We start from the raw sequence: 72,089 nt of genomic DNA, 5'->3' as shown, positions 1-72,089 counted from the left end.
GGAATGGAATCTGAAATTCAAAACGGTACAGAGTCATCTCTACTACAAAAATCTCACAGAATACGTTAATACAGATTACATTAGCAAAACATACTCCTCCTGTTTGGAATTACTAATTACAGTGTAATACATGTAATGAGAAGGCCAAAGCCATTCATTCAACTTGCTGAAAATATGCATCTTTGCTCTGTGCCTAAACCAGTACAGTCAGGGAAAAATCAATAGAAGAAGGAAATTAAATTGAACTTTACCTGTTCTCTTGTGAACCAGCGGGCATCCTCTATTTCATTCTTGTCAACTTTAATTTCTGTAGACACTGCCAGAGCTAAGCAACCAATCATTAAGGAGGAAGGCATTGGCCATGGCTGACAAGAGACATACTGAACATGGCCAACTTTGACTCCACTTTCTTCCTCTACTTCTCTCCTAACAGCATCTTCTATTGTCTCTCCTAATGAAATGGAGCAAAAGAACAAGTTGCTGATGAACATGCCCTGGACACTTTGTGTCCTGAATGGTTGAAACATCTGGAAATCACTTTAGACAGAAACCCAATTCAAATAATCAGAAAGCAGAATCTTAAAACTAGACTGGAATTGAAGAAAACCTAATTTTTTAAAGTACATGACCTCATACGTAACATGAAAATACCAACAATAAACTTTTAATTTTTTAAAAGTCCAAATTTGTCAGTTACATTTTAAAAATAATAATTACAGCACCTACAAATATCCAATACCCAATACTGGTTAAACACAATGCAAATACTTTATATCTTATCTCATTTATATATTGTCCACTAAATAGTTATAAATTAAATAATTTTTACAAATAGCTCTTTCACACTAAACGTTTGAAACTCTCCTATTATGTTGTCAAACAATTATTGCGGGTAACTCTTCAGGTCATTAAAAGATTAAAAACCACATAAGATGAAACCTCCTACTTTTTCTAAGGAATTATTTTCTTCTAGATGACTGCTGACTCTGCTATGATAAAATAAAGTGATGCCTATACATGTACTTTATATTTCTAATTTGTTGGAATTAAGAATTAGAATAGGGGAAATCTTTTCTAAGTAAAATTTATCTGGAAGTTTGGAAAGATTTTGTTAAATATTGCTGTATTAAGCAAAATATAAAATATAGCTTCCTAATTCAAATAGATTGTTTCCTACACAAAAATTTACAACTTATGATAATCAAAAGAACACATAGTAAAAAGAGAATTACAGATTAGAATATATGCAGCAGCATAACAAAAGAGTAGCATATGCTACATATTTAAGAATTCATAAAATCAATAAAAAAGGATAAACAATGAAAACAAAACTAGCTAAAAGATAAGCATCTAAATTTCAGAGAAAGTAAAATTGAATGCCTAATACACATTTGAAAAAAGATGTTCCATCAGCAGGAAAATGAAAATGAAATGAGATACGATTTCATTCACCCCTCAGAATGACAAATTTGAAGGTCTGAAAATCCTAACTTGATGAAGATGTGGCATAATGAAACATTTCATATTCCTCTGGAGAAAGTGTAAACTGGCAGAAACACTCAGAGACAACTTGGCAATATCTAGAAAAGGTTAAGATACTCATATCACATGAGCTGGTGGTTCTACTCTATGTACATAACCTAGATAGCTCTTGCCAAGTATGCACAAGGAGAAATATAAAAATATTAATTGCAGTGCTGTTTGTAATAATAAGAACTTTAAAATAAACTAAATGTCCAATGAGCAGAATACATAAATAGTGGAATATTTATAAATGGATTACTACCCAGCAGTTAAGACAAGGACCTAGAACTACTAAAGACAGCATAGTGATTTGGAGCAAGGACTCAGAAGCCAACATGCCCAGGTTTAAATCCCTTCCCTATCACTTAGTTGTTCGATGTTGAGCAAGTTATTTAGTCCCTATGCCTTAGTGCCCCATGAGCAAAATCACTGTAATTGTGTATTTTATAAGGTTGTAGGAGGAACATATTATACATATAAAACACAGCCTGATACCGTTTTATATATGTGATCCTCCTCCAGAACATGGCCTGATATCATATGTTTACAATTATTATCTAGCAATGCAAATTAATATTGGAAATTGAAATTCAGATAAAACATTTATTAATTAGATATATTCATTCACTCCACAAATATTTATTGACCTTACATGTACTATAGGCATGTGCTATGAGGGTTTGGAATACAGTAGTGGATAAAATTATGTCCCTGCCCTTATAAAACTTATATTCTTGAAACAGCAGATAATAAATTATAAGTACATATGTACATAGTATATTAGGTGATGAGTGCCGTAGGGAAAAATCAGGCAGGATGATAGGGATTGTGAATGCAGGGCATTGGGGCTCACTAATGTATCTGGGGCAATCAAGTAAGGCTTCTTTGAAAAGGTGACAGTTGAGTCTAGTACAGAAGGAAATGAGGTGGAACCTAGATATCTGGGTCAAGGGCGACATACCAAAGAGTAAATACTGAATTTTTAATAAAACAGACCAAATTACTTGACTAAATAAAGTAATTTATATAATTCTCACATGAGAATTATAACATGTTTAAATTATATTAAAATTGTATCACGTTTAAAAGACTTTAAAATAATCCAGTTTTCTAACATGATAATTTATCGGAGATCATTTCTCAAATGTTACCTAAACTTTGTATTTTGAAATTATAAGTTAAATAAAAATTAAGAAAAGGCTTACCAGGCTCAATAAATCCAGCAAGGCAAGTAAACATGCCTGGGGGAAATCTTTTCTGCCTGCCTAAAAGACATTTGGTCCCATCTGGATGAATAACTTGCATGATTACTACTGGATCTGTTAAAAACAATCAGATATATGAATGGCAGGAAAAAAGAATTAAGACTCATTGTGCAAACACTGTTTGATAGGATAATATAAAGATGTATCTTCTATAGGGACAGAACTCTTGTCTGATTGTAAGAGGTTGCTTCTTTCTGCCCTAATGTAGCTGGTAACAGAGCATCTCAGAAATTGTATAGAATAGTGTCAGTAAGCTAGAGGAAGACCATTTTTTGTCCTTCTTACCCCAATCTTAATAGCAACATTTATTCTGTACTTATGGATGTTAGGTGTATCATTCCTTTTTAATGAAAAAAAATTTGAGTAGGTAATACATGGAAATAAGGAAAACTCAAATTTTACCACATTAAATAGTTAATTTCCCTCTCCCATCCTAATCCTTAACAAAATGTTTTTAAAAGCAAATGTGGTCCTAGGGTTAGATTTAAGTCATTAAATAAAATTTAAATAACAGTTCATCTCTCTAGAAATTACTAATTCAGCAAATTCTTCTCACTACATCATGACTAAGAACTAGGAATTAAACGTAAAAGGCTCTTGAGCAACAAAAACAGATGTCACTAAGCCATGTATTTTTCTCCTCAGAGGCCTCCTCAGGTGTTGCTGAGCCTATCTATTTTTTTTTTCATGCAGTTTTAAAGGTCTGGGTTATCAGATTTCCAAATCTACAGCAGACTCAAAACAGCAATTAGAAGAGAGGGTACAGGTAGACATTAACTATAATGAAAAGCTAGGGACAGGCTATACTGCTTTGGTAATGCCTCAAACAGGTAATAAATTCTTGGGGCTTTTTCTCCACTAAGTGGAGCCAAACTGGTTGGCTTCTGAAATCATGTATCATAACACATAAATTCTTAGTGAGTAACCCCACATTAAGAAATGGCTATTGGGCCAGGCGCAGTGGCTCATGCCTATAATTCCAGCACTTTGGGAGGCTGAGGCGGGTAGATTACGAGGTCAAAGATATCGAGACCATCCTGGTCAACAAGGTGAAACCCCATCTCTACTAAAAATACAAAAAATTAGCTGGGCATGGTGGTGCACGCCTGTAGTCCCAGCTACTCGGGAGGCTGAGGCAAAAGAATTGCTTGAACCCAGGAGGCAGAGGTTGCGGTGGGCCGAGATCATGCCATTGCACTCCAGTCTGGGTAACAACAGCGAAGCTCCGTCTCAAAAAAAAACAAAAAAAAAAAGAAAGAAATGGCTATTGATGTACCAGATTTTTACTTGAAAATCATGAAAGTATATAACACTTTTAACACTTAACATTCTTAACGGATAAACATGTTTTTCATAAAAAGCTAAACTCTTAAGCTCCTCACAAATTTCTCTTTCTGAAATATCTTATTCCCCAAGATCCAGGTGGCTGAGACAGAAAATAAGGGGCTTACCAACTCGCGGGTAAGATGTATTATGAACGCCATTCAGACTAGGACAGTCTTCTTTTAAACATACTCTCTTATAGCCACCTTCTTCAATTTTAGTTCCACTTCCACAGGTTGGGCAAAACTTATATCGACTGTGCCAGGCAAGAACAGATCTTGCTTGAGCTACAACCCCTTTAAAAAAAAAAAAGCACGAAAAGTTTAATTCTGTGACAAATTCAAAACAATGTATAAGTAAATTTTCTCAAGCTACCATCAGAATAGCTGTGTGATCAGGGGTTTTAGTATTTCTATTTTTATAATGCGTATTTTTCTTTTAAAGTAAAATATTTAATTTCCTGGATGACAAAAATTAGATTTAACTTCAGTATGAATAAAATATAACTCTCACATGATATATAACATATATAAGATAGATGTTAGTACATCTATTTTATATACTATATTAGATCAGGCTTTTACTGTAGGTGATTTTAAAATGTGGGATATTCATGATTCTATGAATCATGAGTTTATAAATTGATTTTACAATAGTGATTTTTATAAATCACTATTTATAAAATAGAGTGAGTTTATAAACTGATTTTGGAATAGTGATTCTTACAAAAATATGCCATGAAGGCAGCAGTTCTTAAGTGAGACTTGTACTCTAAAGGAAATAGTACTAGGAAACTGTAGGAAGCTATCACCACTCTCTTGGTGACCATGCCACTGATGGTCCATGCTATTGTGGGGCACATTCTGTTTTCAACTGGAGACTGCAGGTACACAGCATAAAACATGCTGCATTTACTACAGTCATGGTTAACTTTGTTTACAAAAAAATGCCTAATAGAATAAATCTTAAAATATATAAACTTTAGCTATAGGTTTTACTCTGGTCGTTGAAAAAAGAATATGATGTGGCCAGATATATTACAGTTAAGGCAGTAAGACTAGAAATGCTACATTTTAAATGCTTGACAGAGTTACCTCCCCACCCCCAAAATACATTATTTGGTCTACAGATTTTTGAAATGAACAATAAGAAAAATTCTAACATCATTTAAACTGGGAAAAACATAAATAAAACAATTCTAATGAACAGATATTACATTTTTGCCTACTACATGACCTTATAATATGTAATTTACACTACAGTATTAACATTATTTCAGAATCATCACAATAAGAAAAGTTAACATTTACTGAGTACTTACAATGTGCCAAGCATCATGCCAGGAATTTTATATAGATTATTTAATGTTTAGAGCAATCCTAAAGAAGATAGGTACTACTACTATTTTCTGGAGGAGTAAACTGAGTCACAGAAAAGTTAACTGTAAGCTCATAAAGCAAGTAAGTTAAAGGGTCTCAGTTTTCCTATAAGGGAAAAAAAGGAAGCAGTTACCTCATTTATCAGATCTTTTTGCTCTTGATATATACAGGTCTAAAGAAAAGAAATTTTCTTTAAAAAGTTTGATGATTTTCCACAGGTATGAATAAAACACACCACATCAGACTTTGAGGAGGAGACATTTAGACAGTCTCTGGAAGGACCTACATCACCTATGGGAAAGTGGTCACTGACAAGTGACCTCTTCCTAACTTCCCATTAACTCATCAATCTACCATAATCTGGCTTCTGTTCCTTTCACTTCACTGACATTTCTCTTAACAAATTTGTCAAAGACAAAGATTCTTAAAAAAAAAAAATGTGCTTTCATCTTACTCAAGTTCATAACAGTATTCAATACATTTGACCACTCCCTCCTGGAAATACTGTGCTCGCCTGGTTTCCCTGAGGACAGCCTCTTGGTTTCTTCCTACCTCATGGCCACACCATTTCCAACTCCTTTGACGGCTCTCCTGGTTGTAGCTTACCTTTAAATTTAGGGGGATTCAGATCTGATTCTGAGAGTATTTCTTGCTTGCTCCCAACTCTCCAAGTAATCTCAGTAGTTTTTTGGGGTTTAAGTATCTTTGTGTTGATGACTCCTATATGCTATCTCCAGTTCAGACAGCTCCTGATTCATTTCTAAAACTTAGTATGCCCAAAAGTAAACTCTTATTTTATTTACTCCAAATCTGTCCTGCTTTCCTTGCTCTACTCATCATCTTATATTATCAAGAAATGGTATCACTATCTACCAAATTATTAAAGTCTCTAGCTTAGCCGTCATTCCTAATCTTTTCCTTCATATTAGTATATATCCCATAGTCAATCCAACAGTAAAAACCATTGATTTTATCTCCAATATTTATCTTGCACATATCCTCTTTCCTCCATTTCTACTATCAGTACCTTAATTCATGCCATATCACCATAATCTTGCACTTAAAAGGCTCTTAACCTACAAATCAAGCTCTATCCATTCTACCTCAAGAATATCTCAAATTCTCCCTTCATCTCCATCTCTCCTGCCTCCGTTCTAACTCAAGCCATTGCAGTCTCTTACTTGGGCTATTGTAATAATACTCAATTCCATCTTAACAAGACTCCCAGCATTCACACTTAATTACCTACATGTGTACACTTTATGCTCTATGACACAGCCAGTGTGCGCTTTTTGTTTTGTTTTGTTTTTTTAAAATATTTTAAACAAAGGTTAGATTACATTTAAATGGCCTTTAGACTTAAACCCTAATTTCCTACCATGGCATAAAAAGCCCCAGCAACAGAAAACAGAACAAAACAGTGAAGGTCTTTGCCATCATGTTTGCTGTGTAGCAGGACCTCAAGAATTATTCACTTAAAATCAAATGAGATCATTATGTACCAGCCTCGATTCCAGGAAATCAGCCTCGGATGATTAGAACTAACTGCCCAGGAGAGTAGTCCCATAGGGTAAGAACTTTAGTAGGAGGTTTCTGATGAAGACAGTCTAATTTCACTGCTTACTGGAAAAAGTGTGCCCCTGGAAACAGCAAATACAACTCCAACTCAATTCTAAAAACCAGATTTTAACAATGAAAATAAGCAGTGCTTATGTCTTACCAGCTTCTTTTTCTTTCAATTGCAGAAGAGCTGGCATTGGAGGATGAAGAAAATAACAATTTTCATGTCTTTGTTTGAATTCTTCAGCAGCAATAGGATCTATACCTAGAGCAAACCAGGCAACCAACCCGTCTTCCTCCTCTCTTGGGACTTCACCAGCAAAATTAAGTAGCTTTTCTTTCATTTCAAGTTCTACTCCAAGGAAAATCAAGGTGATCTTCTCAGGCTGGGCCAAATAATCCTTTATATCTGTGTAGTTCAGCTGACAAAGCCTGACTTCGGGTTGTTGGAAACTTTCTTTATTGCCACCTAGAGTGACCAAGGGATTTAAATCTGAGAAGAGAATAAAAACTGTGGCTGGATGGCTTTCTTTAGCTAGTAGCCAGTCAGAATTATTTCTCTTTTCACTTTTCCGGTCCAGTAGTGTTTTGCTAAAATAATTTTCACATTCTTCCACTTCATTCGTTAGGAACCAATGCTTCTTCCCACCTTTGGCAGGAGTTAGTAAATCAGCTATGTGCTTATAACCCCAAAATGCAGCAATATCCAGTGCAGTCTGCCTTGATTTATTGACAAGTGATCTGTCACACCTACAGATAAAAGAAAAAATTGGGGAGAAAAAGTAAAATATGAAGTAAACACTTTCTCCTTTTATTTCAATAAAATATTTCCAGTTGCACATTATAGTTCTTTTTAATGATTATATACATTTTTTTTTTCTTCTGGTCCGTAGTTTACTATTGGGAAGGTTAAAAGAATTATAATCATAAATGGCAAAAAGAGATAGTGGAGATTTATAATTTCTGGACAATTACTTACAAAATAAAAAAGCATTATGCTTTATGTACTATAAAGAGATACCAAAATTCTACAAGAAGTCCTTGGTAGTCATAGTGAGACTTGCATTTCCTATTTGGGAGAAAAATATTAGACTCCTCATAAAATTGCTTTGCTATAAAGTAATAATTTCTGAATGAAAAAGGTTACAATGTTTTAAGTTAGAAAAATTATGCTACATTTTAACATAAATTAGCCAATGAGTTATCTACTAGTTCAACAATATAAATATGAAAACAAGCAAAATTTAAAAGTAAATATGTAACAAAGAAATTAAACCACAAACCCTTTCAAATAGTACAGCCTAAAATGTTTACCCTTTCTCAAGCAGAAATTGGACAATCTCTGGGTGCCCATTCCTTGCCGCATACATTAAAGCTGTCCAGCCATTTTCAGAAGTTTCATTGAGAAGAGATGGAGAGTGACTCAGTATTCCTGTTAACTTGGCAATATCTCCTTCAGCAGCTGAACAGTGAAACTGTGTAACTATTTCTTGCTTTGGACTTCTTTTTACAGAAGACATTTCTTACTTAAAAGAAGAAAAATAAGGGACAAAAGCTTATTTATAACTGCTTTATCAATGAATGATATTGCTAGAATAATAGCAAGGGCTTCCAAGGCAATACACTCTTCAAAAGGCAATCATTATACAGCATACATTTCAGAATGTTATCAGTTTAAAATTATAAATACAATGTAATTTATATGTCCAAGGGAGTTACACAAAATAATGGGGTAGAGACCTGAGGGGGAGAGCATTAAAACAGATGGAAGTAAAGGCAGAGATTTTCTAAGTGTCACATGAAAACAGTTTATTGTTTGACCTTGCACAATTAATTCTGTAATCCATCTAGGATCTATTTTTGTTCATGGTGTGAGGTAGGGGTGTCAAGATACTTTTTTACTCCAATGCATAATCCATTGGCTCAGCATTATTATTTAAATTAACATGTTTGCCCCACTACACTGACACAAATATGTCAAAAATCAGATGACCATGTATTTTTGGTTCTTTATTGGAGAGTTCTGTTGGTCACTTTGTTGTCCGTGAATCATAGCAGTTTTAAAAAATCATTAATTTTATCTGCTTTGTCACTCTTTTGTTTCAGTGGGGGAAAAAAACTGAGAAAATTGTCCCATACTTCTTAAATATTGCTATTCATGGATTGCAGATGGCAGAGCATAAACTGAGCTCTTTTTTGGGGGGGGCGGGGAGGGTTGAAAATGGTTTGTTTCAACTGTTTGTGAACTTCTCAAAGAATTTTTTTAAGGTACAATTTTTTTCTATTAAATGCCATTAAGAAAAGATTTGAGATTCTAACTACATTTCTATCATTCTAAGCAGTAATATTTTTTAGCTAAAAAGACAAAGATTATAGCTCATAGCTTTTGATAGCTGCTGTCTCCTGGGTTCTGAAAGGGCAATCTGGTGGATGAATTGTGTAGCAGGAGTAGTATAAACAAAATTTAGGGAAAACAAGGAGTAAAGATTATTTTTTTTATTTTGGAGCTGTTCACCTGTCCTATTTGTGTCTTTCTGCTACTTATAAATAGGTTAAAACTGCTCACAGTCATAAAAACACTTGGATAAAACCTAATAGTGAAAATCTGTTTAGAAATGAAACTGTGGTAGAAGTAGTATCTCCATGAGAATAATTTTTTATTTATTCTAGAATTTACTTCGCTATTCCTTTCATATTGAAATTTCTAAATACTTTTTAGAAATCAAAGTATTTAGAGTAATTAAAGTATTTATGTTTTTATGCATAACAAAAGCTGTAACTTTTCAGGACTTGACTTTGAAGCACTGCTGTACAATTCCTGTATCGATCTCCCTTCCAAACTGTCTTTCTCTCAAGTTTATTTTCCATAAGCCCATATTACACAGTTTTTTTTCAGCTAGGTGTACTCTGAATAATATTTCACTGTTTCAGGTTCTGAGGTCACCAGCACTCCCTCACATTCTCACAGACACCAGGTGACTGCAAAATTGTCCTTCAAAACTGCAGCATCATTCACTACCCCCAGGGCAAAGCTTATGCATATGTTATTCTCTGGAGATAGGAAGTGGAAAATGTACACTTTTCCCTCTAGCTTTCTCAGCAGAAAAGCCATCTAGAGATAGTACCATTATTCATTCCAGAGACACGCATAAAGTCTAACACCCAATTGTACTGTTTGATTTACCATTTCAAGTTTCATTGACAGGTTATAGAAGGTAAGGATTTGAAGGCAGAATAAAGTGCTGCCCTTGTTTTCCAAGAAGCTCCTGGAATATTCCGAGAAATCATTTAAAAGAATATTAAATTTAAAGGGACACAGATTTTTTAACAAACCAACATCCACTTTTACTGACGTAACACGGGGCCCATGACTTGCGCATGCTCAGATACATCAAGTGGGGCAGGACAGGACCTCAAATAACGCTGTGTCACTGACATTGGAATTCGATCATTGAAAGAATTGCATCCACTCCCCGGGCTCTCAAAACAAATTAAGCGCCACCCGTGCATGGCCTCTGAAAACGGTAAAATGCATCGAGATATTTTACTTTCTTGACACTACTGTGAGATTCCTTTTTTGCAGGTGAGATCACACCCTGAGTACCACTTCCTTCTCCCCAACTCAGCTTGGGCAGGGAACTCTACCAACCTCAAGACCGCCTGAGCCTCCGCCCTGTCCCGGGAGCCCCAGCAAACGCGTCCTTGGCTCCCGCGCCTGCGCCCACCTACCCAGCGCGAGGCTGCGCCACGGACCCAGTAGGGCCGGGCAGGGCAGCGCGGGGACCAAAGAGCGCAGGGAATTGGTCACCGTCCCTAGAGGGGACACTGAGACGACTAACTTGCTGCTGCTTCTACTAACCCAAAGGTGACCACAGTAGAGGCAAGGAGGATACAGCCGAAGGATCAGGATATCCTACTTGCTTTTCCCCCCGCTCCGAAGGCAGCCTTCCTGACTTCCGGTGCAGCTCTGTGGTCTCTCGAGGCTTTATGGGAGTTGTAGTTTGAAGCTCACATGCTGTGCACGATGGGAGAAGGGGCGGAGATTGGAGGTGGAGGTGTTTGGAAGCCTGCGCGGGAGATCTCGTCCTAAAGGATTTGTGCTGAGTGAAGGGCTGAAAATTTTTCTCCTGACACTGTGATGTATAGACGGAACACAGTGCAGGCGATCGGAAAACTGTAGGTCTGAGGAAACGATTTTAAATTTAACAATGTCTCTAACCCAGTTCCCCAGCCCTTTCTCCAATACAGTCCAATGCAATTGAGTACTCATTCTTTCCTGTTAAATAATCCTGGAATATTGGCTAGACCAAGTCACTCTTAAACAAATTTTTTGGCCTCCGTAACACTTTAATCAATCACCCCACGTGAAAACTGGTATTATATATTGAGGCCTAACTCATTCAGTAGTCCTTTCAAAACTATGTATCAAGCGCCCACAAAACCTCCTTGGGTTGTGAGATTTAAATACGATAATGCATGGAAAGCTCTTAGGACCCTGTGAAGTGCAGAGCTGGCACCCACATCAAAATTCTTGTTGTTATTTTTCAGTTCCTCTGCTTTTATTCTCCAAAACCTATAGAAGTAGAGTCCAAGATTACAAAACTAGATGTTGGCTGTCTTATAACTTCCAGACAGGAGCTTTTTCCTTTGTTAAAGTCTCTCCTTGGTAATCAGCAACAGCTACAGGGTTTCTTAAGATTGATCATTGTTTCCCACCCAGATTTTACCCTTGGAAACTCCTCACGGTGAAGCTGTATGCACCAGTTGATATTGATCATGATGGCTTCTTCTAACACCCTGTGCTTTTTTTTTTTTCTTTCTTTTTTTGAGAGGGGAGTCTCACTCTGTCATCCAGGCTGAAGTGCAGTGGTACAGTCTTGGCCAACTACAACCTCTGTCTTCCTGGGGTTCCAGTGATTTTCCTGCCTCTGCCTCCTGATTAGTTGGGATTACAGGTATGCACCACCACACCGGCTAATTTTTGTATTTTTAGTAGAGACAGAGTTTCGCCATGTTGGCCAGGCTGGTCTTGAACTCCTGACCTCATATGAGCCTCCTGCATTGGCCTCCAAAAGTGCTGGAATTATAGGCGTGAGCCACTGAGCCCAGCCACACTGTATTTCTTTATGTGATTAGTTATCTTCAGGCTTTAATGATATCAATGACCAGACAGGCAGTCAGAAAGGATTAGTTACTTCACTTGGAGTACTCAATGTTGCATCCAAATATATGTTAGATAGATTAGTATAGTGAACCCTCATGTATTAATGATCCAGAGTCAATAATGATTAATATATATTTCTCCCAGTTCTTAGGATTGTTTTGAAGTAAATTCCAGTCCCTATATTGTTTTGATGATAAATATTGGAAATGTGCATTATGTCTAAAATATAAGGGCTTTGAAAAATAGGCTGGGCATGGTGGCTCACACCTGTAATCCCAGCACTTTGGGAGGCTGAGGTGGGTAGATCACAAGGTCAAGAGGTCGAGATCATCCTGGCCAAACATGGTGAATCCCCATCTTTACCAAAAATATAAAAATTAGCTGGGTATGGAGGCACACACCTGTAGTCCCAGCTACTCAGGAAGCTGAGGCAGGAGATTCGCTTGAACCCAGGAGATGGAGGTTGCAGGAGTTTGCAGTGAGCTGAAATTGTACCATTGCACTTCAGCCCAGGTGACAGAGCAGGATTCTGTCCCCACCCCAAAAAAGAAAAGAAAAACAATGCAGCTTCAATAGAACTAGTATGACATATGTAAGAGTAATTCTGTAATAACAGAAACATTCAATATAAAATTTACTAAGTTGCCTCAGAAATTTTATATATTTTCCAGTTGATTCACTTAAACAAACTCTCCACATTACATTTGATTTTTAAAAATCTATGGAATCCTTCCTCTTCCCTTTTTTTTCTGGCAGTTTATTTGCTGAAGAGTGATGATCATTTTTTCTGCAGTTTTCCACATTCTGAATTTTGCAGATTGCATTCCTGTGGTGTCCTTTTCCCCTGTATTTTTTGTAAGCTGGTGGTTAGCTTTATAGAATTACCCAGATTAAAGTGTGATTTTATTTTCCACAAAAGACTCTATAGGTGTTATTGTTTACTTTGTTTTGAATACTTTGTGTTCTCCTGTGGGGTCTGAGAATTGCTTAAACCCAGGAGGCGGAGGTTGCAGTGAGCCGAGATCACACCATTGCACTCCAGCCTGGGCAACAGGAACAAAACTCCATCTGTATTTACTCTATTCAATACCAAGTAAACTGAGAACATACGTGTTATCAAACTGATAACACGTATGATAAATATTATTAAAATACAGCAAATATAATTATGAGTATATGACTGATATATAATTATGATAAATATAAATGTGCAAATATATTTAAATATTAACTTTAAGATAAATATATTTGTTATAAACATACATTTTTCCATCAACATTTTAGCAATAGTTTTATCAGCCACTCATTATTGTCCACCATCATTATTTCCTTATGAGTTGCAAAATAGTGATATTCTAATTTGGTATTCACATTTACTAACAAATTATTTTATAATAAAGAACTTCATCTAATTATCTGTAGCTTACGTGGAAAGATAGGAAAAATATGTGAATTTCATAATTATTTCCTAATTTTCTGAATTAGTTCCCTAATATCCTTCAGGTTTTTAAATATATAAACATGCCTTGTTTTATTGTACTTTGCTTTACTGCACTTTACAAAGAGTACATTTTTTATAAATTGAAGGTTTATGACAACCTTGTAGCAAGCAAGTCTATAGGTGCCACTTTCCCAGCAACATGTTCACTTTGTAAATCTACCACATTTTGTAATTCTTGCAACATTTCACACTTTTCCATTATTATATTTGCTATGGTGACCTGTGATCAGTAATCGTTGACATTACTACTGTAATTGTTTTGGATTGCTGCAAACTGCACCCATACAAGTTGGCAAACTTAATCAATACCTGTTGTGTCTGTTCTCACTGCTTCATCCACTGGCTATTCTTGTCTCTCTCCCTCTCCTCAGGTCTCCCTATTCCCTGAGATGCAACAATATTGAAATTAGGCCAATTAATAACCCAACAGTGGCCCCTAAGTGTTCAAGTAAATGGAACACTCACACATCTCTCACACAATTTAAATCAAAAGCTGGAAATTATTCAACTTAGTGAGAAAGACATGTCAACAGACAAGACAGGTCCAAAGCAAAGCCCCTTCTACTGAAGAGTTCACCAAGTTGTGAAGGCAAAGGAAAAGTTATTGAAGGAAATTAAAAGTACTACTACAGTGAACAAATGAAGGGTAAGAAAGTGAAACAGCTTTATTGCTGATATGGAGAAGCTTTTAGTGGTCTGGATGGAAGATTAATTCATAGCAAAGTGCTAACTCTCTTCAGTTCTATGAAGGCTGAGAGAGGTGAGGAAACTTCAGAAGAAAAGTTGGCAGCTAGCAGAGGTTTGTTTATGAAGTTTAAGGAAAAAGCCCTCTTCATAACATAAAAGTGCAAGTTGAAGCAGCAAGTGGTGATGGAGAAGCTGCAGCAAGTTACCCAGAAGATCTAGCTAAGAGAATTGATGAAGGCAGCTGAACTAAACAGCAGACTTTGAATGCAGAAAAAACAGCCTTCTACTGGAAGAAGACGCCATGCAGGACTTTCATATTAAAGGGCAACAAATCAATGCCTGGCTTCCAAACTGCAAAAGACAGGCTGACTCACTAATTAGGGACTAATGCAACTGGTGACTTTAAGTTGAATCCAATACTTATTTACAAATTTGAAAATCCTGGGGCCCTTAAGAATTTTGCTAAATCTACCCTGCCTGTGCTCTCTAAATGGAACAACAAAGCCTGAATGACAGCACATCTGTTTACAGCATGATTTACTAAATTTTAATCCTACCGTGGACACCTGCTACTCAGAAGAAAAGAGTTCTTTCAAACTATTATTCTTATTTCACAATGTACCTGGTAACTCAAGAGCTCTGATGGAGATGTACAAGGAAATTAATGTTGTTTTCATACTTTCTGGCACAGCATTCTGCAGCCCACAAATCAAGGAGTAAATTTGATTTTCAAGTCTTATTATTAAAGAAATATATTTTGTAAGACTATGGCTGCCATATATAGGGATTCCTCTGGTGGATCTTGGTAAAGCAAATTGAAAACCTTGTGGAAATGATTCACCATTCCAGATGTCATTAAGAACATTTGTGATTTGGGCTGTGGGCAGTGGCTAATGCCTATAATCACTGCACTTTGGGAGGCCAAGGCAGGAGGATCACCTAAGGTCAGGAGTTCAAGACCAGCCTGGCCAACATGGTGAAACCCCATCTCTACTAAAATCACAAAAATTAGCCAAGCGTGGTGGCAGGAGCCTATAATCCCAGCTACTAGGAGGCCCTGAGGCAGGAGAATTGCTTGAACCCAGGAGGCAGAGGTTGCAGTGAGCCAAGATCACGACATTGCACTCCAGCCTGGGCAACAAGAGCAAAACTCCATCTTAAAGAAAGAAAGAGAGAACATTTCTGATTTGTGGAGGAGATCAAGCTGTCAACATGAACAGGAGTTTGGAAGTCAACCCTAACAGATGACTTTGAGTGGTTTAAGACTTCAATGGAGGAAGTAACTGCAGATGTGGTGGTAGTAGCAAGGTAATTCAGATTAGAAGTGGAACCCGAAGATGTGTCTGAATTGCTGCAATCTTATGATAAAATTTGAATGAATAAGGAGTTGCTTCTTATGAATGAGCAAATAAAGTGGTTTCTTGAGATAGACTCTACTTCCTGGTGAAGATGCTGTGAACATTATGGAAATAACAACAAAGGATTTGGAATATTACATCAATTCAGGTAATAAAGTTTGAGAAAATGGGGGTTTGAGAAAATGGACTCCAATTTTGAAAGACATTCTATTATTAGGTAAAATGCTATCAAGCAGCATCACATACTACAAAGAAAATTTTTGTAAAAGGAAGAATCAATGATGTGGCAAACTTTGTGTCTTATTTTAAGAAATTGCCACAGCCACCCCAGCCTTTAGCAAACACCACTCTGATCAGTCAGCAGCCACCAACATTGAGGCAAGACCCTCCACCTACAAAAAGATGATGACTTGCTGAAGGCTCCAATGATCATTTGTAGTTTTTAGCAATGAAGTCTTTTTAATTGATATGTACATTTTATTACACATAATACTATCCTACACTTAATAGACTACAGAATAGTATCAACATAACTTTTATATGCACTGGGAAACCAAAAAACTTATGTGCCTCACTTGACTGTGATATTTGCCTTATCCTGGTGATCTGAAATCAGACCCACAATATCTCTAAGATATGCCTGTATTTATGAACACATGGATGTTAACATTTTTAATGTATTTCAGGTTACTGAAGGCATTATTGTTTTGAAATATTTTTATAATATTTATTACCTTGATCCTCAAATTGTTTCTTACTTGACCAGTGGGAACCCGCTCAAGTGGGCTTCTGAGTTTTTTGGACCAGAACTCTGCAATGTTTGGTAGTTTACTTCCTTTCTGGTATGACAAAATATTTTAGGCTAAGCTTGTAAATATTTTGCTCCAGACCCAGAGGCAGGCATTTCCCCAAGGAGCTTTGTTTCCTTTTAGTGAGAAATGGTATTTAGATATGACAGTCTTTGTAGTTGTGCTCGTTGCTGAAGGGTTACTGAGTATCTCCATGCATGTAACTTTGTCCCAAGGAATTGAACAGTTACAGATCTTTTACAATAAGATTTCACATTTAAAGGACAATATGGTGTAATATCCATAGATATTAATGAAATAAAATGCTGTTTTCCTTTTATTACATTTCCGTTTAGAAAGTTAAGGCTACTATATACAAGAAAAAGTTAAAAATTCTAGCATTATCTTTGGATATTCTCCTTAATATGGACCCAACATATATTTTTAGCAATATTTTTCCCAGAATTTCCTAAATAAAATAATTCTGATCTAGACAAATTGGCCTGCACATTGCACTGACCTGGGATATCTCTTGCTGTCTCCCACCTCACTTCTTGTGCTCATGCCACTTTTCCTACCTTAAATGCTTTCCTTTTTCCAAATCCTACCTGCATCTCAAAGCCCAGCTCAAATACCACTTAATTGGATCTTCATTACTGTCCATAGACTTATCGGTTTCTTACCAGTATCTCCTTGCTCTTACCACTTCATTGTATGCTGATGCTTCCAAATTCCAGCATCTATATTTCTTTGCCTGATGGTTTCTTTCTTTTCACAAAAGGGCCTTGCTCTCCAGCTCAGCAGATCAGCAAAGCCAAATAATTAATACCTCTAGGGGCATGACAGGAATTGCTATCTGAATACCTCAGCCTTTCTCACCCTTAACTCAGAGGCACATGTCCTACACTAGCTGCCAGCTTTCTCCAAGGGGATCAAGTTCTCTTTATCTAGAGTGGACACGTGATTAAGGACCAGCTCTCTTTATGACTGCCTTCCCTTCCCTGTTTCCCTACCATTCCTCACATCTTCACTTCTCTACCACTTTTTTTTTTCTAGACACCCAATTTCATGTTAATCCTTGACCCAGGACTTGCTTCTTGGAAAACCTAAACTAAGACAAGGATATTTTCCCTCCTTTCAATTCATACCCTCAATTATGTGGTGATTTGCCTCCTCTGCATAGCTTGGGGAGAATCATTAACCCAATAATTAAGTAGATCCCTATTATCAGTTATTCTAGAACACACATTCTCTTGTCTTTATCAGAAAAGTGTTGTTACAAATCAGTGCATGAACTTTTGATTGTCCTTGAGATGAATAATTTGGAGTTCAAATTTTAAAGGACTATTTTTTTCCTGCCTGTAGCATCATTTTACAAAATGTCTTGTCCTTCACTTTTACTAGCCCTCTAAGACCACATGGACTTCTTGTTGTTTAGTTTTAGCTGCTTTGGAAAGTTACTTGGTTTCTTTTTTGAGTGCCCTGCAAATGAACACATAGATTCTTTCTTAAGGCAGAAGTATGTTAAATGTATTCTTCAAATTTAGTAAAACCCAGTCATTTTTCTCTCAACCAGTAAAAACTGGATTTTATGGGCAATATGTAAATATGAGTTTAGGTAATTTTACTTGGTAATTAACCTTATGCTAGCTGAAGATATGTCTTATTCTTGCCACACATTGCTTTTTATTTTTTGTATTAATGCTTCCTGTATTTTTGCCTTTTTCTCTAACAGGTTGTAGTTTCTTTAAACATAAAGAGTATGATTTTTTAAAAAGTATTCTCCAGTAATATCTGCATTTCTTTCATTAGCTAAGACACTTAATAAAAGTTGGTGAATGGTAATGATGAGATGATATATCGAGAACTGTGCTTTCTATTTAGAGGTGAATTCAATGTAGAGCCGAAGATGTTATCTTTAGCTCCACATAGGGCCTGGATATTAGATAGTTTCATATGTGACTAAAGATAGAAGAGTTTCTAATACCCATTTTGCATTCTTTTCTTTTCTTTCTTTTTTGAGACAGAATCTTGCTCTGTCTCCCAAGCTGGGGTACAGTGCACTATGTCAGCTCACTGCAACCTTTGCTTCCCAGGTTCAAGTGATTGTCCTGCCTCAGCCTCCCAAGTAGCAGGGACTACAGGTGTACACCACCATGCCCAACTAATTTTTGTATTTTTAGTGGAGACAGGGTTTCACCATGTTGACCAGGCTGGTGTTGAACTCCTGGCCTCAAGTGATCTGCCCGCCTTGGGCTTCCAAAGTGCCAGGATTACAGGTGTGAGCCATCACGCCTGGCCTCTATTCTACATTTTTAAAAGCATCAAGTTTGCTCTGAACTTAGGACCTTTGTGCTAGCTGTTTCCTCTATTTTGCAATACCCTTTTCATAGATTTGCTAATTACAGTCTCCTTCTTGCATCCATGTGTCAGCTCAAATGTCATCTTTTTAGAGGGCTCTCAGGATCACTCAGTTTACAGTGTTTCTCGTACTGATATTTTCTTATTTCTGGGATTCTTATTTTTGAAATTTCTTTTTTCTGGTGTTTACTTATTGTGTTTCTTTATTAGAATGTAAACCAGTGCATGAGAAAGTCCTCATTTATCTCACCTGGCTATTTTTCCAGGATCTGGGATTTTGATTAGGCATATAGGAAACGTTCAGTGAATATTTTTGATGTTAAACAAGTGTTTGTTTCATATTAAGTAAATATATTTTTGATGTTGCTATAACACCTTGGTAATTAGAACTTCTCAAATAACATTAAGCAAGAACATATCTGACTTTCTGTGTCGTTGTGTTTACTTGTATGTTTATGGAATTTAGGCAGGAAAATAATACCTTGCTGCCTCTCTCAAGGAGTTCCTTGTCTAATGAAGTAAAGTAGATGGCAGATGGTGAACAATTACTTGCAGCATGATAGAGTGAAGACAAAGCAGACAGTGCAGTCAGGGCACCCATAGTAGACTTGCAGGGCAGGATCAGAAAGGGTATAATGGAGACTTCAAGTGCTTACCCATGTTTTTTTCTTCTCTCCATCTGGATCTTCTGGGAAAATGATATGGCCTAGGTTCCTTGCAGCTAGGCATGGCCTTCTTACTAGCTCTAACCAGTGCACTGTGGACAGAAGTGGTGGTCTTCTGAGTCGAAGGAGTAAGAATAAGGATTACAGCCCTTCAGATCCTTATTACTCTGTTGTGGCAGTGCTGGAAGCACATGTTAAAATGACAAAGTCACAAGGAGACAGGACTGGCATTTACTCTTGGGAGAGAGCTGCCATGGAGAGCTGTCACATCTGCCATGGACTTTGAGTGAGAAATCAGCCTTTGTGGTATAAGCCACTGGGATTTCAGGGCTAAGTTGCCACCTGACCATAGCATAGTATGTTCTAGTACAGAATACAGGGAGGAGATGACCTCTGAACTGAGTTTTGGAGGGCCACGAACAAGACTGGACAAAATCTGCATGTTAGAAACTCTGTTCCATCTTGCCAAGATAGAACCTGGTCCCTTAAAAGAGTAGAAGCAAGTTTAGAGATAAATGTAGGTTAATGTTCCAGATGCTAAAGAGGTAGCAGAGTCTAAGTGTCAGATATGTCAGAAGAACACACCATAAAATCCTGATATCCAAGGGCCCTGGTAGGCCAAGTGCTGATGGTGCTCTGTCAGCCGTCCCCAGCTTGTCTGATTTAAGGCCTATTGTGTTCACTCTGCTTTTACAAATACATTTCCCTTTTCTGAAAATGACTGCATGTAATAGCAGTTGGCAGAGGTGACCAGAATAAAACACTTTACCCTTTGTGATGTGTACATCCAGAAATGCCTTTAATCTTTAAATGCACCCATTTATGTTTTTTGGTAATGAGCCACTTTTGTTGAGTTTAATGGTAATTTCATCTGTCATTATTTTTCAAAAGCAACTTTTAGAGTATTTTTACTCTTGGAAGTATATAGAAATGACTATATTTTCCATGCAGACATCAATTTAGTTTATGCATTTTATAAAGAATTCCCAAACAGTGGCTTATTCTTATTTACAAATCATTTCTCCCCCTTTGCTGTATGAGTTGTGTTTTATGAAACAACAACCATGATGTGAGGAGGAGTCTGTCTGATCAGAGGCAGAATTAACATTGCTTGAAAGAGCAGCATTCTTTCTGTGTACTCAAGTTAATTGGTGCAGTAATTTAATCATTGAGCCTCTGTTCACATTTCATGTGTAAGTCACTTAAACCTGAGATTTTTTTCTTTTGCTTTTTTCGAACGTCTAGGTTGATGAGCATTTAAATAAATTTGTAGCATTTAAAAATGTCCTCAAAACTGATTGCAGCATGACGGCCCTCAGATTTTGTATTCAGTTTTAGTTATTTTGAATCTTTCAGATGAAAAAAACACCTAAATTTAATATTCTGCAACAGGTTTTTCCATCACCATGCCAAAGCCCAGAGGAGCGCAGTATGTTTTTTGAGTTTTAGTCTTCTATTTTTTCCTTAGGATATTTTTGACCCCAGATACTTTTTCCTTTAAATTTGACTGAGCTGTGATCATGACTCTGACCTCTAGCCTTGAAAGAAGAGGAGTTATGCCTCTCAGGAGCGATGCCTCAGGCACTTTGCAAGTCTGCTGGCAGGGATTATTTCCCAGGCTGTGAAGTGATGACCTTCTACAGAGAGTGAATGTCTGCAGTGCACGTAAATTCCTTCAGCCAGGATTGAGAGCCTTAGGTTTGTTACCTGCTCTGTGAATCAGTTTTCCTTCTCTATGGAGGACAGGTAATTCAGCGGTATATTTAAAGCTCACATGTTGGTTAATTTACTGTTGGAGGTGAATATATTCTGTTTTCGAGCTCCATAAAGGATTCGTTCAGAAGTAAATTGAGAAATCTGGAATAAAAAATTAGAATGACTTTACTGTGATTAAAGGACATCTTACCTGTCATTTCTAAACAAAGTGCCCTGACAGGGCTCTCTCAGCTGTTTCCAACTTGTCTGATTTCAGTATCCCAGAGAGGGTTTCTGTTGCTTCCTAAGCTATCATTACAACAATAATATAATGCTGATTGCTATGATATTTTCAGAATACATTAAAAGGAGGAATGAAATTTAGAATGATTAATAAACACTTTTGGAATTTGTGGGATGGCATTTTGTTTTTATTCTCTAAATAGGACTGTCAATCTGAATCTAGTAAATTTCTAGAGTTTTGAAAAATTAGAATATTCATCTTTTTTTTTGAAGAATATAGTCTTTCAAAAAGCATATGTATATTTTTAAGACAAAAACTGATTTTAAACATGAAGATTTTTAACATCGATGTTAAAAATAAATTGATATTAAAAATGATTTGTATATTTTAAGTCCTTGTGAAAAATCCTTGAGAATCCACTTATTGCTGCTATCCTGTTTAACAAATTCTAATATAAATCTAACTGACAGAACTGTGGGAAAGGCAGAGTAATTTAAGAGTGTAGCTATGTCACTGAAGGCCATGTGAAATACTTGGAAAGCCAGGATAAGGAACTATTACCAGATGCAAAATGTCACTACAGATAGCTTATAAAAGATTCCATTTTGTTCTAGTTAGAAAGTTATCTGCAATGGGTGAAAATATTTCCAATTTAATTCACACAGAATTTTTCTGATAATAGGACCATCAGTGTGGTATTTGTGTACGACTAGGCCTTTTGGTCTGGAATAAAATTTGAGCAGTGATTCATTCATTCATTTATTCTTTCAAAAATGGATAAGGGCTTCTTAAAGTGTTGATAAATAGAACTCAAAGGTACAACTTAAAATTCTATTGTTAAATATTTCTCTTTTCCAGAATTTAAACAAAATGGAGAAAATTTCTCAAAATCTATCTAAGTGCACTAAATCCAACTGTTTAAGCTCCAGTAGATAAAGTATAATTTACCTATATTATATCTCACTATTCTCTCTTTTGCTTGGCTTCTATTTTTTTCCTAGCAAAGGAAATCGATGATATATTTAGATGCAAAATTTTGTAAGAGGCCCACGCCTATTAATCTGGTAAAACAGAGATGGAAAGCAGAAACGATATTACCTTTGTTCTATCACTAATATGGTGGCATGGGATAATTGGTTACTGGCTGTAGCACTGTATTAGCCAGTACCCTTAACCCTCACCTTTGCCTTCCCTCTCTCTCCCTCCCAGTCTCTTACCCCATTTTCTGTGATCAAGATTTTAATTTTGCTTACTTATGTGAGAACAACTAGAGTGATGTAGCCAGGATAGTGATTATATTTCTTTGAAAAAATTGGTCCTACTCATGAAATCAGAAGATAGGTAAATCATTGAGTTTTAATGACCTCAAATAGGATAATAGTATATTATAACTTGATTTGTAGTTCTACTTTTGGAAAGATATATAAATTATCTTTGTGGAATTGTATAGGCCCAAAATGTAATGAATGATGTAAGTCAACATGATTTATAGTCTAAAATATTTTTCTCTTACAGCAGCTTCTGCCTCCTGCTTGGTATTTCCATTGTGCCACCATCATCATTTAAGTTCCTACCAAGATTACTGAAGTGGTTTCATAACTGCTTGATTTGTCTTAGATCTCATCTTTAAATTTACCTCCTAGAATATAGCCAGAGTGGATCTTTTAACATCTAATTGTTCTTTATTTTTAAAAATTCTTTATTACTATGCATCACCTACAGGAGAATATAGACTGTGAGATCATTTCTTTTTCTTCAATTGCAATAGTATAAATTAAATTTTTTTTGAGGACATAGACTATCTATATGTGTGTGTATAAAGTCTTGTACATGTATATATGTATAAAATATAAGACACATAATATGCTATGCACAGAAGCAGAATTTTAGAAAGGATGTGGTGTGGTAAGAATAATTTTAAAAATAAAAGCTGTGGCTGGGTGCGGTGGCTCACACTGTAATCCCAGCACTTTGGAAGGTCGAGGCGGGTGGATCACGAGGTCTGGAGATTGAGACCATCCTGGCCAACATGGTGAAACCCCTTCTCTATTAAAAATACAAAATAAAATTAGCTGAGTGTGGTAGGCATGCCTGTAGTCCCAGCTACTTGGGAGGCTGAGGCAGGAGAATTACTTGAATCCAGGAGGTGGAGATTGCAGTGAGCCGAGATCAGGACACTGCTGTCCAGCCTGGGAAACAGTGCGAGAGTCCATCTCAAAAAGTAAAAAAAAAAAAAATAATAATAAAAGCTGAAATATTTTCTTCTCATGTATTTGTATTGTGCAGCTTTTGGTGTGTGTACGCAACTTTGGAGAGATCCATATCACTCCCCTCTTTGCTTCCTACCCTAAAGCCACAGCTACAGGCTGTGGCATGTTAACACCTCCTATTTCTTTTGTTAGAAATACCTACCTCACTCCACCCACTCACCCATATACCTTCTTGTTGAGTAATTTTACATAATTTTCAAAACTAAGTTCATGTGCCACCATCTCAGGGAAACAAATGATAACCCCCTGTCTGCTTCTAAAGCATTATAAATTAAGCTTTTTCATAATATTTTATAGTATAGTTATTTTTTCTTCTTAATATTTTATAGTGTAATTATTTTTTTTTTAATACCACAAAGATTAGGAGCTTCTCTGAGGAACACCTGTCTTGTTCATCCTTAAATCATTATAGGCAGACACAATGCCCAGCAAGTGCTATACATTCAATGTAAGTTAAATGAATCATGCGTGAATCAGGAACCAAGAAAAGGAAAGAAGGAAGGGAAGGGGAAGGGGAAGGGGAAAGGGAAGGAGGAGGGAGTGGGGAGGGAGTAGGGGTGGGAAGGGAGGGGAGTGAGGGAGAAAAGGGACTTGGGGAGGGAAGAGAGGGGAGTGGGAGAGGGAGTCGGGGAGGAGATGAGGATGGAAGGAGGGGTTGATGGATGTGTTCAAGATAAGACAACCAATCATGGTAAAAAGAGAATTTTTAATCCGTCTTTTAAGAAAGATAATTTTGTATTTTTTTGGTGACAAATTCATATATTATATATCACTATCAAACATAAATATTGTTGTATTAATGTTCTATGTTTTTCTCTAGGTTCTAAATAATTATGTGGTAACCTTTTCCTATTCAAAGCTTTATTTTTGTCTTCTAGCAAAAAAATTTTCTTGTTTTATGTAATGCCATAGGAATAGAACAAATACATAAAATATTGACGTGCTTAAATTTCCTTTTGAAATGAGTATAGGATAGAGCAAATCATAGGAAGCAGGTTATGGATAAGGATAATGTATTTTGATGATATTCAAATTTATTCAGCAAAGACCATATAAGTCAGAACAGATTTGCTGGTTCATCAGTTGTGCTGCTTCTGCATTCTTATTAGTAAACTGTAACACATTTTACAAAGACTCAATCTTTTCCCACAGGGCACAGCTCTAGGTTAAGCCTAAAAAGCAACTTTCATTATAGATCGTTTATTGAAAGTGGAGTGAAGCAATTACAGTATCTCTCTGAAGAGGTATATTGGCCAAACACTCTACTTTGGAATAGTGCTTTATACTGGATTAGTTATTTAATACTTTGGCTACTATTGAAACTTGGAAATGTGTATAGATGCCCCTTTGGGCTTATTGATACTGTTAGAAAAGCAACAGATATATTCTGGAAAAAAAAATCATCCTCATCAAGCCTTTTCAACGTTAAAATGTAGACATTTGCTGATCACTGTTTTAGTTTTTTAATTTACGGAACCAGTAAAAGTTGTTTTGAGGATTTATGGAAATTAATATTATCCATTTGTCTCACAGTGGTAATTATTTTGTGGTGTGTTGATATAATCAAATTTTCATTCCGTTGATGTTTTGTACAAATTTTGATATAAAAATATAAAGGGTCTTCTTTTATATTTGGTGTGTGAATTTCCTCATTTGACAAATTAGAATTAAATATATGAGATCTATTTTTTTTTATAATTGGCCAATCATAAAATCTAGGCTTATTTTAGTCAAACTAGTGTTCCTAAGAAGTCAAATAGTTTCCTTAGAAATGATTGACTCTTTTCTCTTGAAAATAATGGATTTTTATCACTTTCATCTTATATTAGGGCTAGGATACTTTCTATTTCTTTAAAAGCTCCAAATTTTTTGAATACGTCAAATTTATTTAAATGAAACTGACTCTAGTGATTCTTTCTTGACATTTTCAAATATTATTCAAATTTAGGAAAAATTTTTTTGCCAGCTAGTAAACGATTGCTGAAATTTCTCTATTTAAATGGCATATCATATATATAAAATTAATAGCTTGCGAGAGATTGTCAATGGCATTGAAATCTGAATATAAGATGTATTTTATTAAATATTTGCACAGAGTTGTTATATATTTATATATGTCATTCCATGGGACTTTTTTTTTAACATTGTCATTTTAAAATATTCATTCTTAAAGAGATACAATAGAAGCATGCTTTATGTATACATTGCAGGTGCATGCTTGAGGCTATAGCTGTTATTTATAGTGTTACAGTTACTACACATTTATTTGTTCTTGATTTTAGCTTTTCCAACAGTGCATTTTCATTATCAAGGACAAAATCTGGTTCACAGATAAAATTTCTCACCCCCATAAGTATGATAAAAATGAATTCTCCAAAGTCGAAGTAACAATGAAAGAAATAAACTATAATAATGGAAGTAATGGATTTAGATGAACAATGTTTGTATTACTTGATGCATTCACATGATTTCTACTAGTAAAATCCCGTAATTCAAGTGAATGTAATTATTAAAAAGATATACATGATATGTACTAATGAAATAATAGTTTCTTCTTTTTCTTGGCATCACTGTGTTTTATTTCTTCCCCAAATTATTTTTGCTTCAACCATATAGGTGTAATATTTGGTTGAAGTGGAATTTCAATACTGCTTGCCTAGGTTCACAACTTGGCTCTGCTACTTATGAGTTGTGGTTTTGGGACATTTAATCTGTGCCTCACTTTCTGTTTTTAAATCAGAATAATAGAATAATTAATAGTAACTTTCTCATAGAATTGTTATGAAGATTAAATGAGTAAACACTTGCAAAAAGTTGAGAATAATATTGGCAGATATAATTTAAACAACACTGGAGTTATTAATCTCTCTATTGTTATGGACATTAATGTGTTTTTGTCATTGAGATGGAAGAGTGTTACAAAAAAAATTAGATGGGTGTGGTGGCGTGTGCCTGTAATCCCAGATACTCCTGAGGCTGAGCCAGGAGAAGAATCACTTAAAAAAAATAAGCAAAGAAAAAAGAAATGTGAGAGTGTTGGAGAGTGTTCGTTCAATGAGCACCTAGAAGTAAAAAGTGAATTGCATGAATAAATTCTCTCATTAATACGGTTTACTGTGGTTGTAATGGTGGGTTTGGTAAAGAAACAGAGATAGTTTTCTAGTCTCCAAAATGACCTGGCACTTCGACAGTTTAAACTACCTACTAAAGTTGGTAGAAACTGTATGCAGCCATCACTGCTGCTTCTGTTGTGACCATGGGGCCCTTCTTTTAGATAAGGAGTTATAGCAATACATCATATAGCATTGGAGTTTGACCATTGGTATATAAATTCTGATCATGTCAAGGTATCTTGTAGTGTTAATACACATATAAGTAATAATAATTGTAATACATTTAAGATATTACAGTGTACATTGTGTTATTTGGTTCCTTATGCAGTAGGTATAGATCACTATCTTCATTTTTCTGATGAAGGCTCACTGGCTTAGAGAAGTAAAATGCCTTACCCAAGGTCACACAGTTAACCATGGTGGCAGGAGGCATAGAACTGGCCTCATGTCTAATTTATATTTATTTTATAGCTATTTATAGTTACCCAAACTCTATTAAAGTTGACATTGTCTTAAGAAAAAGGTACTTATACAAAAGTAGAGTTAATATCTAGAACGTGTAAGTGCTTAAAGTCACTGGTGTTATTAATTAACTAAGAAAGTAGGACAAGTATTTACAATTGCTTTGGTTTATACTATTTGAAAGATTCAGAATCCTTGGTATCAGGTTGTTTTCATAATAAACAAAAAGCATATAAAATTTTTCAAGACCTTTTTCTCAATTGATATGTTTTTATAACATTCAGTTTTTAGTATAGTCTACATACCAAAATTAGTATATATAGTCTATATACTAAAATGAGAATTTTTTGAAATATATTTTACGATGAAATATGTATTTATGATAAATGTATTAGCAATTCTTAAAAAAGTGAATGAAGTGATTAATCTATCGTTTAGTAAGTAATTTGTGTAAAGACCCCTAAAATCATTAACAGCATGATAACTTGAAATCTAAAAGAGCTTATTTAAAATATAAGCTTATTAGCAATAATAAATGGACTTTGTAATGAAATATTTACATTCTTGCCCATTAGTATCTGATTAATTAGAATATTTTATACATGTACCAGTTTTTGCCAGGTTATACTGCAGTGACAATCCGCCTCTAAATTTCAGTGACAACAATATTAAGTTGATTTCTTGTTCATGTTACCTGTCTATTGCAGGTTGACATGTAACATAGTCTCACATTATTGTAACACAACCTTGCATTATTGTTCTTTCTTGTATGGTCAAAGGGAAAGGAATACCATGGTGGAACTGCAAGATGGCATTAAAGTTCCTGCTTGGCAGTGCCACAAGTCACTTGGGCTTATTTTGGACTGGCCAAAGCAAGTCATGAGAAGCAGTGAGTATTTTGAACTAATATTACCATCTACTACAAACATCATTATAATCCCTAAGCATGGACTCTGCTTAAGAGAAATATTGCAGTTTGTGTGTGTGCACGCGCGCACGCACACACTTATAAAAATTGTATCTCATGGACAATATCTACATTTTTCAGCTTTTTTATTGTTGGCTGGCATTCTAATTTTTTTATATCAAAATTTCCCTGCATTAAAAAAAAATATCAGCAAGTTATTGGAGTCAAGACTTAGGCTTCAAGAAATAACATCCCACAACCAACTAGTGTATCAGTTGGATACAGGGGAGTGTCGTAGAAAGTATGGGTAAAAGTACTGCTGTGTTCATGTGGAACTAGAAAGTTGTCAGGCATTATTCCCTCTCTGTATTGTCTTCTTTCCTTATTTCTATATGTGTGTTTTCTTCTTTTCTCTTTGCATATGGGCATTTCTCCCTGCTTTTTTATTCATTTTGTACTCAGCGGCAACATCATAGCCCCTTAGTCTACCTGTCTCAACCTGAGAAAACATCAAAGACTCAAGTATCTTTTCTGAATCCCAATTCTGAATTCCCAAAAGAGAGTAGCACCAACTGGTAGGCTGTAAATGGCCCACCAGTAATTTAAATCTCTGTGGATTAGGGGAGGTGAGAGGAGAAATTTGTAGGAAGAAGATTGGACAGACAATCCAAAAGCTGTCTATTATTTAAAGATTTAATTTCTTACTAAAATTGGGAACTTCAGATTTCTTTTTTTAAATAATAATTTTAATGAATATGTTTTAAAGAAGTTTTCAGTTATGGTGTTTGGGGAATTCTGATAAGCATACTGAAAAAGCTTTAAAGTTAATGAACAGGGTAGTTCTGAAGCTATTGGATATACTCATGTTCTTATATACACTTTGTTCTTTTCTTACCCCAGAGGCAGTGTTAGGTCAAGGCTCCAACTACACAAGTAGCCATCTCCTGTAAGACCCACGGCTAGTGCTTCTCTAGAATAAGGGAGAAAAAGAAAGAAATCCTCAACATTCTTTTAAAAAGATATTTCAATTTTTCTCAGACATTAAAATGTGCATTGTTTGTCTAATATAATTTCAATATTCTTTTAAATTCCATTAAGTTTAGCTGCATTGGCAAAGCAGATTCAATATATCAGTACTTATACTTTTATCTCCATCTTTTGATTTAGCAAGTTTGTAAACCTAAGAAAGGTAGAGAGGCTAAAATAGTGATTTCCCATATATCCTTCAACTGGATTCACTAATTTTTGCCACATTTGCTTATATCTTCCTACATACATTGTACATGTTTTACTCAATTAAAAAAAGATCGATTGATTCCCTCTGGAAGAACTTTATTGCCTTCACTTTATTTTGTACTGCATCCTCTGCTTTTTTTTGTCACATCGAACATGCTCCTATAAAAAATATAACTCAGTCTAATGTGAATAACCAAAATGGTTCAGAGGCCTTTTCAGTCACCTATTAAACCCCTCTGTTATGGCAAGAGATTTATTACAGCATAGGTATCACTTTACGTGTTGTCATTGGTTTGCACACACAATGTCTTTAAATTTTGTGTTGATGCTTGCTTTCTTGACCACTATGCCCGAGTTATTCCATTTCTTTTTATTTCTATTTATACATGCTAGAAAATGATTTAGAGACAACAGCAGGTGGCAGTGCTAGCAAACATTGTGCTTTTGGTACATAAACAGCTTGGAAAGGAATGTCTTTCAATACCACAGGAGCAATACAATTAGTAAGGAGTCCTTAAATGAAGACCTGTGCTTTTCTCTAATTAATTTTATTTCGAGAATTATTTTTTAAATCAGTTGAAAATTATGGATAAGTGTATTTAGAAATACTAGTTTAGGGACTGAATTTTGTTATCATTGTGGGATCAAATAACAGAAAAACAGGTTTGTTTTATCTTTGTTTCCGGCTAATTCCATAACCAGAAAAAAAAATGTGAATACTTAAAATTAGAAAGATTAGGTAGTTTGAATCCTGTTAAAATTTGCTGGAAAAATGTCACAGCAACATTTATTTTTATTGATGAAAAGGTAGTTATGTATTTTGAAATTTTGTGGCAAACTTTAAGAAAGCTCTTATCAAGCAAAACTACTCTGATTCACCAGGGTAACAAGCTTAAATTGCTCTTGACATTTATGGAAATAATTTTAAAATCCTCTTTCGTTATAATTTGTTTCAAAGACCATAATTTTCTTTCAATTTGCCTCTTACATTTTAAAGAAAAGGAACCTGACAAGCAATACATTTTTGTTATCGTTGAGGTATTTGGTTTTCACAACTTTTGTGTCATTTTACCAGAAACAATAAAGACTTTTTAGGAAGTCATATCAACAACTGTTTCATGTTCTTGGATTTTAATAGTTCTATACACATGTTTAAATAACTTATGTTTAATTTTTAATATTGTATATTTATAGGTTCATGTATCATCTAGATATCAGAATAGCAGATTAGTTGATTTCTGTTACTAATTGATGATTTAACTTATTAAGAACTCAGAACATTTAAAATTAGCATAGAATTGAAAGTTCATATAATTTAATGAGATCATTGCTTCAATGGAACTGAGGCCCAGGAGAGATTTCAGTGAAGAAGATACTTATTGGTATAGAAGGATCTTGTTGCATTCTATCTTGATTCTCAGGCTGTCTGAGGAAGAACTCAGTTGCAAATTATTGTTTTATTATACTCTTATTAGAACGACTGTATTCAGTAGGTTCTGTATTTTAATATGAAGAAAATTGCTGATAAATATTCTGTCCTCACAAAGAAGCATGCATTTTAGCCATTTCTTTAATTAACTGGTTAGCCTCATATGCCCATTTGTTAGATGGGTAATTAAAATTCAATGAGTCGGCCGGGCACGGTGGCTCAAGCCTGTAATCCCAGCACTTTGGGAGGCCGAGGCGGGTGGATCACAAGGTCAAGAAATCGAGACCATCCTGGTCAGCGTGGTGAAACCCCGTCTCTACTAAAAATACAAAAAATTAGCTGGGCATGGTGGCGTGTGCCTGTAATTCCAGCTACTCGGGAGGCTGAGGCAGGAGAATTGCCTGAACCCAGGAGGCGGAGGTTGCAGTGAGCCGATGTCGCGCCATTGCACTCCCTCCTGGGTAACAAGAGCGAAACTCCGTCTCAAAAAAAAAAAAAAAATTCAATGAGTCTTTCTGAACTATAGTTTCAGTGCTTTTGAGAAATACCATATATAGTGGCAACTATTATTATTCCTACCTTTTAAGACTGACAAGTGAAAAAAATGATAAAATGTTTAAGTTACATTAAGATAAAACAGTAAGTCACCAAAAGTTGTGAGGAGGACAATAGAACTCTTAGACGTGATTACAGATTCCCAAGGAGCAACCTTTCCATGAAAAACAAACAAGACAGAATGAAATCTTAACATTTTCTTCAAGGAAATGAGATGGAAACATTCTATGCATTACATGTGGAATAAATCATTTTGAAATAGAAGCACATTGCCCGTTCTCAATAAGATATCAATGATTTATTGAAGTTATTAACTCAAACACACAATTTTTGGCATACTATTGAAAGTTACTTTTGATTACATTTTAATTATTACTCCATTAAAACCTATTATTTATATACAATAGCTTTTTTATAAGATTAGGCAAATCAGTGTTTTTGAAAATTCTCGGGTCATGTGTGTAGCCAAGCGAAAGTGCCTTAGAAATAGAACTTTAGTTTGGCCTGTGGTAATCTGTGTTTTAAATTACAGCACAACTCATTCCAAATCAATATAATGAATTGATTTGTAATGTCTGAGGCAGGACTGCTTTCTTTGGATTTTGTCTATTGTATGTGCACTGCAGTTAAAGCATCCTTTTTCTGCATAATTAAGTCTATGTTCTTGGCCTTTCACTGAGTTTAAACTGGTTTTAAAAAGCAGAAATGTAAGTTAAGGGGAAATTATGCACATCCATTATTCTAAGTCTTATAAATATTGAAGCATTTTTCCCTTTTAGTGAGAAATGGAAGAGAAAATAAGGCTGAATGCCCTGAACTTTAGTTCTCCTTTCTGAGGACATTTTAAACTATTTTAATCCTGGGAAGCATTGAACATGCTTCCCTCAAATGCCTAACTGCCTGAATACACAGTTACATTTTTTATTCTTATAGAGATGGCAATGTTTAAATTACGGTATATGAAAGTGAGTGAACAAGATCAAGATGATGATTTGAATTCTGAAAATTCTGAAAAGATTTTGAGCTAATATATAAATGGAAAGAACTGTTGTAAAAAATCAATTCAACTAACATTTATTGAGCACATGTAATAGTGCCTTATATGTGGCAGACACTGGGTTAGTCACTTCGTAAATAAATATCTTCCAATATCACAACAACCCTGCAGGTTGTTTTATTCCACATCTACATATAAGAAACTAGAAAGTCAAGTTATTGAATCTAGGATTAAAATCTGAATCTTCATCATGATCTTTTGGTTCTAAAAGCAACACCAGTTGTCAAGTGCTAGAGATAAAAAAATGAATAAACTCAGCTCTTCAAGAAATTCATATGGGTGGTCTATTGGGAGAGAAAGCCATTCAAACAGTTTACATTATCATGATAAATCCCAATATAATGATGTACTATGGTAAGGAGGGAATTATTTCTGATAATGGGAGCTAAATGCGTCATCATTGAGATGTGAAAAGTATAATGCTGAAGAAGTTAAAAGTAGTGTTGCATGGCTGATTTTGAAGGACCCAGAATTTTATGCTCAGTAGCTTAGGACTCCTGCGTTATTCTGCTTTCTAACAACCCTCATGACTGGTTTCCTAAATGGTTGTTAGTGCTAGTGGATTTGATACTTTTATGTCTTTGAATATACATTTGAATGCTTTGAAACTCCAAATTATTGAAAATTAGTAATTCTCTAAGTTTGATTCCACTAGACTTTTGTGGACAGGATACAGATTGCCAGGAGTTATTTGCAATTCTCATTAACAAAAATATTGTTTTATATTTTAAATATACTCATACTAACACAGATTTCAGTTGTCAATAATTAGTGTAAAAGAATGCATACAGGATGAAGTACAGGTAGTACTGACTTGGCAACTTCATATCACAATTTTCAGGGTTTATAAAATTATAAATGGGATTTCAGACAATGTACATGGCTGCATTAGAGAGATGACTTTTTGGAGTTTAGATTTTAAAAAATATAATTGTAGACAATATTTTTGGAGCTGTCAATAACTGTCATGTTCTCAAGTATATATTTGCTGTCATTACATATGACAACTGATTGAATTACAAATAAGCAACCCCTATAAATGGATACCTTGCAAGGTTTGCAGCTGTTGGTAAGTCCTATATTGTCAGCTATTGGAGATAATTATATTTTTAAGTGGAAACTCAAAATTTTAAATTCAAATTTAATCGTAATTTGGAAATCGATAGAAACTTTAAATACTTGGAGTGTCATCCTACATAATATCTTATTTCAGCTTGGGGATATTGTATTTTCCATCTCCTCAATGGATAATGTCTCCTATAATGTTATCCAGTTATATGGGATTTATTGCACTGTTGGTTAGTGCTTTTTTCTGGCCTTAATATCAGTAGTTTTATTTTGAAACAAAAGTTGTTGATTTATGGGTATATGTATAAGTTCTGAAATACTTTTCTGATAAAAAATATGGATATAACATATATTAGGAACTTCAAACTCTTAGAGGGCTCAAGTTACACTTTTCTTCAAGAAAAAATATTTTAAAATGTGTAGCATCACCCTGGAAAGAAATAATTACATAGAAATGCAACTGTTCTCCCCATAAGCACTGATACTGGCTCCTCCCACATCTGTATGATTTTATCGGTTGTTTCTTTTAACCACAAAGCAGGTTTCCTTATCACTGTCGGAAGCATGAAATCAGACATCAAGCTTGCCATTAAAACTTTTCACATTTTTCCTAAATGTTTTCTAACCATGAAAGTGTAATAGAAAGAAGGAGATTTGACATCAGGAAAGAAATAAGCAATATTTCTTTTTATTATGGATGTCAAAGATCATTAGATTTTTTTTTTTTCAAGATCTCTGGATTAAAGGTGTTTAATATTCCTTAGACAATATATGAGTCAGTTAAGCTATAGTTTCTGTATCTATATACATGTGTGTGTGTGTTTAATCTTGTTATTGCTACTTCTTAATAAAACAGAAACTCATTTCTGAGGTTCTTTGTAGGATATTATACTGGGTTAGAACTCATTTTTATGCCTTGTGTATATAAATAGGCCCAAACAGATTTTTGACTTCACCATGGCAGTATTATGAAATAACTGTGATACCAAATGATAGCCTTACTATTGAATTGTTTAGTACCTAGGAGGCAAAAATCTTAAATTCTTATTAGCTTGTTAATATGTCAGATATAATTGGAAAGTATGAAGTGTTTCCTAATTATTACCCTAGTAACTCCAACTCTATGTAGTTTTGTTTTTTTTTAAAACAACATAAAGAGGTGTGAGCTTTGATTAGTATTTGGGATCATAAAATAACAGATTTAAGGGTGTAAAGTGTGTAAATGTCATTATTCTAATAACAATTCAAATGTATAAGATGAAACCTTTGCATAGCCTTGAACAAATTTGCTCCCAATAGTGAAAATCCTAAATTGACCATTAGAGGGTGCAAAGGTATTGCAGAAATGAACAGACTATTCCTAGAACGAGAAATAACCGAGAGAAGTATATCTTTGTGACCATGAAATGCTTAACATTTCAGAAAACATTCAAAGCTTCCAGAGCATTTCGTCGAACATGAGATAAGTGTATGCTCATCTGAGTATAATCCTACTTTTCTTACTTGAGTTCTTCTGAATGAGCAAGTTGTCACTATGTTGGTTCTTGAAAAGCTTAAATAAGATCAAATCAGTAAAGTGATGTTAAAAGGGGGGATGCCATTAGAGTTGCTACAATTGAAAAACCGAATCCAGGATTTCATTTTTTTTAGATCATAAATTATCATTTTAGAGAAATTTAGATTATAAGTTTTACTCTTCATCTGTAAAGACAAACTTTTGATTGGGGAGAAAGAATCAATTCTTGAAAAAAAGAGGCTTTGGGAATGTTTGGGAAAAAAAGACAAAATTGCTGTAAGTATCTTCTAATTCAATACATAATGCAAAATTTCTATTTATTTTTTAATGTGGCCATTAAGATTATTTTCTATGTCAGATGAAATCATTTTGTGGCACATAGGTATTGATTGACCTTAATAGGTTCTTTGGTTTTTTGAAAATTTTGAGATACAAACCCACCAAACCTAAACAACAACGAATCCAACATTAACTGTAAATATTCATAGATTATTTGACAGGAAGAGCATGCATGCAGCTTGATTCTGATATAGCATTTGTTTTCATAAGTTTTCCTTGCATAGTCTTAGTTGGACAGAAAGATGAGATTACATTTTTAAAAAATATTTTTTGTTTGTTTTGCGATATTTAGAAGAAATTGGAAACTGCATCTACTGTTATTTATAAGCGAGAGGAAATAAAATAATGAATACTGAATATTTAATTTTAAGGGTATATCTCAAAGAACTGCTTTAGACATAATCTCTGTGATTATTTTATATCAGCTTTTAAAAAATAAAAACTTTCGAAGTGAAATTTCACAGATGTTAAGTCAATGAAAACATTTTATCTTGTTGTTGTGGGTTGTCATCTACTAAGAGATGCCCCAAAGCTCCCAGCATTCCTCATTTTCACACCATTGGGACCTTAGAACCACAGGAAGCACCTAAAAATTATCATCCTTATTTTATTTATTTTGATGACTATCCTCCTTATGGAGGAGCTGAATTAAGAGAGGATAAGGAGCAGTAACTAGTCATCTCAAAAAGTCCAGAAGAACAAATAATTTAGCTGTCAATAATTTTTTCAGTATTGAGTTACCTTATGCCAGGCATTGGTCAACCTGGTGTATTTTAAGATCGATTAGTACTTAGTACTTAGAGGTTTAGGAAGCTGAACTTATTGTTCCTTTAGATTCTACTGCTACTCAGAAGATGTAAGATCTCTTAGTACCTTTAACAAATATTCCAGTCACTCCAGTAATTTCTGGATGCTACAGAATTGGGTATGACTGAGTTATGAAAGGCAGTTGTATTTTCTAATTTAGTGTTGATATGAGCCTTCTGTGGCTCATTATGCTACATTGATACTCACCATAGTAGTCAATTAATTTTGTACTTCGATTGCACATATTTGATACTATTTTGACTTTTAATGCCAGGGAGGGCAGACAGTTCCACATTGGAAAAAAAAGGTAGTGTTTAGAAGGAGTTGTGTTATACTGTGAGTATGCCTGTTTTTTTCTCTCTCATAAGTCAGTGGGGACAGCCAAAGGTTATTTAATTCATTCCTCAACCTGTCCTAAGGACTCTCTGCCATCCTTCAAAGACAGATTGATATTTATCTTCTTTAAATGTCTCAAGGGAAGGAAAAATCTATAAGCTACCTTGGTGACCCATCTAAGTGTGGAATAACCCTCATACATTTATACAAGAAAGAATGAAGAAAATTCTAGTTTGACATAAAAGTCATCATTTATGATGAGTCACTCTGAGAATGAGGGGGCAACTGCACATTTCTTCTATTCCCTTATGGGGAAGATGAATGACCTCTTACAGCCTTAACTTTCCCCTTGTGTTCTGCTTGAAATAATCGTGATCCTGTGAATGTTAAATGAAAGAAAATCAAGAACAGCTGTCAGGCAACATATATAATTTTGGGAAAATGAGAGGTTGAGGAAACCCCTGAATATCTTCCTCTTCAGCATTTTTTTTCATAATTCATAGCTTGCTTTCTGACTTTCCTCTGGTCACATCTATTTCTCCCAACTCATTTTCTCCCAGACTCTTGTCAGTGACTGCAAGCTTGAGTCATGACAAATCATGGCACTCAAATACACAACTCTCTAAGGCTCTGTCACAGAAAGGAGGCAATTAAAGAAGAGGAGGAGGAGAAAAGGAAGGTGGAGGAGCCGACTTAAAGTGAATGAGGCTGAGGCTAGGCAGGCCTCAAATCTGGAATGTTCATCTTAGTCCTGCCTTCGAAGTTGATGCCCCAGGGGTAGGGTGAATGGACGATGGGTGAGGGGAATATTTTCCCAAGAAGAAATATGGAAAATAGATGGAACCTCAACCTAACCTTAATACACCATTCTGTTAGATCTCAGGGATAACCTGTTTCCCTGGCCACACATACTAGTTTGGAAATTTGAAGAAAACAAGATATAAAAAGCAACCAAAGCAGGAGTTATATTTGAATAATACAATAATTTTGGAATAATTTCTCTGGAGAAGGTCTATTCAAGAGTTTTGTGGATATGATGCTATTTTAATGAAACCAATATGAGAAATGCATCATATTATCACCTAATCAAGCTGTGATAATGTTTCCATTGGATATTACATCAGTATTCTGTTCTGATTCCAGATGAAATTTAAGGTGTTGACTACCTACTATAAAGTCCAAAATTATGTGGATTATGGTTACTTTATTCCCTCCTCATGTTATATGTTATGAATTTAGACTTTGAGGCATTCTTGCTACTAGTTTTTAGATTACACTGATGAAAATTGTAGAATAAAACTTGATTTGCCTGCATGCATTTTTGTTTAGGAATCACTGCTAGCTTTTTTGGGGGGCAAGAAGAAGAACATCTAAGCATATAAACAGCATCTATTAATATTGGGCTTCCTTTGAAAAAGCTATATTTCAAAATTTTAAATATTTCAGCTATTTAAAATGACTGTTCCTTGAAGTTTCAAAATATTGTTCTGCATGCATAACCTTGAGCTTAAGTTTTATAGATTTAAGTTTATGTTCTAAAATAATGCAATTCTGGCTTAGGGATAGGGGATGGGAATGTAAAATGATTCTAAAATGTAAAAATGTTACTTTTAAACTTTCTTTTATAAAATATATTATTGAGCCTTCTAGGTATTTTAATGAATCCCTTGTTGCCATGGACCCATCCTGGTTGTCTCCTAATGGGAACCCTACTTCCACTCTGTCTCGCTCTAATTCATTGTTTGTTTTATTTATAGTGGCCAGCATTATCTATTTTTTAATTAATAGACTTATTTTTAAAGCAGTTAGGTTTATGGAACAATTGAGAAGAAAGTACAGACAGTTCTTATATATCTCTCCAACCTCCCACAGTTTCCATTATTACTAATCTGTTCCTACATTTTTATCACCAATGAGCCAGTATAAGTACCTTATTATTAACCAAAATCCATAGTGGACATCATCATTTACTCTCTGTGTTTTAATCTTATGATTTGGGGGTAAGAGATCCAAAATAGGTATCACAGGCTAAAATCAAAGTGTAAGCACAGCTGCCTCCCTTCTAGAGGCTCTAGAAAGAATGTATTTTATTGCCTTTTTCAGCTTCTAGAGGCCACCTGCTTTCCTTGCCCTGCAACTGTGTCCTCCTTCTTCAAAGCCAGCAGCATAGCGTCTTCAACTCTCTCTGACCCTCTGTTTCTTTCATCACATCTTCCTTGTCTATCTCCTTGTCTCTTTCTGATTCCCATGTTATAAGGACCATTTTGATTATATTGGGCTCATTCAGGTAATTTAGGAAAATCTTCCATTTTCAAGACTCTTAGTCACATCTGCAAATTCTGTTTTGCTGTGTAAGGTAACATATTTACAGGTTTGGGGGATTCAGATGTGGACATCTTTTGTTGGCCATTATTTTTCAACTAGATGAACTCTCTTATATTTCTAGGTCACTTACAGATTCCCTGTCTTCAGCAATTATTCGATTACATTTCGATCTAATCCATTTACTGTACCACTTATTCGTCATCTATTGTTGTCTTAATGGACTTACTTTTCTTCTTATCCAATTTGTATTCTATGGTCCTTTACCACAATTACTCACTGGAAGATACTTTCAACACCTCTCTCCCCCCTCCTGAACCCTCTCCTTCCTTCTGTAATATTCATCAGGCTGTGTATCCAACCAACTCTCTGCCTACCTACTTTGCCCCTGTCCCTGCACCTGGCAGCAGAATGTGGCTAGGAAAAAAACTCACAGGTTCAGGAGTAATCTTTCTTATCCCCTTCCTCCTGTTTCCTTGGATGCCGAGTGACTTAAATAACAACCTATCCTGCCTCTGGCCTCTCATTCACTCTGAACCGAATGGGGGAGTTTTGACTTTACTTACTTGGGCATTTGAAAGGAGGAATTGGAGCCTCTCCCTCCTCATCCTTGGGATCTGGCTGCTTGCAGGAAGTATGAGGTCCCCTCAGCTCTGTGCTGTGCTGCTATGAGAGGGCTCTGACCCTGTGGAGAGTTTTCAGTTTTCCAGCACTGACAATAACTGTGTTGGTGAGCCTACCTAATTTTGGGGCTTTAATATTAGGAAGTTCACTTGCTCACAGATATCAGACACATTTTCCAAAATCAAGATAAAATAAAAGTAGTATCTGGTTTCCTATTTGCATTTTTCTCACCTTTTTTCTCAATTGAGAGAAAACTGAGTCCCTTGAAACTCTCACCACTCTATCTACAGTAGCCCTCTTTTTGCAGATAGCACTCTATCTGCAGTAGCCACTCTCAATTGCTTTGTCCTGAATGATTCTTCTTCATAATGCTTGACCTATGTATTTATTTGTTTGCTGTCTGTTTCCTTTGCTAAATATAAGGTACATGAGGGTAGGATGTTTGTTTTAGTCTGTTCCTAGAACCTGGAACAGTTCTTGGCTCATAGCAGGTTTTGAACGTATATTTGTGGAATGATTATTGAGGGAAAGAATGTGAGAATATTTTCAGTATCATCTGAAGTTTCAGTTTTGACTCTTGTAATTTTATTTTGCTTTATTACAAATATATCAACTCTCAGTGTTCTAAGGAAGAGGTAATTGATTTGGAGATTAAGCATGGTAAAATATAATAACATTTCATGTTTTAAAAGTTAAAACAACTACAAATCAGTGAAAAATTCTTCATAGTAATTTTCCATGAAAGTTTGTAATAACTAACATATCAAATTGTGTTTGCTGGGGACATTCTTTTCTTTGTCAATCAGAGGTATAGAATAGTAATTTAAATGTTGGAATCTAAGCAAAAAAGCAGAGAGATTAATATTTTTACAACCTCTGAAAATTAGAAAAAAAAAAGGATAAGATTACTCTTAAAAGCATGGTATAAAGTACAAATTGGCCGGGCACCACAGCTCACACCTGTACTCCCAGCACTTTTGGAAGCCAAGGCAGGTGAATCACATGAGGTCAGGAGTTCAAGACCAGCCTGGCCAATATGGTGAAACCCTGTCTCAACTAAAAATACAAAAATAAGCTGAGTATGATATCACGCACCTGTAATGGAAGCTACTCAGGAGGCTGAGGCAGGAGAATCGCCTGAACCCTGGAGGCAGAGGTTGCAGTGAGCTAAGACTGCACCATTGCACTCCAGCCTGAGTGACAGAGTAAGACTCTGTCTCAAAAAAAAATGAACAAAGGAATTTTGGTTTGGAAAAAATAAATTCCTTTTCCCCTCTCTCTGAGTTCAACTGGATTGAAATAATACAGATATAATAAGAGATCTTCTTTTGAAAGCCATAATGAAATTTGGCTTCTTTAGCAATGGTTTGAGAAATGCTATTAGACAAGACAAAAGTCAATTCCAATTGTCAAACTGAAAGATGCAACAGACATCTATTGTTCTTTTCTGGTAATAGACCCACGTTTTCCTTCTAAGAGTTTTCCTTCTCCCATTTGTAGTCCATGTGATTCACATGGGCCCGACTGCTCTCCTAGGTCCAGAGGGCATCATGAGGATCAAGCTTGAGTGATCATCATATTCCATTTCTCTGGCCACATTTACTGGTGAACATTTACTATGGACTCATGATCCAAGCTGTCCTGATTAATGCGAATGCCAGGACTTTTGTTGGAGCTCTTGGGAAGGAAGTAAGCATTGTAGTTGGAGTTGTTCTGCTTAGTAGGGTATAAGATTATTTAAAAAAAAATTTAAAAAATAATAAAAAAGACTGTGGCTGCCAGTGGCTATGTTGCTTGAGGCAGGCCAACTCATGAAAATCCATTCTCCAAAAACTAATTATCTGAAATTAAATTTTTCTAATAAAAATTTGTAGTATGGAAAACATACCAATTTACCAAAATCGTATTTATTTTAACAACTTGCCACAATTTATACTGGGTGAAATGCTTTTAAAAGCTTATGAAGATTACTAGTTTAATTTTTCTTCATATAAGCAGTTCAAATAATGTTCTAGTTGATGAATTCTAAAGATTATAGGGTGACTTATTTTTCTTAAATATATATATATTTGACATTTAGAAAGCAATAATTCATCACAAGTAATCAATAGCATTTCATGTGAATTTTTTCCAATATCTGTTTACTTCACATATTTTTTATGTCTTTTTATTATCATCAACATTTAGCATTCTTAAGATCCCTCTGCTAATTTTCCATGTGACATTTGAACCTTAGTTTATTTCTAAAATGTCATAGCAAAATGTAATATTTGGGGTGACTTTTCCTCTCACTTTCTAGTTAATTTTATGCTTTTGACATATCTTCTTATTTTAAGGATTTTTAGCCAATTTTGATCCTTCAAATTTTTGTATTTTTTGTGTCACATGTCAAATCTGACATAGTAATCATATAGTACATTATAGTAATAATTGTAATTGCTTCTGGACATTCTAATTTCCTAAACACTGCTTTGAATAATTTTACCTTTTTACATCAAACCTCTTAGTGAGTTATTTCCAAGTTCATATACCCAATTATTTATTGTGAGAAATTAGAATAAGCATTCATTTCTTGTGGATGATTTTTATGATATATTTTCTCTAATTTTTGACATGTTTAATTCTATTTTGTCAATTCCTCAAATGGCATATCAGTCTACTTTACATCTAGCCATTGTTAACCAAAATTTCTGAAAAGAGTTGACAGTAGACAAATTTATGTTCATGAATTTGCCTTTGGAAAAAAAGAATTTTGATAAAATGTTCTAATATCCTTTCTATCACAAAGGAGAGCCTTACTAGTTATGACTTTAAGGCAGAGCTGAGAGATAGAGACAGATTGCTGACAGTCTCATCTGACCACCTGGATCCTGCGATTGAATTCCCAGGAATGTAAACTGTGAACTGGAGAATGGGCTCATAACATAGAGAGTATATTAGGAAGTGCTCTTGGGACTGCACCTGTGGAAGGGAAGTGAAAGAGGCCGGTTGGTCTGATGAAGAAGTTGGGCTGTGATGCACTATCACCAAGGCCCACAGACAATCCCACCCTTTCTGGTGATTGCAACATGTTGGCTTGATCTAGGTCAACTCTCTTCCTAGCATTATGGGACCAGCGATACTGAATTATAATTAGAAGCTTACATGAGAAACATGGAATGAGATGAAGAAATTGGAGACTTTTTTTCAGCTCGTGGTAGAACCTCAGGAACTTGCACAGTGTGGGATTTCTGTCTGGTGACTGTTTATGTTTTCTAGATGTGAGATCTCTCTTCCATGGAATGTGTTGGACAGAATCATAATGCCACTTCTACCTCCAAAATCCTCATTTTACAGTTTCATTATTCACCATCAATATTTTTATGACAAAATTTAATTTTCCTTATTTTCTAGTTCTGGAAAATTCTCATCAGAACCTCTACCGGTTATAGCTCCTGTGTAAATCCTTTTGCCTTTGACTATTACCACTAAATATATTGTTTCATAAAGACAAATGGGCACATACATATTTTTATTACATAGGAACTATACTATTTGTGGAGGGGGCATCTCCAACTAGGACTTGCACTTACATTCTGTATAAAATGGGGCCTGTTTTCTTTGAAGACCAGGACTGCATGGTCAGCTGCCACAGGACTTCGATCTGTCTCTGAATGCTTCGAAAAACATAGACCTTTGTATTAGGTTTCTTAGAAGGATACACAGAAATTTTATATAATGCATCACAGAGCAAACTTCTAAAAATTCTCTGAGCACCTTTATCCCTCTACTGAAACTTTCTCAGACATCTAATGGTTATTCATTGAGTGGTTAATCAGTTGTATACACTATTCCAGGTGCTGGGGAAACAGAAGTAACCACGATGGAAAAATTTCTTAAATATTTTAAGTTTACTAGCATAGTGAGAGAAAAGAGATACTAAACAAGTAAACACAATAAATAAACAAGATCATTTCAAATAGTGATAAGTACTATATAGAAAATATAACAGGGTAATAGAGAGTGGAAGGGGGGGCACGTTAGATAGTATGATTAGAAAAGGTCTTGATGGGGTGACACTTTGGCTGAAAACTGTACAGAGAGAGAGAGTTGACTATACAAAGGTCATGGGGAGGAGAATTCCATGCAAAATAAATAAATAGATGAGGGTGGTGGCATAGGCAGGAGCTAGATCGTACATGGCCTTACAGACATAAATAAGTCATTGGTTTTTGTTTTGATTGCAATAGGACTCCAGTGGAGACTTAAGAGAACATATAATCTGATTCATGATTTAAAATGATCACTGTAGATTTTGGGGACATAAAATTGTCAGAGAGACAGCTATTGTAGTAATCCGGGAGAGAAGTGATGATGGCTTGGGTTTGTGGAGTGTCAGAGAAGATAGTGAGAAGTGGCAGAATTATGATATATTTTGGAGAGGAAATCTTAAGACTGGCTAATGATTGAGATAATGGTGGGGAAGGTGGCAGTGAGGAAAAGAGAGGAATCAAGGATGATAACTTTCCTGTTTATTTCTTCCAGCAAGCGGTCTCCTCATAAGGTGGTATTCTTCCTTTACCACCACTGCGTCTGCCGCATGTCATGTTAGTGATGGACTCCCTCCCAGGTGCTCTCTTCAGAGACAGCCCCTGGGAAGTTAAGTTCATTGTTTGCTCTGGCTGCCTTGTTTTGGAGAAGGAGGACTACTGGAATTCTGATAGCTGCACGTTTCACTCTTGATAACATCATGTTGTAGTCACTTAGCTTTGTTCTTACCATTACTCCTGTCTTAAATTGTTTTGACCTCTCTTTCTGACCTCCAACCCTTTCTCACCTCTAGAAAGACATTTTTGTCCTTCAAATATTAACTCTTCTCTTTAATTCTTCCCTCCTTACCAGTAGAATAGATGACTCTCTATGCTTTCATACCTTTTTGTACTTATCTCTAAGATTTTATGCCACATTATGTCTTCTTTGTTTAACTTTCTGTCTCTCTCATGAAAATGTGAACTGTTCAAAGGTTAAGAAAATGTCTTTTTTAAAACAATGTTTGTACTCCTAGCACAGAGCCTGGCACATTATAGACTCTGAGGAAATGTTGGTTCAGTTAAAGGCACTGAATTACTTCTTGTTCTATTTCAATTAGTTTTGTTTGGTAACCACTTATTTAAATAGTCAAAAATATGTCTGAATAGCACCTACATGCCATTTCTTACCAAACAGTTATTTTAGGTTCTTAATGTTAATTTAAAGGAGTATTTAGAATTTTACATTATATATTTTCGGTCTCTAATTTCTTTGCTTTGCTAGAACCAACAGATGACTCAGAAAGTTAAACTTTATGTGTTTACTATGGAAAAAATGTTGAATGTTCATTGACCTCTAGCCTTTTCCCCAGACATACTAATATTCATTCTTAACAGCATCAGCTCTATGCTGCTTGATTCACTTGTCACCAGTTCATTGCAAAGTTGCCACATAAACTGTACTTAAGGGTGGAGGGTGTGGATCCACTAGGCTTTTTCTGAGAAGTATCTTGCTTTAAAAAGCAACTGTAGAGATGCTGATGGTGAGAGTGATGTCATGTGTGTAGATACAGATTCATCTTCTGAAGACATGCATTTCTTTTAATTTTGGAAGGTACAGTTTTTTAGGCAAAAGAATGGGAGGAGAGAAACAATTTGATGATTCAAATTTAAAACGGGAAAGACGCTCCTGTGTGTCATATTTTGGCAGGCAGGGACAGAGGGATCAATGCACCTTTCACATTTTCCCAAGGTGAGAATTGTACTAACTTTAAGGTAAACTGGGAGAAGGCATTAGTTGGTAGAATATGTTTTTAGAGTAATAAATTTTTAGCAGGGTTGAATAAGCATTTTTCTATGTTAATCATTGAAGGGAAACCAAAATAATAATTTTTTTGACCAAGAGTAGAACTGAAAATTGTGTCACTATCACCAGCATCTAAAGAAAGTTATAAGGTAAGTCTGTGATTATATTTGAGTCTCAAGCATTTTACTGTTAAAACATATTGGAAACAACCTGGTATTACCTTATCTTAAAAAAGCAAACAAACAAACAAAAAAAACCTATCTCTTAACAAAATTTCCACACCAACCTGGTTTCTCTGCTTCTTTTTACAGCAAAGGTCAACGAAAGAGTTACCTATACTTCCAGTCTCTAATTCCTCTCCTTGTATCTCTCATATATGTACTCTTCTCAGGTTTTTGCCATTCCACATCCCACCAATGTTGCTCTCATCAAGGTCAACAAAGACCCTCAGGCACTAAATTCGATTCTCAGTATCTTACTTGACTTAGCAGCATTTTACACAGTTGATAATTCCTGTTTCCTGAAATCTCTTTCTTCACTTAGCTCCCAGGACACCACACTTTCCTGGATTTATTTCTGTATTTCTTTGTGTCTTTTCTCTCTCCACTTTTTTAGTTTATCTTTCTTATTATCCTGTCCTCTTAATGTTGGCTTGGTCTGGATCTCAGACTTTAGAAAGCCCCCTCTCTATTCTTCCTATTTTGCTGATCTCCTGTGCCTCATGGCTTAAATATTATCCAGTGTCAACAACTGCCAAATTTGTATCTTTGTCTCAGAGCGCTCCCACGATTTCAGGACCATATATCCAGCTGACTATTTGAAAAATCTGTTCATAGGCTGAGCATGGTGGCTCACGCCTGTAATTTCAGGACTCTGGGAAGCCGAGGTGGGTGGACCAGGAGGTCAAGAGATTGAGACCATCCTGACCAACATGGTGAAACCCTGTCTCTGCTAAAAATACAAAAATTAGCTGGGCGTGGTGGCACACACCTGTAGTTCTAGCTACTCAGGAGGCTGAGGCAGGAGAATCACTTGAACTCTGGAGGCGAAGTTGCAATGATCTGAGATTGTGCCACTGCACTCCAGCCTGGCAACAGAGTGAGACTTTGCCTCAAAAAGAAAAGAAAAGAAAAATCTATTCAGATCTCTAATAGGTATTTCAAAATTAACATGTCCAAAAATGATTCTTACTCTTGTCCTCCCCACAAATTTGCTTCACTCACATACCCTGTATCAGTTAAGGACAACTTCAAATTTCTACTTGCTCAGGCCAAAAATCTTAGGATCATTTTTGCCTACTTTCATTCTCTTAGGTTATATTCATTCTATCAGAATGTACCTTGACTCGACCTTCAAAATATATACAGGGTTTTGCCACTTCTTAAAATCTCTGCTCCTCCCTGGATCTAACCTATTGATATCCCTCATTGGGATTATTGTAATAGTTTCCTAACCGGTCTCTCATTTTTATACCTGTCCCTATCCAGTGTATTCTCAAACAATATTGTGAGTGGTCTTGTTAAACTGTAACCCAGAGCAGATCATTCTTCAACTTGAAATGCAAGGGCTTTCTATGTTTTTCAGAACCAAGTCCTTACAATGACTTTTACAACTCTGCTAGGCCCCTTTACTTCTCAGACGTCCTCTGTAACTTTACTCCAATCACAATGGGTTTCTCACTTTTCCTTGAACCTACCAGGTGCTATCCCACATCAGGACCTTTGAACTGACTTTTCGCTTTTCCTGAAATGCAATTCCTCCAAGTAACATGTATGGTATGGCTCTATCTATATCGCTCTTCAAGTCTTTCCTCACTTGTCACCTCTTCAGTGAGGCCTATTCCAAATAAGACATTTAAATTTGCAACCTCTTTGCCTGTGTACTCCAAATGTATATTACTCTTGGTCAATTTTTTTTCTGCAGTTCTTTTTATCTTTTAATATTTTTTATATATGGCAGAAATAATGGTTTGTACAGCTCAGTAGATTGCTAGGCTATAGTCTCAGTCCTCTTGCATTTAGGTGGGACATGTGACTCATTTTTGCCAATGGAATGTATGAGGAAGTGATGTATATCATCTCCAGGCCAAGATCTTTAAGAGCAGGTGTTCCTTTTCCATGTTCATTTCTTTTCTTCATTTCTTGGCTAGATGCAGATGATTGGTGGGAGCTGCTAAAAGGAAGGAGCCTAACTTTCTGCATCACAGTGCAGAAGGATGTCCATAGAGCACCTAGTTAGACTGTGATGTGAGGAAGAAAGCAATCTTTATTCTGTCCCATTGTTATGTTCAGCCTCTATTCTGATTGGTTAATGCCTGTGCTGAGGTAGAACGCTTCATCACTGATAGGCATACAAATGGATAATGTATTCTCTTGAAGCAGTGGGCTAGGTAATAGCTGTTAATGGAGGGGAGTGGCAATAAATAAAACATGGATATTTTAGGCATGGTAAACAATTTTGACAGTCTCCTTAAATGAATTCAATAAAGATCATATGTCTTCAAGGTTATGAGAATTGATGATAATTTGGGCTAGTTTGTCTGAAATTTATATCTTAACTTGCAAATTTGAAGAAATTCAAATATATATATATTTTTTAATATTGTAGATGTTTATAAACAAGCATTTAACTTAAACAGTTATTCTTGTTAACATAAGTTTAAACAAAACTCTAGTGAATACATGCCTTGTTTTCCTAGCCATGACATGCATGCTAACATGTGATCTATACCCTGCAGAGTAACAACTGAATCTTAGTTGGGAACAGATTGTGTCAGATAGGATACTGCAGAGAAAGAAGAGGAGAAGGCTCTACATTCCTGAACAGATGGCATAGTAGATCTTAGGGACAGACATGGAGCTGAATCCCAGGCAAGGCAGAAATCTTAGATAATGAGATAGAACAAGGGAGAAAGATCTCTGACCCTACTATAGATGTCTGAGTCAGAAATTGGGAGCCAATTATTGTATTTATGGTTCCAGAAACTAAGTAAATTTTCAGGTGAAAGGAGAAGAGTTCAGGTGCTACTGAAGGTTTCAGTGGTGATGGCAGGGAAAGAGCAGACATTTTCGCCATTACTACCCAGTAAGTGCCACGAAAATGCTTTATTAATAAACCAAAGGGTTGAGTAAGCAGTCAAGTTTAATTTATGGATTTAAAAATGACTAATAAACAATCTTCAGTTATTTAATGTGTTAAAATATGTTTGATTATACTTTGGTAATAATCTGAATGTAAATTTTATTTTTATAACATCAACTTACTCTTGTTTATGTGAGCCAATTTTTAAAAATGAACAGTGTATATAATGACATCTTGGGATACAAAGTAAATATATTATTTGTACAAAAGCCACTTAATTAACAGTAACTTAAAATAATCATTTTTTTTAAAAAAAGACAGCATTATTTTAAGAGACATATGCATTATCCCTGTGTGCCCAGAACTAGTGTGCATGTAAGTGACCATGAGTGTCAATATTTTCAAAGTCCATGGGCCAAGCATGTTTCTTCAAAATGCAGAAAATTGGAATTTTCATATGTAATCTCACGTGCTTGACTTTCTACGACAGGAAATTACCGTTTGTTTCTAAATTGAACAGTTAGGAAAATATCTGGATTATATAGCTGCTGATTTTGTGTTGAAATAGACATTTGTTTCAAGAAAAACTGCCCCAAACCACAGTGATTAGGATTCAATGCCCAAGTGTATGGCACTTCATTGGTAAGAATGAGGGATGAGCAAAGTTGTACTTACTCATTTTTGCTCTGTTGGATCTAGTTGTGTTTTCGTGGTAGCCTGGAAGCAGTGTTGACCCTCAGCCTGCTTGCTGAAGATATGATGGCTGATGTTACTGGCCTTTTATCAGGTTTCTTCATATTGTGTCCATATTACCCTCTCACGGTCCATAGGCAGGATGTGAGTGTTTTGATGAATCGTTCAGAGGTTGTTCACTTTTGATTTTACGTTTCAAGGGAATCAAATCAAGTATCTTAAGGAGATCACGCTATAGTTACTACCCTAGTTAGAGCCACATTTGGTAACACTATGTGAAAGGATAATGTTTTGAGAATTTTGTTTTTAAAAAAGATTTCTCTCTCCCTGTTATTTTCTCTTTCTTTAATGCAGGTAAAATATTGGCTGTTTCCTTTCCTCAGAAATGGTTTATGGAAGATCATAAATATAAAAATAATAGCTAAAATTTATTGGAATACCATTTACATGCCAGGGCTTTACTAAGCATTTACAGATGGGAACACTTAATTCTCACAGCATCCCTGAGGTAGGTACCATTGTAATTCCCATTGTTCAGGTGAGTGTAAAGCTGCAGCAGCTACATTATGATTCTGCAAAGCAGAAATTGCTGTCTAGCACTTTCCTTTCTAGCAAGGTGTATTAGTTCACTCTTACATTGCTATAAAGAAATACCTGAGACTGGGTAATTTTTAAAGAAAAGAGGTTTAACTGGCTCACAGTTCTGCAGGTTGTACAAGAAGCGTGGTAGTATCTGCTTCAGGGGAGGCCTCAGGGAACTTACAATCACGTCAGAAGGGAAACTCATTCATGAGAACTCCACCCCCATGATCCAGTCACCTCCCACCAGGTCCCACCTCCAAATTAGGGATTACAGTTCGACATGAGATTAAAGTGAAGACAGACATCCAAACCGTATCGTGAGGTTTCCAAAAGCCAAAGTCCCTTGAGAAGATTAAAATTGATGTCCTAGAAATAGAGAAGAATGGAAGTGGCTCTAAGAGAAAAACAAGATAGAGGAGGATTTTTTTTTTTAATGAGACGGAGTCTTACTCTGTTGTCAGACTCGAGTGCAGTGGTGCAATCTCGGCTCACTGCAACCTCCACCTCCTGGACTAAAGCAATTCTTCTGAGAGTAGCTGGGACCACAGTCACGTGCCACCACGCCTGGCTAATTTTTTTGTATTTTTAGTAGAGACGGAGTTTCACCATGTTGGCCAGGATGGTCTCAATCTCTTGACCTCGTGATCCACCTGCCTCAGCCTCCCAAAGTGCTGGGATTACAGGCATGAGGATTTTTTAAAAATATATATATTTAATTGTATTTTAGATTTTTGGATACATGTGAAGAACATGTAAGATTATTGCATAGGTACATACATGGTAATGTGGTTTGTTGACTTCCTCCCCATCACCTATATCCGGCATTTCTCCCCATGTTATTCCTCCCCAACTCCCCATACCCTGCTGTCCCTCCCCTAGTCCCCTAGTCCCCCCCACAGACCCTAGTGTGTGATACTCCCCTCCCTGTTTCCATGAATTCTCATTGTTCAACACCCACCTATGAGTGAGAACATGTGGTGTTTGATTTTCTGTTCTTGTGTCAGTTTGCTGAGAATGATTTCCAGGTTCATCCATTGTCCCTACAATGGACACAAACTCATCGTTTTTGATGACTGCATAGTATTCCATGGTGTATATGTGCCACATTTTCCCTGTCCAGTCAATGATAATTGATGGGCATTTGGGTTGGTTCCAGGTCTTTGCTATTGTAAACAGTGCTGCAACGAACATTCATGTGCATGTGTCCTTATAATAGAATGATTTATAATCCTTTGGATATATACCCAGGATTGGGTATTGCTGGGTCAAATGGAATTTCTATTTCTAGGTCCTTGAATTGCCACACTGTCTTCCACAATGGTTGAACTAATTTATAATTTACACTCCCACCAACAGTGTAAAAGTGTTCCTATTTCTCCACATCCTCTCCAGCATCTGTTGTCTCCAGATTTTTTAGTGATTGCCATTCTAACTGGCATGAGATGGTATCTCAATGTGGTTTTGATTTGCATTTCTCTAACAACCAATGAAGATGAACAGTTTTTCATATGTTTGTTGGCCTCATGAATGTATTCTTTTGTAAAGTGTCTGTTCATATCCTTTGCCCACTTTTGAATGGGTTTGTTTGTTTCTTTCTTGTAAATCTGTTTTAGTTCTTTGTAGATTCTGGATATTAGCCCTTTGTCAGATGCATAGATTGCAAAATTTTTTCCCATTCTGTTGGTTGCCAATTCACTCTAATAATTGTTTCTCTTGCTGTGCAGAAGCTGCGGAGTTTGGTTAGGTCCCATTTGTCTGTTTTGGCTTTTGTTGCCAATGCTTTTGGTGTTTTGGCCATGAAGTCCTTGCCTATGTCCTGAATGGTTTTGCCTAGATTTTCTTCTAGGGTTTTTATGGTGTTAGGTCTTATATTTAAGTCTTTAATCCATCTGGAGTTAATTTTAGTGTAAGGTGTCAGAAAGGGGTCCAGTTTCTGCTTTCTGCTCATGGCTAGCCAGTTTTCCCAACACCATTTATGAAACAGGGAATCCTTTCTCCATTGCTTGTTTTTGTCAGGTTTGTCAAAGAACAGAGGCCTTGGAGGTATCTACATCCATCTGATTTTTGAGGAGGATTTTTTGGTGGCTAAAGTGAGACCAGAAAAAGAAGAGAGATTTGTGGATCTCAGGAGAAGCAAGAACTTGCCATTTGCTTCCTGAGCAGGAATTAGTATTCTACGGCAGGGTCGGAAAATACATATAACCTATGGACCAAGCCCAGTCGGTTGACTGTGTTTTATAAATAAATTTTGTTGGAACACAGCTATGCCCTTTTATTTACATATTGTATGTAGCTGCTTTCACTCTACAATGGCAGAGTTGAGAAATTGCCATAGAGACCATATGGCTTGCACAAAGCCAGAAATATTTACTGTCTTGACCTTTAGAAAAAATGGTTACCAGCCTCCATTCTGTGGTGTTGCTGTCATCATATCTATTTTAGGTGAGGCTACTTTACATCAATCTGATACTCACAAATTATTTTCCTGTGTTGTGTGACTCTGTTAAAACTCATGTAGTATTCTAAGAGTCGTGGGTTAAGCTAATTCTTGAACAGATTTTTGTGGTTTAATATCATTTAAAAATTAGACTTTATTTTGATTTCTAGATATATGTCTTTCATTTGCTGAAAGTAAAACAAAATTAATTTTTCTAAGTACATGTACTTCATAATCGTTTATTTTTAATGCATATTTTAGAAACTGTAACTTTGTTTTTTTTTAGCATTGTCTATTGCATACCTCTTCTTTTCTGTCAAGCAATTATTACTGCCCCCCCACCCCAGTTTCACTGATTCACCCTCCTTTGCAACAATTTAAAATAGTGCCAAGGAAAGTTGCTTGTTCCTGTCTTGAATCTGTCAAGCTGTTAACTAGTTTCTTCTCAGGTGTCTGCTGAAGATGAAGCAGGTTTTCAACAACTGTTTCAGGGACTTTTTGGTGAGGTTTGCATCATTATTTTCAGCTACAAGAGGGTCCTGACCAAGAAGAGGTAATACTTTTGTTCCTTGTGCTCTAAATATTTTGCCAAATTGCCATCTTCATATAGATTAGTAACTCCACATTTATTTGGTACAGGCAACAGAGCCCATAGAATAATTTATGATCTAAATGGAGCTTGAAATAGCAGAATTGCCGTTAGTGGTTAAAAATTAATTTAGAAACCACTGTCCGTTAGTGTAATGATTTACCATTGTTTTTGATCCATGTTGTGGAACTTAAGAGTGTTAATTAAGAATTATGGTGTAGGCCAAATAGAATCTGGTAAAGTTTCATGTTGAAGCAAAGCAATCAGTTATTCAATTATTTTGAATCTAATAGACATTTTCATGTTTACAGATTAAGTTGTGATTGATACTATTTAATGTCAAGGATGTGAATCACACTAATACCACATACTATTCTATAATTTGTATTGTCTAAGAGATGAATATGTACATCTTTTGTGAATTTTAAAAACATTAACAAGAAAAATATACCAAGTTAGAAGCACTTGAATAGATTCAGGATTGAAGTAAGCTTTAAAGAGGATAATTTTGTAAATCAGAAAAAGGGTGGTGATTTTTAAGGGTTGGACTGATTTGAAGAGGTATCAAATAAACAAAAATTAATAACGATGAAAACGTGAAGATTCATAGGGTGTTTAAAAAATGTGGTCTGTCTCAGAACAGTGTATCCCTGAAGCAAAGCTCAAAAATGTTTCCCCTAGGGAGCTACCTGAAAATTCCTACTAAAAGCGGTGATGGTGAAGATAATGGCCATTAATATTTTACAGCATTTTCCAGATTATGATGCCAGTTCTCAAAATGTAGCTCATTTGATTTTGATGGTAGCTCTGTAAGGTATCTCGATTCTCTGAATTTCTTTAATTATATTTGCCTCTGTTTCTCTCAGTGGTGCTTTATCAAGGATGTATGTCCGTGTCACGTAGGATTCCAATTCAGGAAGTACATCTGAGATTTAGGCTCCCCTACCTTTTTAAAATCCCCTTCCTAGGTGATTCTAACACATAACATCAGTATAACTTGTATAACAATTTAATATGCTGCCTTGCTTATATTTGTTTTCAAGTTTGATTTTTCGAGCTAGGCAGCAATTATTTAATGATTTATATATAATTATTTAATGAATTATAAGGTTATCCAAAACAAAACAGTTTCATAAAATAAGAGTTCTTTATTTTACATATACAGAAGCATATCACTTAGAAATTAAAACTTGGCAGTAAAATATTTTTTTAAATCTCATTTGACAAGAATTGAATTCGCTCCAGTTAATTTAACCACTCTTTTAAAAGTAGTAGGTAGACAGCATTGTATTAGCTGACGCAATGGCTTCCGAGCTGAGTAAAACATCATTCTTGCTTTCAAAGAGCTTGCAATGCAAGAGGTGAGATAAAACAAAGCAGAATATTGTTACAAGAAGACATTCTCTAGTTAAATGAGAATTATTACAGTGAGCATAATTAGGCTGTCAATGACCAAAGAAATCAGAATGCAGCACCTGATACCCAAAATCCATTGCATGATTGGTAACATTCTTCTGAAGCCTGTTGAAGAGGTATGATCTCTCCCTCTCCTCTAATGTGTTGGAAATCAGGAGAGTCTGCCTGTAGTGGGAGACGAGCAGACACACTAAAAACTGAAAAATACAATGGTGTGTAAGGAAAGTGCAGATTACAAATGAAGAGAGGGTCTGAGGCAAGTTTAGGAGACAAATGAGAGTTAAAAGACAAGAACAAGTTGATTGAAAATGGGACAAAATTTGTGACTAACTCTGCCCAGGTTTATGTGTACTCCCAGAAAATGTTTGTAGTCAGGAGCCTAGGTGCATTTAAAAGGGTTGTGACAGGTGGCAACTTAGAAAGAAGTACCAAAATGGTATTATGTATGGTTAGTTGGATAATGATAAATAAAAGTTATTTTGCAAATAGGTAAAGAAATCCTTGAAGTGAAAATTGTCCATCAGTCTCAAAAATTGCACTCTCTCTCTAGTAATTAATTCAGGAGGGGTAGATACTTTACCGTTATGCATCATGCTGGATGACTATCATGATGATGTTGTCTACTTTTACCATCTAACAAAAGCTTGTCATGCAGTTTTTTTTCCCCAGCGAGGAAATCTCTGTCAGTTTTGCTAAAACATAGATTTATTGTCTGACATTTTTTTTCAGGCTTTCACTTTATGAGACTGCCTGCGGTTTTGCTCCTAATAAGAACCCATTTTTGTTACTATCTTTTTAGATAAGTGGCACCCTATTTTAACTACGAGCCAAAGACAGTACCACATTATTAGATTTTTTTTTTTTTTTTTTGAGGAAAATTCAACTTGTAAAGGAAGGTAGAATCATACCTTGATGAAGAAAGTCTAGGAAGGCAGTATGCTTTTGTAAGTGCTTAGCCTTTCCACTATATATGTTGGGCATCTGGATTTACTGTTTCAATTAGTAATTATTAAGTGCTTATTATAGGCCAGGCAGTATTCTTGATGTTAACAGAACATGGTGAATAAGCCAGGCAAAAATCCCAAGCCGATATGGTTTGGATCTTTATCTTCACCCAAATCCCTTGTTGAATGGTAAGCCCGAGTGTTGGAGATGGGCCCTGGTGAAAAGTGACTGGATCATGGGGGTGACTCTCAAATGAATAGTTCAGCACCATCCCCTTGAAGCTGTGCTTGCCATGGTGCATGAGTCCTCATGAGATCTGGTTGTTTAAAGTGTGTAGTACCTCCCAATTATTTTTCTCTTACTCCTGCTCTTGCCATGTCAGTTGCCTGCTTCTGCTTTGCCTTCTACCATAAGTAAAACCTCCCTAAGATCTCCCCAGAAGCAGATGCTGACGTGCTGGTAAACCACTTTCTTATAGATTACCCAGTCTCAGGTATTTTTTATAGTAATACAAAAATGGACTAGTGCGCAAGCTAAACGTATTTATTAAACAAGGAGACAAGTACATGAACAACATAACAATTGCTAAAAGAAATCAAAACCAAGGGATGGGACAGAAAGTAATGTGACATCTACTGAAGCTCTAGGGGTCTGAATTTTTTAAGCAGTGTGAACCATACCACAGAAAATCAACAGCTGGATAGAAAGAGCAAGGTTATGGGTGGGAAGACTTATTAGACATTTCCCAATATTGACTCTACAGAAGTGTTCATGTAAGCCAACTTTAAACAAAATCCATGAATCATTAAGCAAGTATTATTATTATTACTTGACAGTTCTATCACTGCTTTTCTAAAAACAAAGGCAATTTCTCAACTGTAAAAAGCCAAGTTGGCCGGGCACGGTGGCTCAAGCCTGTAATCCCAGCACTTTGGGAGGCCGAGGCAGGTGGGTCACGAGGTCAAGAGATTGAGACCATCCTGGTCAACATGGTGAAACCCCATCTCTACTAAAAATACAAAAAAATTAGCTGGGCATTGTGGCACGTGCCTGTAATCACAGCTACTCAGGAGGCTGAGGCAGGAGAATTGCCTGAACCCAGGAGGCGGAGGTTGCGGTGAGCCCAGATCGCGCCATTGCACTCCAGCCTGGGTAACAAGAGCAAAACTCCGTCTCAAAAAAAAAAAAGCCAAATAATTAATATTGTTCTTACATTTAGTTCCTTTCTATTTTCTGGGGGCGGGGGGGGGGGGGGGGCGGGGCGGAGAATTTCAAAAGCAAGTGAGGACATTGCATAGAAAATCATTTAAATCTCTAATTTCCATAATACCTCCAGGAAGGAATACAGACCACTGATAATTTGGTACTTTCTAGGAGTTAGAGTCAACCTGAAAATCAAGAATCCTAATAGCAGTTGTTTTATTTATGATTTTTTTTGCACTATTTGGAATTTAGGTTTGGACAAAAATATCTTATCCCATGTAGATTCTGAGCATTCCATTATAGAAGATGGTCTTAAGTTACAAATATCTTGACCTAGGTATCATAGCTTATATAGATAAAATTGAAAGCACTTAGCACTAACCAAGTACTTAACTGCTGCATAGAAATATTTTATTAATCCAGTCATTCTTAATTATACATTCTTGATCTAAAATCATATAGATTTATTGGTTTATGATTTGAAACACTTTGCCAAATTTATATGTGTATAATTTTAAATACATATAATTTCACATACACACACATACATACACATACATACTGCACATATTTTTACTTAGTTCCTTCAGGTTTCAAAGCAGTATTACCCCAATTTGGCAGATGAGGAAACGAAAGCTCAAACCTTTCAAGTGTCTTGAACATGTTTACAGCAAAACTAGGCCTTTAACTCACTATTTCTGATTCCAAAGTCCATCGTTATTCACTCTGCCATGCTGAATTTGGAAATGTTGATGAAAAATAAAGGCTTTTATTGTTTTGTTTCCTGCTTTTGGTAATCAGATGAAAAGTATATGTTTTCAGGGGAGAAAATTTTACTTATTCTATATACACAACAAACAACTTTTTAGACTCTGGAAGTGTCTAGTCACAAAAAATTGGCACCCAGAAAGCAAAATGATTTTATTTTATACAAACTATTTTATTTTATATAAATTATTGAAGCAGAATTTCCAAATCGTTGTTGGAAATGTTTTGTTAATCTTGTATAATTATTGTGGGATATAAAGTTAATGAATGTGAATGCCCAGGATGTTTCAGGATGTGTTGCAGGAAACACTGTATAGCAGTTTACCATATTTATTCCAGTCCCATTTCACAGACAAAGAAGCTGAGGTACAAAAAATTTAATTTATGCAAATGAAGAGCTCAGCTCACCTGCCTCTGAAGTGTCAGCCAGCTGTGCTGCTCTAACCTCTTACCTCCTTTGCAGTTAAAAAAAATTCACATTCTTTATAAATGAACAGAGTAATTATTCACTCTTTCAGATGAGACTACTTCTTACCTGGTTCTAATAGTGAGGTTTATCCTGAATATGGTAAAATCTAGATTCTTCTTTTATAGCTATAAACTTTAATAAATGTTATGTATCATTTTTAAAATTCTTTCCCAGGAAATTTTGGAATATTTCAGGCCATTGGAAACATTTAGTTAACTGAAGCTTATTATGTGGAAACTTTAAAGATTAAATGCCTTTCTTACTGTTTATCATCCAATATACTATTATACTGAAACAAAGTATTTGCAATTGCATAAAATAGAACCACTGGCTTTGACAAAGATTAATTCCTGTACAGGGACCTGTAGGTCAGGATGAACTTCATCCTGATTCTCACTTCTAATTGATTCATAAGTGGGATGGGCTTTTTATTTATATTGCAGTGTAATAACTCTCTGATAGGGATGATGGTAGTGAGTTTTGAAGCATTGTGCTATAGTTCATCACTCTGATTTCTGCTTTCAAAATCATTTCCATTTCTAGTACTAGAAATGTTTTACTTTAAACAAAAATTTTGAGTTCCCAGCAGGCTTCATATGCATTGATTTGGTAATCCATATACTCAGTGCATGATTTTAAATTGTATTCATTACTGGAGCCTGTATTCTCAGCAACTAGATAGGTGGTCACCAAGAAAGCTAGCCACTAAAATGGCTGACTCAGAACAACTCAAATTGCATATCACTTTCAGATACTGTAGTACATTAAAAAGCATTGTTCTTATCAGTTCTTATGAGCTAAAGAAACAATGTGTTTTTTGTTTGTTTATTTGTTTTTCATTTGTATATTTTAAATAAGAAAATGTTTAGGAAAAGAAATGAAGCCACAGAGATCAACCCTGCTTTTATTTAAGTAAAATGAATATCCTGTTATAAAAAAGGAATATTTCAATCTTGTTGAAGAGGTAAATGAGAAACGATGATTCACCGTCAAGATGTATCTTGCACATTTGATGGAAAATTACTGAAGAGAAGCAGTCACATTTCAGTGTCTCAGACCTGTTAGGAAATGAGAGCAGTTTCTCTCTGCGGAATTGTTACTGTGAAAAACAGGCTGCCTTGTAACACTGAGGCGCTTGATTTCAAGTCCGAGTTTATATTGGGCCTTCAACAAGGTGTGGAATGGTAATAGGATGTGGTGTTTTGATATAAGGCAGTTTATAAGTCTGATCCGTAAAAGCTCAAACATTCTGCTGAGAATTCTCTGCTCTGATTTTTCTCAGGTAAAAAGTGTAAGGGGGACAGTGTTAGACACTCAAAGTTGTCAAACAAATATTAAGCAATTATTACTTTATGAGCACATTTTCTGAGTGTCTCTGCTATGGTATATCTTTGGCAAGCTTAAATTGCTGAAAAAAATCATAGATATACTGATACGCATGATAACTTCAGAATAGTATAAACCATCTTTAATTATCTTAGAATACAGCTGTCTTACTCATGTTGTTTTCAGAAATGTTTAAGACCAATGATAATAAAACCCAGGCTCCTGGGATTTTCTTTTCACTGGGTAAGATTTCTGGAAAATCCTAATTTATCTGATTTGATGTCTGTGAGAAAGTAATTTCCAGCCTACAACTAGTTCTCTTACAGATATTTTTGTTGTCTTACAAAATTCTGTGTTTTATAGTCTCTAATTACCGTTTTACTGACATGTTAGTAAAGACCTATAGTGATCACATTTGTCTCAGGCATGCTTGCTTTGGCAGACCCCACTTATCAAATAGAGTCTAATTCTAATGCAGGTATTTGAATCATCACATCACATATATATTTTTGATAAAAAATTTTAAGATAATTTTATTTTAATAGAATTAGTTATTTCTTTTGCTCTGGAGATTTAAATTTTATTATGTTTGTATGTGAATTGAGTCACAGATGACATAACATTTTTGCAGATATTACTCGAATATCTCATTAATTTTAAATTTTGTTGCCAATGATATATAATTATTTTCATGTCCTTGGAAAGCTCAAAGAGTCTCCTATCTGTGTTTGTAATACCCAATATAAAAGATGACCCTAATTGTGCGAAGCTAGTCTAAACTATTGCTATTCTATGCAAACATGTAAGACAGCCTCTGCAATGCTAGTTTCATGGTCCTTATGGAAAAGTTGATAAGTGTTTGATTCCACTTTTGTAAGAAGTAATGTTGAAATGCTTAGGCCACTTGAGACAAAATGCTGTCACCTTGAGGATAGTGTAACTGACAGGATCAGTGTTGTAAATCCCATGTGAAATTGCTACTTAATAGGGAACAAGTATCATTTTGATACCAGCTTTCAATCTAATAGATAAAATGATCATTGGTTAATCATGCATTCACACACATTGGTTAATCACACACGCATATACTCTTATGTATATGTAACCTTTTCAAGCTAATTATATTATATACCCCTTTATAAACAGGAGACAGAAGGCTTTCTTATCCCCACCTTACCACACTGTAGACACAGCAGATTAAAAAAAGAAAATAAAAGGTTGAACCTTGTGGATCAAAGATGAGGCAGGTGATATAAAATGGATTAAAGTCAAAATGAAGATAAATTGCTGAAAGCAAACAAAGACATGAGAAAATGCAAAAAGCTTTCAAGGTTAAATAGAGTGATAATCTCAAAAGCCAAATGAATTTAAAAGTTCTTTTCGGTTTTATCACAATCTTTCACAAATAAGACGTTAAAGAGATACCTGGGTAAATGTGATGAGCTGCTGCAGTAGTTCACCACAGGAATATCATATCTATCATCTAATTCCTTTTTTCTCGCAATTTTTCTCCCATGTAAAATGAAATAAAACCTCAGTTTGAGACAATTTTAATGGATTATTAATATTTGGGTCATCTCATTACAATGCATGTTTAATTTTAATTTAAATCATTGGTTCTGTCAAATGTAGATGCCATTTATTAATTTCAGAAAGAATGTTTAAGTTGTCTAAAAGTGGCTAACATCCTAGTATAGAGTTCTGTGCCAATATGGCAGGGTTTTTAAGTTTAATGTCTACATAGAACTACTAGTTTTATTGTGGCATTAGCTAAAATTTTCTTCTTTTCATGTTATTTTATACAGTTTCTGATGGCTTTTGGGTCTTGTGGCTTGGTCCCTCAGCAGCTTACCAGCCAGCAGTCCTTTGTTTTGTATCCTAGATTATTTGGTGGATTATCAAGACAGTGACCAACTGTATTAGAAAGAAAAGCTATAAGCAAAATTATGGGAGTCTCTTAAAGCCCATAAAATGAGTGAAAAGACTTTCGATCACATGTAATATTTAGGAAATATCCTGGTAAAATTTTAGTTGTTTAAGAAATGACAAGTGCATACTACATCAAGCCTTGGCCACTGACTCAAATTTTATGTTGGTGTTGAGTATTTCTAGTTTTCAACAATGCTAAGCTTGGTTTTTTTAAAAAATAGGAAAATTGGGAAGGGGATTATAATACAACTTAATTTAACTAATAAAACTTTAAAAAGTTACAAAACTCTTCCTTTGGTTTCAAAGAGAAGTTATAAATTGTGCTGGCATTATTTGATTTTTTAATAGAAAAATTACTATGTGGGAATTTTATAGTTTAATGATATCATGGATTAGAAAAATATTATAACCAAAATTAGAGTCTGTGGAAAACAGAATGAATAATTTAGTTATTCCAGAGCTGAGACATGAATCTTGTTTCCAAATCGAACGTACAGTTATTAACATGGAGAATAAAGGAAAATAATTCATGTTAAAATGATTGTCAAAATTCAGATAGTACACATTCATGAAAGACAGACCATTTTAGTCATCTCTTTATGTGTGAGAAATGACCAAACCCTTTTACCTAATTAAGGTAAAAAATCAAATCTAGAAGAAATATGAATGTATATGGGAGCCCACCATTTTTTAAAATATGGGAATAAGGCCAGAAAATTGTTAGGTAATAGTGATTGCTGTCCTGTGGTGGAGCTGGGAAATAATTTCTAGACAATCATACTAGTCCTGCTCTGAGAAAACACAATATATATTTAGCATGGGTGGTGTGGGGAAAGGGAAAGATCAGTGAAGATTGTAGATGATAAGAATGAAGCTGAACTCTTACTCTGGATCAATTAGAAGTGGCAGGGTTTGGATTTAGGAATTTTCAGATAATTTATAACAGTCTTTCTCAGTGTGCTACTTGGCTCCTTGGAGTACTTAATATGAAATTAGAAGGTAAATGGGCACAGCGTTAAATAAAACTGAGCCACACAGAAAGAGAAGCGCCCATTTGTAATTTTTTCTTCTAATTAGTGTGCGGAAAAAAACAAGTCAATGTGTTGCTAATATGTACTTAAGAGCTCTCTAGCATGTGTCGATCTCTCTATTTAATAATTAGAGAGCAGGCCTTGGCAAGCAACTGTATCTAGCCAGATGTTTTGATATATTTTATGACACATGATATTGATTTTTCCCTTACAATAGTGATAGGAAGCTTTTATCTTAAAATAAATTTATTTAAGTAGAAGTAGTGATTCCATTTAAACTAAAATATTAAGTACATAAGCATCTAGGCTTTAAAGACACCAGTCATGACTGCAGTATGCCAATGAAGGGAGTTTGATCAACATTGATCTTGGAAAGATATTTCAAACCCTCTTTTATTTATGAAAGATTCTAGAGGAGTTTGGTCAAGCACTACCTGTACCTCTCTACCTTTTAAATGATAAGAACTCTATTCATTGGGAAGGGATGCAAACCCCTCCTTGTCCAATTCTAGAAAAAACAATTGAAAAAATGGTAGCTTGGATAGACTATGGATTTGTGAAGTCAAATGGACCACTCCTAAAATGAAAAAGAAACTTAATACTGTCTTCACCACCAGACACTTATACTTAGTGACTGTGCAAATTTGTTTGCAATAGTAACATTTATAGTGTGAAAATAAAGAAAACAATGGTTTCTTCATTGATTTTTTTACATATACAGTTTATTATACAGCTTGGGCATTGGAAAATAAACTATATTTGATTAACATAGTTGCATAAAAAATAGCTAAAACGTGAAATCTTAAACACCAACCATAGACACATTCCCTGATCGTTAGTAAATCGTAACATAAGCATCTGTAAAACATGTTGCACTGAGGAGGCAGTGATTCTTGAATGGTCTGGGATGTATTTGGCAGGAGTTAACTTCCCTACTCTGACTCTTGTTTGCACTTTTCTTACCAGACCAGGGTCATCTAAGAAATTAATACTCAGCAAGTTTTATGACTTTTCAGCAACTCATAAATTTAGAAGTTGCTGCTTAAGTGGACAGGGAATGGGAATGGATTATTTTATGGAGTCTTTGAGGCCTCTAATAACTTTCTGTAAAGATTATTTGATATATTAAGAGAGCTTTTGCACTGCTGATTTATTTATTGCGTATTTTTTGCCCTCTGCACCATAGGCATAAAAAAATTACCTGAGTCCTAACTAAATTTAGAAATAGCTGTGTTGAGTATGGGGTATGGAAAAAAGCTAAGTTGGGTAACAGGTATATAAGACTACCAAAAGGAAATATTTCTATATCTATTGGACTTTTATGGTAAAATACTATTCCAAAGAAGATTTCCACGGGTTATAAGGCAGAATTGGCCATTTTCATGTTCTTGCTCACCCTGACCCTGAAATTCCTTTCTCTTCTCTGCACTTTATGATTTTTCTTTTTTAACTTTACCCATTTGTTTTTGTATTACAATTAGTAAAGTACACATGTCTTTTTTAAAAAAATAGGTTTCGTATCTATTTAGCAAAAGTTGAAGTTATTCAGTTTTGTCATTTGCTGCCTGAGTGTCCTTGGAAAGGTTGTGCAGTCTTTTTGTCTCCGTTTCTCCAGCTATAAAATGGGGTAATACAAGCCGGGCGCGGTTGCTCAAGCCTGTAATCCCAGCACTTTGGGAGGCCGAGGCGGGTGGATCACGAGGTCAAGAGTTGGAGACCATCCTGATCAACATGGTGAAACCCCGTCTCTACTAAAAATACAAAAAATTAGCTGGGCATGGTGGCGCGTGCCTGTAATCCCAGCTACTCAGGAGGCTGAGGCAGGAGAAATGCCTGAACCCAGGAGGCGGAGGTTGCAGTGAGCCGAGATGGCGCCATTGCACTCCAACCTGGGTAACAAGAGCGAAACTCCGTCTCAAAAAAAAAAAAAAAAAAAAAAAAAATGGGGTAATACAGTACTTATATCTAAGAATCGTTGTTAAGATTGAGTGAAATCATTTGTGTAGACACTTAGAACAACGCCTAGAGCCATATATAGGAAAGAATAAAACACCTTTAGATATTTAATTTTGGTGGTTGTATCCCAGTACTTTTTTCAAGAAATACACAAAAGAATGATAGATTCCCATAATGAAAAAAAAAAAAAAACAAAAAACCAAAACTCTGAAATCCAGGACTCTTGATTTTCATCTTGTTTCTGTCAATGTTTGTGTAAACTTAGCTGATCCAGAAGATTTCCTGTGCTATAGTTTCCTCATTTAAAAATGTACTTATTTGAACTTGATGTCTCTTGAACTTCCAGTCTAAAAGTTCTATGATTATTATGATATTTTCTGTCAATGGAAGGAAATTTTAAAAATATAAATCAATGTGTTAATATTTTCTTCATATGATATACTGGGTTTACAGTTCAATATTAAGGTCTTATTGAAATCACTGTAATGAAATGATCTTTTAATCTGTACAAATCTCATTTAAATGAGTAAAAGTAAGATGCATACTTATTATATAGAATTTATTTTGCATCTATTTAGCAAAAGTTCAAGCTAAACAGATCATTTATCAGATGAGCTTATCTGATGAGACCAGATATTAGTACAACTGAATAAGATGCCTCAAAATTTAATGCATGAGTCATATTTCCAGAAAAAAGTTTAGCTAATGCTTTGGTAACTTCTTTCTATAAGATAATGCTTTAAAATACTTTTATATGGATGATCGCTGAATACTTAATTTATTATTCTGAAATTCTCTCCTTGACCCAGGTTTTAAGGAAAATTGACATTTAAATCTTAGTGACTGGAAAGTGGAACTGACCCATTACAGTGGGTTGTTCTTAAAGCTTGGGATTAGAAGAGATTACCATGGATCCTTCCTGGTTGTGAATCACATCACAACACACGAATGATTCAATCTTCTCTTTACTTCAAATACCTAGCAAGTATAACCCTTTTCTTTCCCCTCTGTTGAGTTTTCACAGGTAACGTTTAGTGCTATCTCTCATTCCTGTCCCTCTGTCCATCCACTGCAAACCATTGCAATCTGATTTCTCTCCACTTCGTTGAAAGTGCTTTGGCAAAGGATGATGACTTCAAAATTGTTAAGTCCAACAAGATACTTTTATACCTTTTTTTACTCTGCTGCTTTAGACATTATTGCTACATTCTCCTTCTTTAAACTTATAAAACAGTAAACATACTTCTTCTGTGTCAATATCCTTACCTTGTTCTTTTCCTCTCTCACTGATTGGTTCTTATTTGAGAGTTTTCATTATCTTTTATACCTTAATTTCATCCATTCTTACACACTTAAGCAGAAAATCTTTGAGCTCTATTTTCAAAATGTATCCAGGATACTACATTTTTTTTTACCACTCTAAACTGTAATAATTGTTTTCTTAAATAATAGTGTAGCTTCCTAATTCATTTTTCTGTTTTTTTTTTCCCTTGCCCCATAAGTAGGTTCTGCAGATAGCCAGAGTAGGTCTATTATAACTTAAATCATATTACTTTTCCAATCTAAACTTCTAATGGTTTCTAATATTATTCAGAGTGAAAGCTGAAGTTCACATAATGGCCATTAAGGCTCTACTTGATTTGGCCCCTTGTTATCTCCCTGATATCACTTCCTTCCACTCTTCTTCCTGATTAATATTCTTCATTTGTATCAGTTCCTTATTGTTCCTCAAACATACTGCTTAGACTCTACCTCAGGGCTTTCGAATTTGCTGTTTCTTCTTAACAGAAAACTATTTCCTAAAACATTCATGTGATGCACCGTCTCACTTAAGATCTCTGCTCAAAAAAAATCTTAAAATTGTGGAACTTCCAGGCCACTCTCTATGAAATAATGCTACCTGCTTCCTCCTTTCCTTTTTTGATTTTTCTCATCTTATTATACTATTAATAACTGCCAAATACTTAATCTTGATTTTTCTTCTAAGCTTCTTGATAAACATTTCCACTTAATTATCCCATAGATACCATGAATGCACATGTCCAAACCTGAAGCTCATTGGAAATGCCGGAAATACCCAACTGTTTGTAACCTGGACAAAACCTGTGATTTCATGCTTCTATCCAATTACTCATATTAATTTTTCACCTGTAATACTCTTGCTCACCTGCTCATTTTTACTCACGCTACAAGATCAGATTACATTTCTTCTCGCAGCCTTTTATTAATGTAATTCCCACCCACCAAGTGGTTATTTGTTCCTCCTCTGCTTCCATAACACCTTAAGCTTATCTTTAACCACTGTATGTATTGAATTATAGTGATATGTTTCCTTTAGTTATCTCTCTTCTCTAATAAACTGTAATCTCCTTAAGGATAGAGACTACGCTGTACATATTTTTCTATTCTTAGTACCTCAGTATTGGCAGCGTGGAAGGAACTCTAGGAATCTGTGTTAAACTGATCAGAGTTAAGGTTCCTTAAAGAATGACAGAATGTGGAGGAGCCTTATTAGCCAAAGAGTAAAGAAGAGAGGAGAAACAGTAAGAAAGGAACTTTGTGACTGAGTCTGACTCATCAGGATTAATCTTCATACAATTCCAAAAATTTGAGGACTTGGATATTGGAGGTGGGAGTAGGGGTGGAATAGGGTTGGCGGGGCAGTTCTGCCATTGGCTATGGATATTTTGAGAGAGAAAAGATAATAGAGGTAGAAAAACTGAGCTTTATTCTTTTAGCAGCTTCACAACACAGCACCAGTTGTCTGACTCAGCTTTAACTGTCCTGTTGGGTGGTGGGGGAAGGATCAATCACACAACAGTAAATTCTCGGGAGACCCAGAGTCATCTTGTTAAGAGAAGGAAAGTAGAGAGAAACATCTTGTTTCAGAGAAACACCATGAATAAACACTTTAAAGAACAACACTTGATATATTTTCAACATACAGATAATTGGATAATATGCTTCGTTCGATGCATGGTTCTTTTCTTATCCTTTTCTGACTAATGGCAATTAAGATGTTGAATTGAAATGTATAGTAGAAAATTCAGTGGTTGTTGCCATGGCTAGTAATTACAGAGTCAGAATAGAAATCTCCTGATTCCAAATATTTGGTTTTAAATTTCTCGTTTCTTTAGAAAGAAATGAGTTCAAAGACATGTATTCAAGTGCTGGCTTCTTTTCCTATGACCAGTCAGACCAATTTTCTTGGATTCAGTTTCTTGATCTTTAAAATGAGAGTAATAATGTTTGTTCTACAAAGCTCCCAGGGCTGTTGTGAAGCTCCAATAAAAGCTACAAAGGGAAGAGGTACTGTTTTTAAGGTAATCATAAAAATAGGAGGCCATCTTATTGGTAGATATTAAATCAGTTTCATTTAAATTATATTATTTGATGTTTGGTGTCTTAAAATGACAAACAATATTTAATTTATCCAAGTTAATGTTATTTTGCTATTGTTACTTACAGAATGACTAATATACTGGATAAATTGATTATGACTGAATTGGAACCTGCCTCTAAAACAGTGTCTGCAGGGCCCACACTCAAAAGCCAGTTTGTTACAGATGAGCACATGATCTTTTGTTTCTGCTGGTGGCTTATGCTTCCTGAATGAATTCCAAAAAGAAATCATGTTATATTGATTTCCTATCTGTAGTAGGTTGTTGTGTAGCCAGCTTGGAAGGTATACATGATTGTACCAATTAGTAATATTTGTTAGAGGAAGCAGAATATCTTTATAATAAGTACTTTGCAATTGTTTTTATTTTTTTCAGAAAAACAAATGCTGTGAAAACCTTAATTAGCAATATTAAGAGAATATTTAATGTGGCCCTCCAGTAGATAATTGGAAGTAAGACAAAGTAGAGTCCCTCCTGTTTCCACCATTGATTCCCAATCCTATGTATTCTTCATATGGGAAGACCATATAGGTCACTGATTTAATGCATGCGCTGTGTCCTGAAGTATGCATCATTTTCTTGTAGGCTATTGCTTTTAAGGTAGTGCTTCGGTTTTATCTTCAGTAGGATGTTCCAGTGTTCTGTGAGGCCTGATGCTTCCGGATGGTATACTTCTTTCTCTTGAAAGCGCATATGTTAGTCAGGTGCTATATATTGTATGGAATTCCATGCTTGCAGAATGAACAATCTATAAATCTTCAAATAGTGGTACTGGTTGAAGCACTGTGAGAAGGACTGGCTGGCCTCTGCTCTGTAAAGTTATGAAAACTTTATCTGGTATATATATTTATCCCTATGAGGATTAACTATTGGTGCTTTCAGGATGAAGAGACCCATTATGTCCAGCTGGCCAAGGCTGTCTGGTTGGTTTCCTCAAAGACTAGTGCCATATTATAAAAATCAGTATTTGCTTTTGTTGCTGGCAGATTGCATATTTAAAAGCAGTGACCACTCCCTTCATGTGTACACAGTGTTGTTTCTAGGATGGTCAATGATGAATCCTAGTTAACCTAAACTGACTGAGTTGTTTTCTCTACTTACTTGTTTAGTTCCTCTTCTGTGGTGGGTGCTTTCAGTGAGTGTTATTAATTATATTACTTCCCCCTTATCCACAAAGGATAAGTTCCAGGGCCCCAGTCGATACCTGTGGATAGTACTAAACCCTATATATACCATGTTTTTTCATGTGTATGTGTGTGTACACACACACACACACACTCACACACACATATATATACACACACACACACCCCTCTGATAAAATTTAACGTATATGTTAGGTGTGGGAAGAATTTAGGAACACTAACTAATGATAAAATAAAAGAATTATAACAATATTCCAGGATGACTTCCCTTGTGCTTTGGGGCCATTATTCAGTAAAATAAGGGTTACTTGAATACAAGCACTGTGGTACTGTGTAATCTAATAACCGAGAAAGCTGCAAAATGACTAATGGGAAGGTAGCATAGACAATACAGACCTGCTGGACAAAGGGATGATTCATGTCCTGGGTGAGACTAAGCAGGGTAATGAGGGTTTCGTGATGCAATTTAAACTTGTGAATTGTTTAGTTCTAGAATTTACTATTTATGATTCCCAAACTGCTGTTGACCATGAGTAACTGAAACCATGAGTAACTTTCACATGGAAAGTGAAACTATGGATAGGGGGAGAGTACTATGGCTAACAAAGATTGCCAAATCCTCTCCTTGAACAAAAGAAACAACTATAAAGCTGCATGAACTTATAAAATCAACCCTTTCCACACTGTACGTTGAGGAACAGAATGCAGCAATCTGAGAAACACTTGTGCTTGAAAAATTCATGAAATATGGGTAAAAGTTCTCAAGGTCTATTTGTATGATGACAAAGGGTGATAGAATTAATATAGCTCTGAGGCAAGACTATAAATGAATATCATTGTTTGTCCCACATGAATGCCATACTGCTTCTGATCTTCTTACATGTTTAGTATAGAAAAACAATGCATTATGAACTCACTAGATATCTGAGGTTCCTTAACTATTGTTATCATTAACCTTTTGCATGGTACCATTACAGCTTAGTAATTACCAGCCAGCTTTGCTGTTCTTGCAGGCATTGGCACCTCTCATCACTTCCTCCCTTTATATCCTTCAAATGTATGAAGTGTTGCATTGCAAAGGACTTTGCCCTCTGCTGAGACATTTTCCCAGATAATCAGCAGCAAAATCTTCAAAAATTTGGCCTCCATTTTGTGGAAGCAGCTATCCATATGCCATATTCTACTGAGGATGGAGTCTTCTTTGCCAGCAGGGAGGTAAGTGAGTCATTCTCCAAACTCTTTCTTTCTGGCTGTTGTACCACCTATTTCAGTTCAGGTCCTCCAAGAGGCAGACATCAAGACAGTATTATGTGTGCAAGAGATTTATTGGGGAAGAAGCCCATGAACTATTTAGGGGAGATGAAGGAGGGTGAGAAAGTATGAGAGGTAGGGAGAAACCTTAGGCCATAATGCATCTGTGACACCTGTAAAAAACAGAAATCAGTAAGGAGGATGAGAGAGGAAAAGCTGTGGACTAAAGTTCTGAGAGAGTTCTGTCTAGGCTGATGGGAAGTCTTAGAGCAAAGATTGCTTATTAGAAGAGTCTTCCAATTGCTGTGAGCTGAGATTGCACCACTGCACTCCATCCTGGTGCCTGGTGGCAGAGCAAGACTCTGTCTCAAAAAAAAAAAAAAAAAAAAAAAAAAGAGAGAAGAAGAGTCCTCCATGAGAGACAAATGGTCAGGACCTAGCACCTTCTCACTGGAGGGTCAGTTGTTGGCTGGGATCAGGGTGAGGGAAGCATGCCATGACTTTGGTCTCCTGTTGGGGAGCTGAAGGGCAGCAGCTGAAAGCTGTCAGCCAATTATGCTATCTAAGCAGGTTCTCTAGAAGTAAAATCTGTGTGGCATACTTCCATGGCCACTAGGCTTCTCTCAGGGGGCTAGGAAAAGAAAGGGGTAAAGAAGAAATTTATACATTGTTAAATTGTTTTATTTGATATTAAAATAGTGTATTTCTTTTGTGACACAAAAATTAATCATGACAAAAAGGATTAAAAACAGAAGTAAGCATGCATAGATGCATATGCTTTGTCTCCTCTTTCTAGGTTTAGACTAAAGAAAATATAGTTTAAAAAGGAATAAATCCACAGTAGCTCTGGAATACAAGAAGTGAGACTATAAGAAGAAGAGAAAATTGGAGGAATTTCTGATACTGTCATATCCATAGGAAATTATACATAAAAAGACACTTGAGATAGCTAAAAATGGTTTTAGGGATGGCTCCATGTTCCTAGAATGTAGATGAAGCAGCAGGGTCTCTGGGGTCTCCATAGGTCAGTGGTGTTTGATGCTAAGGGGTTAAGAGCTCGTTTTTATGGCCACAGCACTTTCTCTTTATACAGAGTGACACCAGTCATTCAGGCGCTACTGTGCACTTTTGGCCCATGTTTTTATTCAGCGCGTGTCCTTGATCCTGCTCCTGACCAGAGCAGATGCCTTCATCCACTGCTGTACACAAATTTTGTAGCGGGTGTGGCATAGGCAGAAATTACAGTGCCTGGATGAGAGAATATGCCCACATCCAAAAGAAGGGTCTTGGACACTACACTCAGCAGCAAGCAGTCCTTGCCTCCACATCACTTCCCCGATCACTGGAGAAGATGATGCTTTTTTTTTCAGAGCACCACAGACATCTGAATAATGAGATGTTTAAAAGCAAAATTAGATCAACAGGCAACCAAATACTTCCAAACATTTAGTGATAATCAAATCCATGAAAATTAATGAATAACACCAGAAGAAACAAATTAAAGAAAAATAAGATGTTAAGGAAATATAAATAATATTCTTAAAGGGATAAAATAAGTTGATGTGACAATTAAACAATAAAAGATTGTTAAAAATAACGAGTTCATGAAAATAAACTCAACAGGGGCTTAGTGTGGTGGCTCACACCTGTTATCCCAGAACTTTGGGAGGCCGAGGTGGGAAGATTGCTTGAGCCTAGGTGTTCAAGGCCAGCCCTGGAAGTATGGTGAAACCTAGTCTTTACTAAAAGTATGAAAATTAACCAGGTGTGGTGGGCCATGCCGTCATCCCAGCTACTTGGGAAGCTGAAGCGGGAAGTTCACCTGAGCCCAGGAAGTCAAGGCTGTGGTGAGTCGTGATCATACCACTGCACTCCAGCCTGAAAAAGAGTGAAACCCTATCTCAAAAAAAAAAAAAAAAAAAAAGATGAATATATTTAATTAGTGATTAAAGTTGAACAAAGCAGTTCGCCTAGAATTCAGCACAAAAAGATGAAAAGTATTAAAGAATAATTGATGTAGCTTTGAAAAGAGTTGTATTTGTCAACAAAGGTTTCCATAAGGAGAGAACATTGCATGACAGTACCTGTATTTTCATATACTCTCAAATATTGGTTAATCATTAAAATATTTCTTACAAACTCAATAGGTTAAAAATTGTGAATGGTGTTTAATTTGCATTTATATGACTAGTGTTGTTCAGCATCATTTTTATATATAGATATGTGTATGTAATATGTGTATACATCTGTGCATATGTATATATACACATATATATTTGTGAGTGTGTCTATGCATTACCTTGACTACTTTTTCTATAAAATTATTGTTTTTTTCTTCTGATATATTGTATTGACATGTATTGTCTTTGTATGTAAAGGCTAATAGTCCTCTGCCAGTCATATAAACTATAAATATACTATCTTAGTTTATGTTTTTAAAAATTAGCTATGAATATTTTGTCTTCCATAAGACTTTTAAAAAAATTATTCAAATATGT

General features: G+C 35.5%; 1 protein-coding gene and 1 long non-coding RNA gene across 7 annotated transcripts in view; one reads left to right on the top strand and one right to left on the bottom strand.

Moving 5' to 3' along the window:
* NUDT12 (nudix hydrolase 12) overlaps positions 1 to 11,028 on the bottom strand; it is a 14,105-nt gene extending 3,077 nt beyond the window's left edge. The window contains exons 1-6 of one of the 6 annotated variants that reach the window (XM_078365859.1): positions 10,701 to 11,028; positions 8,366 to 8,577; positions 7,212 to 7,801; positions 4,241 to 4,408; positions 2,730 to 2,843; positions 252 to 451 (exon numbers count right to left, since the gene is read on the bottom strand). In XM_078365859.1, the coding sequence (XP_078221985.1) occupies positions 252 to 451; positions 2,730 to 2,843; positions 4,241 to 4,408; positions 7,212 to 7,801; positions 8,366 to 8,571 (1,278 nt within the window). In that variant the 5' untranslated portion in view covers positions 8,572 to 8,577; positions 10,701 to 11,028. The remainder of the gene's footprint in view (positions 1 to 251; positions 452 to 2,729; positions 2,844 to 4,240; positions 4,409 to 7,211; positions 7,802 to 8,365; positions 8,578 to 10,700) is intronic. The other 5 variants (XM_035291127.3, XM_078365857.1, XM_078365860.1 and 2 more) reach the window with 5 other exon arrangements.
* A 17,106-nt stretch (positions 11,029 to 28,134) lies between these two features.
* Positions 28,135 to 69,555, top strand: LOC118151446 (uncharacterized). The gene is made up of 3 exons (XR_004739769.3): positions 28,135 to 28,248; positions 49,498 to 49,651; positions 69,354 to 69,555. It is a non-coding gene; the product is annotated as an uncharacterized LOC118151446 (long non-coding RNA).
* Positions 69,556 to 72,089: the final 2,534 nt, after the last annotated feature.

The sequence above is a fragment of the Callithrix jacchus genome, chromosome 2 (assembly GCF_049354715.1).
Source record: "Callithrix jacchus isolate 240 chromosome 2, calJac240_pri, whole genome shotgun sequence".
Classification (NCBI taxonomy): domain Eukaryota; kingdom Metazoa; phylum Chordata; class Mammalia; order Primates; family Cebidae; genus Callithrix; species Callithrix jacchus.
Note: the sequence above shows the minus strand (reverse complement) of the source record. Positions and strands in the feature narration are given on the sequence as shown.